The sequence below is a fragment of the Vigna angularis genome, chromosome 4 (genome assembly GCF_016808095.1).
Source record: "Vigna angularis cultivar LongXiaoDou No.4 chromosome 4, ASM1680809v1, whole genome shotgun sequence".
Classification (NCBI taxonomy): Eukaryota; Viridiplantae; Streptophyta; class Magnoliopsida; order Fabales; family Fabaceae; genus Vigna; species Vigna angularis.
In genome coordinates, this window is record NC_068973.1 from 27,185,482 (window position 1) to 27,257,570 (window position 72,089).

Consider the following 72,089-nt stretch of genomic DNA (forward strand, 5'->3'; position numbering starts at 1 on the left):
CAATTAGTAGTAACAACTGTAAAACAAATAAATGTGCTTATAAGAACCAGCACCATGGATTCTTTATGCTTCTCATGAAGAAATACCAATAAAGAAACTAAAAGAAAGAGTGTAACTAAGATATGTCCAGTTACTCATTTTTTATAAGTGATGGAGAAGATGTATAAGATATTTTGAAGTTGTTTTTTTTATTGAGACAGAAGGTCAATTGTGTGTTTAAGGTATAAAGATGAGTTTTAGCTTCTTGTTTTTGTTTTTATCAAGTTTTTCAATTGCAAAAGCACACGACAAATGAACTTAGGCCCAACAATATATTGCTAGACCCATATTCTTTTTATTGCTTTTGTTGCCTCCACAAAAATTTCTAATCTCCTTTTTTATATTAGAGAAGGAAATAATAAATGGGATTAAGTTGTCAAATATATGAGATTAAGTTGTCAACCTTGGTTGGGTTTGAAATATAATGTTATTCCTTCCATAATATATAACATAAAAGATTACTTCTATCATCATCATCAAGAAATATATGTTAGTCACTTTTTTATAATTAAGATAAAAGTTTATTTTGGTGAGGTATAAGGAAGAGTGGTATCAAAATATACAACAAAGGGAAAAAAATGTAGTTTAGGATATAGACATTCTCTTCTCATGATTTTCAAAAACAATTGTGATAAATTGTGTGGAAGATGAGAGTGTAGTGACTTTTAAAGAGGAAGTTCTACCTCGAGTTTTGATCTAAGACTAATTAAATTGTGATTTAATGGGATTATTTAGATTCTCTTAATATCCAACTTATATAAATAAATATATTTAGTTGCGAATAGAGAAAAGTTCCTAGAGTATGGTATTTCAATATAAAATAAGATCAAACTACAAAGGTATAAAGAATTTATCAAGTCATAATCGATGAGGCATTGATATTAGTTATCTAAGAGTGTGCTTCTTAGAAACAGTATGATAAATGCATAATTTTTAAGTCTACTCAGTACACATATCTTTTAAAAATAGAGTCAAAGGTATAATTTTTTTAAACTATGAGGGTTATGGTTATTTTTTTTCTGTCAATATGAGTATGCTTTTGTAAACATTTGATAATTTTTAAAAGTACTGATAATTAAATTGATGGAATTTGAATTCATCATAGTATGATAGATTATTGTTTATATGAATGGTTATAATTACACTACCTTACGTTGTTTTTTATTTGATTTGTGGTTGTCCATTTGTTATGATGGTATCCTATATGTAAGCAAGTAATTGTCAACAAAGAAACTACTAGTGGACAATCAGAGTCGTAGTCCCACTTTCTTTCTCTGTATATATAACTGTATTTTTCAGACTGTTCTCTTCATGCTTAATATCTTAACTATTAGTAGCGCTATTATACTAATATTGTGTGTTAGATACATAAAGAATAAACGAATTCAAATGGAATCACGAGCAATAAAATGAGAGAGTTTCTCTATATCTAACAACAACGATTATTCACGCATTTGGGTCATACAATCCAATCCATTATAGGCATAATAAAATCATAAATTTAAACAAAGAATATCTATTAATTAAAACATAATATTTCATTTTCAGAATTGTTATTAATGATAAAAAAATAATTCTATATTAAATAGACAATGTTAATCCACAAATAAAGAAACCCAAATGCGTGGATACGAATATGAGAACAATGTTAAGTACTCATTTGAATAGTTGACAAGGCAAGTTTAAGGAGGATTTCACCTTTGGTGGACAAACTAAAGTTAATTACAACTCATGACTTGTCCTTGTAAACCTTTGTCATATTAGTCCAAAATGGAGACTCAGTGCGCAGAATTTTCAGATTCCATCTCCTGATCTTCTCAGTGCTACCACCGAAATTTGAAAGTATCTGTGGGTCACTGCTGCTTCAAAATTCAAACTTCTGCTATGAATATGCTCAAAATTTCATGTTATTCATTCAAGTTTTAAATGAATTTGATATTTCATTCAGTTTTAGCCAACATGAAAAATATTCAGTCCTCTTATTAGCATGTACGTTTCCTTAATTCAAGACACCTCACATGTAAGTTTACTGTATTTTTCATTTCGCCAGATAAAATCATGTTGAAATCGTCGCAGAAGTAACCCATGTTGCTTAAAAAGATGAGAAGGTGTTACTCACTAAACATGCACTGCATTTATTTAAAAAAATAATGGTTTAATAAATGAACCATGAAACTGAGAATACCAACTATTAAAGGAAGCATTCGAGAAATATCTAAAATGTGTTCTTAAGTCACAGGCTGATCACAGGTCATAAACACGATGGTTATAGCAATCTAGAAAGCTATAATAAGGTAGCTAGAAATGTTGATATGTATGAAGTAACATCAGAAACCTGGCCAAAGCTATGTACATATATCTTGAGCAGCATCTTTCAGAGAGTAAATTCGGGTAAGAAGGATGTAACAATTATTTATATTGGTCAATGGAGGGAATTAGTTGGATTTGCAATAAAAATTTATACAAAGCAGCTAGGTATAGCCCATTCTTTCTTGTGTCTTGACTTAAAAATGTTGCCATATGTAGCCAAACAAATTGCTTCGATACGATCCCAAAGGTGTACATTTCTTAACATCATTTCGTTAGAAAAATGAATGATCACCTGCTTGCACATATATGGTCCCGCAGCTACGTGAATAATTACCCTTTCTGTCCTTAATGTTAGGGTCTGTCTAGTACGTAGAAACCCTAATGTAAAAAGGTCATGATTGGAGAGAAGCCCTAGGTTGAAAGCCTCCTCCTCTACCTTTTCATCATCCAATGCCTACATACATCAATTCTCCCCACATGATTTAGTTACAAGGAATGAGAATTTCCCTGGTAGATCAATGAATCGTGCTTTTACTAAACCCTAAAAATAGTACACTCCTTCTTCTAGGATCACAAAAATATATATATAGTACCGACGTTAATCCAAATGAATGACAGTACATTCTATAGATACTGCTATACCACACAACACCAAATCAATAAATAAATGCAACATCAAACAAACATTGTTTTGTTGAATTGGTAGTGGATGTTTTGTGGAGTAGATAATATATATTATGACTTGAATTTGGCAATGAGAAAGAGGTAGATTCCTGCAATGCACAGTTGATGAATTTTGATGTATAATAAAGAGATATGCATATGCTGAACACGTTAGAAGCAAGCAAGGGCAACATGAATTAATATTTATCTAGGGTACATTATTATTATTATATTATTATTATATTGGATAAAGTGAACGAGGTCTATCTCTACATGGAGGAGGACACTCGCAGTGGATGATAATATTCCTGCACGGTTACCAAGAGGAATGTTTGTAGGACCCTCCACTGGAAAAGGAGAGACCAGAGTCAAGCTCCAGCTTCTTTGGCTTTCAATATAAGAAAGGGAAAAGAAGCCCATGTGGGAGATGTATAAATAAAATAATAATGCTCACAAATTGGACCAGAGTGACTCAGCGAAGCTTCATCGACAACAGAAGGGGACTGTTACTGAAAAACATGGGACCAACTATGGTTCTTAAAAACATCTAGGTTGCATTCGGCTTAAGACTTGGAAGAAACTATGTTGCAAGGTTTTGTAAAAGGTGAAGAAGGTTAAAGTGCAGTTTCATGATGTATGCTTGTTATTATTATATATTATTAATAAAGGTGGTTAGCTGAGTAGAATTAATACATGGATCGTACCAATGTATTATTACTGTCATGTTATAGATCTTATTTGGTTGCTGGGTGAAAGCTGAAGGGATGGAAGAATCTGAAATACCAAGCGGTACTGTTAAGATCTGACACTTCTGATCGGTTGGCAAGCAAAAAGAAAGGAAAAGAGAGAGGAAAAGAGAGAGTTAGACCACTTTTGCTGTAAAGGATTTGACAGCCATCATTCCAACTCACTTTATGTTTCAGGACTATATATAAATCATCCAAAATCCCAGTTTAAGATTTACAAATACAAACGCTAAAAACTAGTTATTTTGTGCTAAGTTGTTGCTAAATGCCCTTATTAACCAAAATCAGTGATGGTTAAATACGAGCATTAAATCTGAAGGTTGTGCATGACCGACCAAACTCTCTTGGTACCTGACAATTGTATTGATGGGAATCCTTTTCCTTGCTGTGGTAGCAGAAAACCGTGCGCGAAGATCCTGGTAAAAACCCCCAAGAATAAGCGTTATTCTCACGGGAAAGCCAAAAATGAAAAATGTGTAATTTGATAATGATGTAGGTTATCAACTGAATACTCCTGATGCTTAACCTAAATAAAAATGCAAGGTAGCTTCAAAATACAGCCACATTCTTTGGGACCAAAGCCAACAATACCAAAGTGGGACTACCAGGGAAAGGAAAAGAAGACCAAAAATTGAAATGGATTAAAAAGAAGCGAAACAGCAGCCATGTACCCTATTTTGTTAGTGGTTCTGATCACTCCAAACACAACCACACTCCCTCCATTAAGAAAAGAAAAGAAAAGAAAAAAAAATAAAATAAAAGGCTAAAACAGCAACCCTTGTTCTCTTTTTTTTCTTCTTCTTCTTCTCTAAATATCTACCACGATCCTCCACCTAACATGCCATTCCAATACCCAGATGAATCCCCTTGACTTCTATTCTGCTGATCGAACTCATTTGTGGTTGGAACCTGCTGCTTTAAATCCTCCACAGGAAACAAGATCCTTGCACCAGTAGGACCCTCTTGAATTCCCTGAAGACCCCCGTAACCATTTTCAAAGCCCTCCAGACTGAAGTTAAGGCCAGGTGGTGGCTTGAAGTCAGGCAAAGGAAACCCAGTTGAATTATACATTGGCATGAAGGAGTTTAAACCCCTTGAGGAAGCAATCCCAGTCTTGAGAAGCTCCATGGCAGACAACTGAGACGGTGTTGATGAGGAAGTGGCGTTTTGAAGACTGCCCTTGTCTAATTCCGTGGTGTAAGGAACCTCGATGAACTTAGACACAGTGTTATAGTCCTCGGCTGGAGGATATGCTAAGTTAAGGTCTTGGCCTTGGTGGATCTTAGGGTCCTGAGAAGCCGATTGAGGGAAATTTGGTGGTGTGAGATCAGGAAGCTTCTTTGTTGGTGCCGATGCTGGTGATGGAGCTGATGGAGTTGATCTCTTGTTCTTTCTAGAGCCACCACCCACAGGAACGTTTCTGAGAGAACCACCCTCAGTCCAATACCTTCTACATGTCTTGCAAAAGTACCTTGGCTGGGAGAGGCTATAGTTATTGTAGTAGCAGAATTTGGTGTTGGTGGAATTGCACCTTGGGCAGTTCAAAGCTTGATCCTTCTGAGGCCTCGCCCTTCTCTCCAACATAGGAGGAGGCTTTGAACCTTCCATAGGTTTAACCACTCCAATACCCTGAAAAAATATCCAAATTTCAAAACAATAAAATCAAAAGGAGAGCAAAAGCCCATAACTGAATTCAAAACCTTTGAGGAGAAAAAAAGGAGAGTCTAGGAAGGAAACAAACAAGACAGGTATACAAAGAAGGTGTTTTTATTGCAACACTTTGAGGGATTACAACAGCAGTGGTATGATACAAACAAATATGTTAACTTTATCTTGGGTCCTTTATCCTTTATCAGATGGTGGAAAGGAAAAAAAAAATGGGAAAAAGAAAGGTGCAGTACTTTGAATAGCAGATAAAAATAAATGAGGGAAAGATCTTAAAAAGACAGCAAGAAAAATTGAATTTAGTGGAGGGTTGAGCTGAACATCAGAAAAAAGTTGGGGATAAAGTGAAACTTAACTTCCCCCCTCAGAACTAACAATATAATCAAAATAATTTCCCAAACCCAAAACTTAATAATCTAAATTATGGTTGAAAATCAAAACCCCAGCAGAGATTTTCATGATTATATGGAAAGAAAACAGAAAAAGTAGTTCTGTGTACCTGTGCCCACTGAGCTGTGTCCATGGATTTAAGAAGAGAATGGGAAAAAGGAAAAGCTAGGAGTCCTCAGAGAAAGAAAAGAACACCACTTTTCTAGAGAGTGTTAAAAGCGTGTAAAGCTTTCAGAATTGGGATGTAGTGGTGGTTCCATCCATGTGTTGGCCAACTAGCTAGCTATATTAGTATTACACATGAAAGGGTAGCATTGTCTTTCGAAACCCTTTCCCTTCACAACTTTTATTTTTTTATCACTTCTTTCTCTCCCATTTCATTTTTCTCTATTTTTTCTTATCTCTTGCTTCCTTTGTTACTACACCACTCACTGTATTTTTTTCTGTGTCCTTCTTTTCTATACCCATTTTAGACTCCACGACGAAGCTTCTGAAAAATATATTTTTTCTTAAATTTAATCACTCTATGTCATAAATGATGACACGTACCAGAAATTTGTGTACATGGCATGTAAGCTTACGGAGAAAGTATGTTACATAAGTCAACAATATTCTTCAGCGATGTCCTTTTGTAAAAGCACACAAGAATTGATAACTTCATAAATTCTTTTATGACCTGATTCTTCAACCTATTCCTTTCTCATCATGCAAAAACAAATCAAATCCACACGTTAAAAAAAATCAATTCCAATCTTTATAATCATATACAAATGTTAGGAGCCCTGCAAAATTTAAAAAATTTAGAATTTAGATATTAGTTATATTTAATATCTTAAATAATACTCCGAATTCATGCGTCTACTGATATTTAATTAAACGAATAAGTTTTATTAAGACTTATGAGTTAGAGAGGATTTTAATAGTGGTTGCTTCTGGCAATGAAGATGACTGCCACAAACAATGTGATATAATAGTTAGTGAGTATAAAAAATGAATAATATTTTTTGAATGCGTATATGACATAGATGGTGGAAAAGTAACTAGTAGTTAACGTGAGCCTGCCCAAAGTATCTCCACAAATGCTATATGAAGTGCCTTATTATATCATTATGGCCAACAAAATTGTTATGTGCCTAATACCACAAAAACAGATTTCAATCGTTAAAATTAAATTTGAGGTACGAGTTGTAAAAGTTGGGTATAAACTCCAACTCCTACTGGTAGCGTAAGTTTTTTTTTTAAAAAAAAACACATTTTAATTATTGAAATTGATATAACATTAGGAAAAAAAAGTTTTTCTATAATAAGTCATTACCATATCATAAAGTATTGTTTGATACACCAATAAATTATCTTTATTTTGGAAACACTAATAATATTTCACATACATCTATTTACAAGTCAAAGTAATGCTTTAAATAAGACTAAGTATAAATTTTTATTGAATTGTAAAAAATTATGAGTGTTTGACGTAATAGTAAGTACTCAACTCAATCATAATCACACTAGGATGATTTGTCTATTCATTACATTTTTTTTGTTATTATATAAATTAAGTTATTTTTTATGAACAAAGTGTAAATTTGACTCTTGGTTTATGAACCCATTTAACTTATCATTAAATAAGTTTTTTTTAGGGACTCATCAAATAAAGAGGTAAAAGAAAAGTTTCAGTCTTCAAACCCTTTCTCAAATGGATTAGGGTTAGGACTAAGGTGCATTTAATTTTACTGTAAGACTTTAATTAATTTTAAATACAACAAATTTAGTCTAAGTTAAAAGTTGAAACAAATCATCTCTTCCTCAAGGTCAAGATGGGCAAGGTGAGACCAAAGGTCCAAAAGGGTCATCTAGGACCATAGGTTAAAGTTTATCCAAAGTTAAAGCTCCACGATCAATACATTGAACTATTCACTAGTAAAAAAAGAGCATTTAACCTCGCACAATAGGCTTCGGGTTAGGTAAAACCGATGCATATACGCTTATTACCTCGGTCCATAGCAGAACCGAAATATATAGCTCTTATTACCTCGGTTAAAGGGCTAACCGAATCATATAGTCTGTCAAAATCACCTTTTTCCCTGTCACCACGAGTCCTATGACACCGGTTGCTCCAGAACCGGTGTGGAAATGCTTTTATGCTTCCGGTGAAAGAGAACCGAGGCCTATAAGGTGATTTCAGAGTTTATTTTTATTTTTTTATACCCGCATAGGCTTCGGGTGGAAGAGAACCGAGGCCTATATTCAAAATTTTTCATTTCTCCTCTTCAATGCGCGTTCTCTTTCTTCTGCCCTCCATTTTCTTCTACTTCATTCGTCGCTCCCTTTCATCTTCGTCTCCCTCACCATTGTCGCTGCCTCCATTGCTCTTTGGTGCTTCGCTTGATGAGTCCACGCTACTGCCTCCATTCCACTAGCCTGCCTGCTGCACCGTCCCTGAACCATCGTCGTTGCACTGCCCTCCACGCTCCACACCAACTGCATGTGTGGTCAAGACAGTGTTTCGCTGCCATCCAACCACTGCCTCACCGTCGCGCCTCCCCGCTGCTGCTCCCTCACCGCCACGGCCTCCCCGTTGCTGCCTTGCTGTCGCCTGGTCAAGACCGTGTTGCCGTCGTTCGTCGTGGTCCAGATCCGCTCCAGATCCACTCCAGATCTACCTCCGCCGCTGCTGGCTCCGTCGCTCTCGATCCACCGGTTCAGATCGCCATCGCCAAGCTGCTCTAGATCGGCGAGCCCTCCGTCGTTGCTGCCTCCGCCATTCTTCCCCTCTATATCTTCATCTTCATCCACCGCTCCAGATCCACCGCGAGCCGCCACCCTTGACCGACAATCCATCCACTGCGCCAGATCCACCGTCGTCCATCTACTCTTGTTCGTCTGCCTCTTCATATTTTGTAGATTTTGGCATTGTTCTTGACGCTAGCCCAGTGAAGAAATTTTGTAGATTTTGGCATATGTTAGGTCTGTTTTGATCTTGGATTGGGATTGAGATTTTTCGGTTGTTTGAAAAATAATGACTTCACCACTAAAACAATTTCTGGTTGCTGAGGTTGCTGAGAACTGAATAATTTCTGGTTGCTGAGAACTGAACAATTTCTGGTTGCTGTGAACTGAACAATTTCTGGATGTTGAGGACTGAAACAATTTCTGGATGCTGGTTGCGTAACGGGTTGCATCTGAAAAAAAAAACAAAAAAAAAACGATACTGCCTCGGTTATTTAAGAACTAAGGCATATTCATATCTGATTTTATCTCAGTCAATGACTGAGGCATAAAATCTGGCTTTTTTACCTCGTCCACATATACCTCAGTTGCAGAACCGATGCCAATAATAAAAAGTAACCAGTGCCTTTTGTTCTTATTGTACTAGTGATTCCCAATTAGAGACATCTTGCAAAATACTAAAACATAACTAAAAAACAATATAAGGTATATCAAGGTGAGAGGATCACTTCTCTCAATTGTCCCTACTTCGTTTGGTTACTAAAATACTATCAAACTGAATTAAAGGATTTTAAGAAAAATATAGAAACTTACACCATTTTAAAATATGATCGGTTCAAAATGCTCCTTAACTTTTCAATTCCAACTATTTTTGAAAAACTTGGCAAAGAAGGACAATTATAGAATAAATGTAACGTAGGGCAACGGGGGTTTACAAATTTCTTTGAGTCTTCTCTAATTTCATTAGTTTAGAGATCAATATTGTTTATGATATAATAATTGTCACTTACCTAAGTAATTGTTAAGTATGCAAGTACTTAGATATATCAATCTTAGTTATTAAGAGGAAGTAAAAGAAGTTAGTTATATATGTATTGCTATTTTCCTATAATATTTATGCACACGTGGCGACTTATAGGTAACTCAAAATTAGTTTTTCATGTCGCAAAAATATTTGTATGTAAATTTTGTGTGTTTTTTTATAGAATATTAAAAACAATAGTTTTTAAATAAATAAGAGTTCAAAGAACATTCTTCAATAATATAAATCAAATAATAAAAAATAAAGAAACAAGCCTTTCACATAAAAATATTTAAAAGAGACGTAAGTTAACATAACTAGTTTGGTTTTTAAAATAAGAGTAACCTAAATTGAAATAGTCAACCTAAGAATTTATATTTAAAATGGATTTCTAAATATGTATTTGAAATAGATAAATGTGACTCTTTTTAGTTGGAAAAGAAAGTAATGCCTGATGTAGAAATCAAATTTGAGTTTAGAAGAGTATGCTTGCTCAATGTTAAAGGACCTTTAAGGGTTATAACCACTTATTAAGTTTACATCTAATAAGGTACTTATGATCCTATTCACCCTTACTCACTTACTTTTGTCATATTTTCATAAAGTACATCATATCACATTTACAAGAAAACTCTTGGATTCAACTAGAAAAAAAAAACCCTTAATGATAACTAAGAAACATCTTGATAGAGAATTATCTCTTGATCCTATGGAAGAAGAACTTGAGGAAGAACCATTGTAATTCAAAGGACCTATGATAAGATCAAGGAGCAAACACTTAGAAAAACAAATATCCTTAAGGCTCGTGATGGTCCATGAAAATTGGAATTCAAAGGACATGAAGATTATGACTTGAAGCACAATTATAGAATAGTTTAAGCAATTAAAAGTATTTGTAATTTTTAAACAATTAGTTTCTGCTTTTAAATATTCAAATTATTTTTGGACTCAATGTCTTTAGGCTTTCTTTTAGGATTTCTTAAGTGGCTTAAAAATTTATATAGGGGCACCAAATACATATGTAAGCACATTGGATGATCATTATACAAAAAATAGTTTTTCATTGAGAACGAATTATCTTTGTTCTTGGATTATAACTTTGATTTTTATCAAAGATGGATTTCTTTGTGATGAATTTTCCTTAACTTATCAGTCTCTTAGATTGTGACATCTCCAACACTAGTTCTTACCTAAGATGAAAATCTTTGTTGTGAATATTCATTGACTTATCAATATGTTAGATTGTGACGTCTCTATCTCTGTCTTATTTTGTGTTCTTTTTTTATTTATTTTTTGTTTATGCCTCCTGAAGATTCAAATTCAGAACAATCGTACTCTTTCCTAGATAGGATTAAGCTTTCTTTGAGGGTTTCTTAGGTTGATTAAAAATTTGTGGGTACATATAGGGAAACCAAATACATATGTAGATACATTGGATAACCATTATATGAAAATTGGTTTTTCATTGAGAGAGGGTTCTCTTGGTTATTAGATTAGAACTCTGATTGTTATCAAAGATGAATTTCTTTAAGGTGAATCTTCCTTGACTTGTCAATCTGTTAGATTATGACACCTCCAACTCTAGTTCTTATCAAAGATGGCAATCTTTGTGGTGAATCTTCATTAACTTATCAAACTGCTAGATGGTGGCTTTGTCATCTCTGCCTTAGTTTGCGTTCTTCTCTAATTTATCTTTTGTTTGTGCCTTTTGAGGATTCAGATTTAGATTAATTCGTACTCTTTCTTGGATAGGATCATATCATTTGGCACCATAGCGTATCATATGGTATCTGGATTGTATCACATCTTCTACGCATTCACCAAAGTTCCATAATATCACTAATGTAAAAAAAAACGCTTACAAAATCACCTAATAGGCTTCGGTTTCAATAAAAACGAAGTCTTTCAAAATGCGGTGGCCTTTTTGAAACTTTTGCACAACTACAAGCTTTGGTTCTTTAAATAGTTGAAGCCTATAGTTTAACAAATAATTTCAAAAATGTCATTGGTGACATTTTTTAAAATATTGACACAACAATAGGCTTCCGTTCTTTAAATAACTCATACCTATTCATTTGTTAGGGTTAAACTTTCAGAAATTTTACATCCCCACCAAAGTTTTTCCATTGATCATTGTACAGTTACCTATTACGAAACATTCTTTGTAAATTTTATTTACATCGCTCCTCCACTATAAGAGTCACATTCATACACTATCCTCCTTTCCTTTCCCTTCTTGTTCAACAAACATGAATCGTCACTACTCACTTTCCTTCCCTTCCTCGTCGCCAACTGTGTCATTGTGTTGCCACTACGAGTCTCTTTTTCCTTCCATTACAAAAGTGACGAGAGGTTTATTCTTTTTTATTGCGATTTCTTTTCTGTTTCGTAATTCTTCCTTCCTGATACAAGTATTTTTTTTGTTCAAGTTCTTTACAATAGACACATTTCCTCACTTGGTGCTTTAGACGTTTATAAGACTTACGGTTAGCTATGAACTATTATTAGGTAAGTCATGGTGAATTTGTATAACAGTTTAATAGAATAGTTTATTTGATTGGGTTTTATTTTACTTTATATATGTACGTTGCACAACTTTCATTCAAAGTAAATTGACAAAGAATTGTATTCAATTTGTGTTATGTATTTGGTATTACTTATGATTCTTCTTAAGATGGTTAAATTATGGGAAGAAATTGAAACAATAATTAAAAAAAGGAATAGGTTTTGGTTCAAGAAAGAACTGAAGCATAAAGTAAAGAATACCAAAGTCGAAGCCCTACCATTTTTACGTTGCATGAATTTGTTGCTTCATGTTTTATTTGACATCGCACAATAGTGTTGAGATGGCACCGAGTGACGACGACACTAAGTGTTCAAAAATGGGTATTTAATCATGTTCTCTGTGAGGGTTTTAGGTCATTCCTCCCTTTACACGAATACAATCAACTAGGGTGTTTGGAAAATACTTTTGGAGGTTGTTTGGAGTGTTGGGAATCTTTCCCTTTCATCCTTGGGTTTCCTTTTCCATCCATGGTTGTTTTCCCCTATTGGGGTTGAACAGGAAGATGTGTGGAAAATTGGATATGAAGACGTGAATGGGTAGCGCAATTAAAGTGTAGAACAACTAGCAAGAACCTCGAAAGAGGGCATCTTCTCTTTGGCTTCCATTTCTTCCTTATCTCTTCATTTTGTATTCCCTAGATTCTCCACCATGGAGAGCTAAACCTATTGTAGAGATTAGATGTGATAAATTGAATCTTATGTATTTTGTGAGATTAATACATATGTTTTTCCATTTCAATGTTAGTATTTGATTTTTATGCTTAATGGTTATTGTGGTTTGATCACCTATGGTTTGATTGGTGGTTCTTGAGATGTTGAAAAATGTCTTCTAAATCTAGAATTGAAATTAAATACCTAATGGAGTTTGTATCTAGGGAAAGAATATGATTCATTACTAATCTTAAGACTCTTGAATTGAATGCATGATTTCACTTGATGATCCAATGGATTGGAGTTTGATGAGTCATCGTAGGTTTAAAGTCGCAAGGAATATGATTTGAGTACACTTGTGAGTTGATTTTGACTTGAAATTGAAATTAGGATAATGAAATGATGAAATCTAATCTTGACAATTGTAAATATTTTATATTAATTTCTTGTTGCATATCAAATGTTTGATAAAAGTACAAAAAGAATTTCTATTGTGTTTTTGTGTTTAATTGAGTTGTGAATTGTAAAAGTTATCAAGTGTTGCAGAAATCCCTTAAAAGATAACGATATTTATCACTTACTACGTCGTCACTGATGCATTTATCGTTTTGTGCCAATAATACTCAGGTTGCAACTTTTTCTAGTTAAGAAAGTAACAATCCAAGTACCACTATTTGATTGTGACTTGATCATCATGACTTCTGTCATGAGATAATTGATGAATCTTGCACCAACTTAATTATTATTTGGTCACATTACGGTGATATGAAATATTTAAAGTTAATTTATCCATAATTTTAAATATATGGTCTAAACTATCCATACTTTTAAATATATAATCTAAACTATCCATAAATTTTAAAATATGGTTTAAAATATTCACATTTTATAAATTATTAACTATCTATATTTTTTAATATGTTGCTTAAAACAAATAGGTAACTTGTTTTTATATACATTATGAGTTAAAAGACAAGCAAAATTCAGTATATAACTAATAATAAAAATCATATGGATATATAAAATGATGTAATGACATTTAGTATTATTACATTCAAACTATTATTCATTTTACTTTATATAACTCACAATTATGCATTGCTCTTTTAGCAAAATATTGTATAAACTATTTTGTGATACTAAAGTATTCTAATCTCAAACCATCTTATAGAATAAACCTAAAGATTTATTAGTATTACATTCAAAAATGTATTATGACTTCTCATATTCTTTATTAAATGCTATTAATAATAAATATCCACATAGTTGAGAGGATCTAACAACAATAATATTATTGTTGATTAACACTTTAAACTTCAATAAATAACATAATATATATATATATATATAAAAGGTACTTAATGTTAAACTAAATTAATTACTCAAAATAGGTCAATCATTAAATACATTTGACAAAAAAGAAATATAAAAACAAGTTCGACATAGACTTATTATTTCCGTGAAAGTAGTCACAAAAGGTTCATTAAAAAACTCAATAAAAAAAATTATAAAAAGTACACAACTTTTGTATGTTATTAAGAGAACAAATAATATCATATATTATTGCTATTATTAGTAGTAGTAATAAGGATAAGAAAAAAAATATAAAAAAACCACACATTATTATTTTTTTTAATAAAAAGAAATGAAAGAAAAAAATACAAATACAAATACAACTTCTTTTAATTAGCATTTCGAATGTTTGCCTCCGCTTACTTTTTTTTCATTAAACTAAATAGTGTGTTAGTATATGGAAATTTAATAAGTGTTTTATTTAAAGATATACACGTGCAAGTTTCTTTTTAACAAAAATGATTAACTTGTCTTCACAATCAAAATTAAGTTTAAAAAAACTTTTTATTTGAGATTCAGTTTTATTTGTTTTTGAATGAATTTATTCAAATTATTTTAATTTGACCAAAGTCAAATGAAATTAATTTTTTATAAAGTATAAATATTATATGCAAGAGAAAAAAAGTATTTATTAGTAATTAAGCACTAAGTTTGTGTTTGGACTGTGATGGCATAATGTTGAAAGATAACTCAAGATGAATTTGCAATTCACACATATTTGTTTCAATAGTTTTAAATGAATTTAAGACTATCACTAGTAAAAAAAACCTTATAACATGTCTATTATGATTCTCACGAAACAAAATCATAAAAAACATTGTGATATTTTTATAATTTTCATGATATAAAGATCTCGGTTAAAAAAAATCGAAGACATAACATACCTTTGACATTGATTGTTCTCATACTTGTTATAATAGGGTTTTCGTAAACTGATAATTGAAGACTTCTCAACTGATAAACTTTTGTACAGGTCTTATGACCTTGGTTCTTTGCAGAACTGCTGCCATAGGATCATGCGAAACTGACAATTTAATACTTTTTAACTAAAAGGCTTTCTGGACAGGACTTTTGGTCTCGGTTCTCTACATAACCGATGTCATAGGGTCATGATATTCTCATTGCAGACTAACTTTTGAAATGACAAGTTTTCTAGAAATGACCTATAACCTCGGTTCTATAGAACCGTTGCCATATTTAACGTTGCAGGTTGACTTTTCAATTCGCAACCTTATGGACAGCTCTATGGCCTCAGTTGGTTTGAAAATCGGTGTCATAAAATATTTATGATTCGATTATATCGTGAGCCAAGACATAAAGTTTGAAACAAATTTCAAAATTTTCATTGAAAAAATTATTTTTTATTTTTTCGGAAGGCTTTAGGTAGTGGTTCTTAGTAGAACCGAGGCCATAGAGTCCTTATTACTTCAGTTAATAAAATAACCAAGGTAATATGTGTTCTTATGGTTATATTTCGCGAAATAACAAAGCCTCCTCTTTCACATTTCTTCCTCACTTTGTCTCCGCGTTTTCTTCTTCTTTACTCAAACCCCTTATACGACGAAGCTTTCAACGACCAACATATGTAATTTTTCTTTCATTTTACACAAATGTTTGTTGATTAACTACCTAAGGGATGCTTTTATTTCGTTTTGACCAATGGATTTCGTGTACAGGATACTCTTTTCTTTTGATCAATTACTTTTTTCCCTTACCGACGCAACGATTTATTTTGGCACTGAACTTTGATGGTTAGTTTCGTTTTAATGAACTTTCGTTTTCGTTTTTTGAGCTTTTATACACCATAGGGTAAAACTAAAAATATATTTAAAATAACTCCAAATGACCTAAAAATTTGTTCAAAGCACCAAAATACCATGACAAACTCCCACGAAAAAAATTGCATCAAAATTCAAAGTGTAAGTATATGAAATATTTTTGCAAAGTTTGAAAAATATAAATAAATTAACGAAAATTAGAAAACAACTTTTTTTTTAAATCTAGAAGGAATAATCGGCTAAGCTAGCTGGTACGGTGTTGAAAATTTTTTTCTACCCTAAATCGATATATAATATAATCAAATAAGCCAACCGGAGCAAATGTTACAATCGTTTAAAGATCTACAACCCAATTTTTTTTTATTTTTTTAGGTTTACTTCTTCGATTCTTTTGAACCAAGGCAAAATCATGACCCTTTATGCTTCGGTTGCTAACTGATACCTGAAATCACTCTTTTTTTACCTCGTTTGAATATAACTCGGTTCGAAAATCGTTGCCAAATGTCAAAAATAACCATTGTCGTAATCCTTCGTTGCACTAGTGTGCAAATTTGCGTGAGAGAGATGGAAGAATCCATACATATAGGGGAGATATGAGATTTCTTATTGTTCATTATTACAAAGATGAAAATAATCTCGCCATCAATGTGAAGGTTGGATGCATTTAATATTGGCGTAAAAAGGTCCTGAGTTAGCTGCGTTGATAGGCGAAAAGAGGAGAAGTGTTGGACTATAACATTTGTCGGGTGCAAAACTTGGTGTGACTATGTTGTTTTAATGTTGAAGGTGGTCCTCATTCACAACAACAATGTCGCTACTAGGGTGATGGTTCTTCGTTTTGGTCAGTGTTGGTTTGTTTTCGTGGAGAAGAAAAGGGTTTGCATTCAAAACTTATTTCAAATTACTATGTATATGACAATTTTTATTTCTTATGTTTAACTTAATTATAACCCATACATTTCAATTACAACTTTGAATACCCCAATATTACTAATATTAATAATAATAATAATAATAATAATAATAAAATTAAACCCTTCAAGATTCATTGATGAAAGTCGTTGCAGAGCGTCATCGGTTTACAGTAGAGTTGCCAACCTTCGTCAAGTTGTTATCCCTCGTTAAGCCCCTCGTCAAGAGGTCTTTGAATGCAAAATGATGAGTGAGTCACATAGATGTGTTGAGATGGTGAGTGATTGTGTTTGTCCTTGATAATTTTTTGTAGGTCAGTAGTGTTAAGGCATATGCATGCATAGACTTTGGATTTAATTGAAGGAAAAGGAAATTAAGGCATGGTAATGAAGTTGTGCGGAAGTTGTAGACAAAATCGATTCTCTCTCCCTCTTACGTAGCCAAGAGTCAATTTTATAGGGTATTTTGGTCCTTGACATATTCATGAAGAGGATATCCTCTCACATATCCTTATTCATGCATGGATGCCTCTCCTAAATCCTCACCTCCAAATCTTTACATATTCATTGAAACAAACATATCACACACCCATAAATTCATCCTCACATGTTTGCTCTAACTATACTATTCTTCAAAACAAATGTTCAATAAAAAAAATCACACGTAATCGTTAAAATTGATATGTGAACATGTTGGTAATTGGTTAATATAAAGACATCAAAATTAATTTGTTTATGAAATTATTACTATATTATTATGTCAATTAAATTTTTCACAAAAATATTTATTTTTTAGTTTCAGTTCTCACTCTTTTTACATTAATTTAAAAAAAATTATTTATTACTCTCTTTTAATAAAATAAAATCTTAAAGTGAAATTGGAGTATTGTTGGGCCATATGAAGAAAGTCATTTGAGGCTTTCTACCTTTGTCTAAAATGTTTTTGTGCTAGTCATTAATTTGAAATACCTATGATATCTAGTTGGATGCATAAAGGACCACATGATCTATTATATATTTAGCTTGATTAACAATGTAGCTTCCCAAATTACATATAATTAGTACAAGAGTTTACATAATTGATTATGTATGATCCATACGTAAATTAATAATTTTTGTTAAGAAGCCTACTAAATAGATTATACATTAGTCATAATTAATTATATAACCTTTTCATAAAGCATAGGATTCAATGCATTATACAACCTTTTCTATTTTGTGTTTTCTTACATTTTTCTTTTCGCATTATCTAAATAGACAAAAAAAAATTAGAAATTTATAAAACTTTAATATGGATATTTTTCTGACGCAAACAAAGGGTGACGTCAGATTGAATATGATTTTTTTTGTGATAAGAAAATAAAAGAGAGCGCGTAGAAGAATGCATTAACAGGAGAGAGACCTGCATAAATGGGACAGCACAAGAGAAGCATCGATGAGGGAGATGATATGCATACGGATCGGCGGCGGCGGCGGCGTGAAGTTCGAGGGAAAAGCTTGAGTTGAGCTTCGGGCAGGAGGAAAAAAGAGGACACGTGTGAGTGATTGTGAAACGTGTGGCTGATGTTACAATCTGAATCGCAATATCTCTCTGTCTGGGGTCTCAGTCTCGGTCACTTCATTCACATGTGGTGTTTGCACCACCGTTCATTCCATCGCTTCTACACACACAATCCTCCCTCACCGTCAGATCAATCCACTGGTTGTTCTTACATCTTTCTCAAACGCCATACCCAACGCCCAACAACAAACAATAACTATGCATGTTCACGCTTCCACTATTCTTCTTATTCTCTCTTCAAAATATATTCATATAAATTAAATTTGATATTCTAAAATATATTAATTTTTTTAATATATTAAAATCATTATTTTGAAAATAAAACAATATGAAAATATAAAAAATTAGTGTCAGAACCATTAAAAACACACTAAAAATTCCATTTGAGTGGAAGACAAATGTCGAGTAAGCGGAGCTGGAAATCAGAAAGTGAAAGACAGGTGTGAGCAGTCGAGTGGTCGTTCGGGTTTGGAGGATAGAAGTAAAACTTAGTTTTTCAAAATTCACGCCACTCTCTGCATGCAACCATCTTCTTCAATCTTCTGAAACTCCATTTTTCTCCTCCTTCTCTCTAAAAAGCTCTTACTTCTCTCTACAAAATCTCACTCTTTTCTTCTTCCGATCATCAAACAGACCACACTTGAGCATTTCCGACGTCGAGGACGTTCGTTTGAACCGATCAGTTTCGGGTTCTGAGTTTGTAAGTTCTCTCTTCATTCAGCCGGTTGGTTTCCTAGTACATGCAAACCTAGTTTATGGGTTGCATGAGTCAATCATCTTGTTCTGAGAGTTTCTGGATTTCTGTTTGGTTTAGTTTCTTAAGGCGTGACTGTAGAACGCTAAGGTCTCTAAGAAAGGTGAACCCGTATTCTGAACTGTGAACGTTCGGTCACGCTTAGAGGTAAGAGAAGCTTATATAATTTGATTAAGATTCTTGTTTTGAATAGATGTACGTTCATTGATTTCTGAATGAATATGAAGTATGATTGTTGATATGTTTTGACTGTATAAAGTGTGAATATTTACTATGATATGGATGTATGAATGTATGAAGATAGATGTTGAGAAATGTATTGATAAGATTATGAATTCTAAGTCTAGAGTTTTATGTGAAAATTGATGTTCGTCACTGAAGATCTTTGACCGTTGGGTTTTCCTGTGGACTCGGTTGGAACTGGATTCTTTCATTTGGAAAGAATTCCAGTTGAGGATCGAGCGTCTTTGTTCTGTAATATCTGTATATAAGCATTCAACCAAGGATATTCGTTCCTTGGTTTTTGATGGTAAACTTAAGTATATTTATATGTATTTGTATATTTCGTTCGTTCGTGAACACTATTTAAATGGTATCTTATTATATTTATCAAGCCTTTCTTCTAAAAGTTTAGTAGTGCTCGGTCTTACACCAAGCGCTCGATCTTACACCAAGCGCTCGTACTAAGTAGTGCTCCGTCTTTCACCAAGCGTTCTTACTAAGTAAGTGCTCGGTCTTACACCAGGCGCTCGTTCTCGTTTCCGTAATCTATCTTTATAATAAGAGCATTCGTCCAAACTCCATAGAGTTCGCTCTCTATAGTGCTCAGTCTTCAACTGACATTCGGTTTCCTTGAGGTTTAGCTCATTAAGAAGCTAAGTATTTATTGGCGATCGGTTTCTTCATATGATTCCATCAAGTACTATTATTTGGTGTCCTACAGTACCTGTCTCAATTGGTTTTGGCCTAGAGTCCTAATACTCGGCCTAGGCTTTACGGTGTTCGGTTTGAACTCTCAAGAGTCAGTTCATTAAATTGGCTCACTTGCTAAACAACATTCGATTATATTAGTCTCTGAGAAGTATTATTATATTTGGTCCTTTTCACAACTAGTGAGTAACTCTCTCAATTTGATTATGTTTGAGTTGGAGACATCTCGGTCTCACTCCAAGTGTTCAGTCTTGTTCTGGATTAAAAACTAACGTGCGGTATTTGGTATCCTAAGGGATCATTATTCAAATTGGTTCAGTTGAGGTTTTAATAATGAAAGATGATAGAATACGATATGGATGAAATGACTTTGGTTATGGAAGAGTGTTCCGGGGAGGAATATCTCATGATTTGATATTGGAATGGTAAAGTATGAATGTAGGCACGCTAAGCTGGCGGTTCATCCTGATATTCCGTGATTACTCGTTTCTCACGTAGAGAAGGGTAAGTCATGTGTGGGAATGGCAAGAGGTCCTCGTCCTTATGGTTAATTTGGACGGAACGGACTAACCTCGGGTGACAGCTGTTGAGGGTATCCCAGTTACTACATCACCCGGGTGCACGAACGTCGTAGCTACACAGAATTCATACAGTCTGGACTGTCAGAGTCTAGTATTAGGCTTTGCATGAAAGAGTTAATGAGTTATCTTGTTTAAACTGATTGAGTGAAATATATGTTGATAATTGAATTAAATTACATAAGCTTACCCTATTTCCTGTCTTGTCCGTTTTGTACGTTCGGTGGTTGTCCTTCTGTTGTAATGATCATCCGTGTGGATGTGAGCAGGAGGAGAAGTTTTGCTGGAAGAGGCACTGGAAGAAGAAAGTTTGGTCGAGGTAGAAGTTAAGACCGAACAGTAGAGCCCTTCGGTCAGTAGTTAGTTTCTTTGTGTGATAATCATTCGGTCATCTGTTGTTTTCTTCTTTTGTATGACCGTTCGGTACGTCTTCTGTAAACCGTTCGGCCATAAGCGTTCGTCTCATCTTTTGTAAGACTGATCTGGAATATTATTAATATGTGATTATTCCCGTATATAATTTTTATACTGTATTTTTGGGATGTTACATTAATGGTATCAGAGCAGTTTTGTTCCTTAAAAACACTGTAGGTTATGAGTACTATGTTTTTGCTGTGTACTCAGTGTTCGGTCATGTAGTTTCTGACTCTTTGAATTAATCTGATGATTTTCTTTTTCTCTACTTCTCAGAGAAGAGATAGCTCCTAGACCTCCTCCTCAACCTACCGATCGGGATACATCTGATAACACTAGATTGCTAGAGTCAATGATAGAGGCTCTACAACAACAGAACGCTACTCTAGTACAACAAAATATGGTGGCTCTACAGAGCTTAGAGGCTGCTAGAGTGAACGGTGAAGTAACTCAAAGGTAGTTAATGGAGATATTGACAGCCACTAGGAATACAGCTGGGGCGTCCACTTCCTCTAGGAATCACCAAACCGAATGGAGTTTGGAGAGTTTTCTCCAACATCACCCTGCCAAGTTCAATGGGAAGTGCTTTCCTAATGAGGCCGATCAGTGACTACGTGATATGGAGCGGATCTACAATGCCAAGAGGTGCCCGGATGACAATAGACTTGCATTCACAGAGTATCTCTTGACTGGGGAGGCCAATCATTGGTGGAGTAGTATGAAGATGATGTTAGAAGAGGGTCGAAATCTTATCTCTTGGGAAGTTTTCATAAGCAAATTCTATGAAGAGTACTTTTCAGACAACGTTCGTTTCGCAAGAGGTTGAATTTCTTTCAAACTAAACTACATTTTGATCATAAAGAAACCATAATTTTTGTCCTCCAAATCCAACGGCGTTAAAAAAAGGCCGAGGTGGCTAACGACGGAGTTGCACGATTTTTTTTTTGACATTGAGTCAGTCTTTCTCAGCTTTTCTTCCTCCCTCTCCCTCGTCTCCTTCCTTCCATCTCCACTCCCTCCATCATCTTCACTAAATCCTCCAAACTGATTGAGATAAATATTAAATGAAACATTTTGATAAATTTAAACCATAATATAAATGTAGCAGTAAAGTTTATTTTATTTTATTTTACTACGGAGAACTACCTCAAAAAAAGTGAAAATCAAGTACTTTTTTTTTCATATGATTTTGTGCAGGTCATGGGTGTGCTTGCTGCACGACTTTGCATGCAGAAATCATTTAATTATTGAAAAGCAAAGAAGAACACAGTACTAGAAGAGATAATGGAGAAATGTGCGTCCATGTTTGGATTGCATTCACATCATCTTAAAGTTGGGAATCACTTACCACTTTAGGCTTTATTCTTTTGAGATGATTTGGGAAGATGATTTGAGAGAGATGATTTGAATGAATTTGAATAGATTTGAGGGTAATATTTTTGTTGTTTTTTTGAGTGGATTTGTGGGTAATTGAGAGTAGATTTGAAAGTAAAGTTTGTGAGAATTAGTGTAGGATTTGATTGATAGGACAGAGTTAAAAAATTTGTTTAATTGATAGAAATTAAAGATTACCAAAATGTCCCTAGTTATTAAAGTAATATAAAATGATATTTGTTAATGTTATATTTAATTGTAAAAATGTTTATAAAAAGTAAAAAAGTAAAAATAATTAATAAAATTAATTTTAAAATGTAAAAAAATTAATAATTATTTAAACAATACCATATTTTAGCTTAGTATAATTTTAAGATTAAAAAATTAAAATATACTTTTATTTTGATGATAAAAGTTTAAATAGAAAACATATACTTTAAAATAATGTATTTTATTTAATTAAATAAAGTCATTTTTTCTTAATATAATTTTAAAATAAGTAGTTATGCCTTATATTTGACACAAAAAGCGCTTCAGTGGAATTCAACACTGCACTTAAGAATCCAATACACTTTCAAACGTTAATATTATCGTTTTTTTATATTATGCAGGACTGCACATTGTCTTGGAATTTTTAATAATGGTACAGGGCGTATAGGTCATTTACTCATAAATCAGTGCAAATCCTTTCGAAATTGAGAGATGGTCTGAAGAGTGAAATTTGTGCAAATCATCGCTTTTCTATCGTTGCAAATCAGCACAAGCAAACACGATTTTTTCGTAAATCCATCTTCCCTAATTCGCGTAAACAGGAAATTCCTTTCATCTGAACACAGCGTTAAAGTTGAAAACACCTTTCTTTCCAGTTATGGGTTTTGGCGCCCCATCTGTTCCCTTTTCCACCGTCACCTCTCTCTCTTCAACTTCTCTTTCTCTCTCATTCCTCCAAACCCATTCCAATTCTCACTCTCATGGGTTACCTCTCTTGCAATGCCCAATCCGCAATCGCCACCTGCGACCCTCACTTCAAGAAGCACAAACCCCTCGCTGCCAAACCAATTCGCCACTTCAACTACGCCAAAATCTCCGTCGTCGCTTCTGGCTTCTCCGCCGATACCTTTCTGGGTAGAGGCAACCATGGCAGAGTCTACAAATCTACCCTTGACGGCGGAAAGCTCCTTGCCGCTGTCAAAACAACCAAACCGGTCTCTGCTTCGAAGAACGACTCCACTAAATGCACCGGCTGCTACAACTGCACAAGTCCCGTGGAGAGCAAGATCGAGATCCTCTCTCAAGTTCCGAGCCCCTCATAGGTTTTTTTGTTTGGAGGATTTGGTGAAGATGATGGAGGGAGTGGAAGATGGAAGGAAGGAGACGAGGGAGAGGGAGGGAGAAAAGCTGAGAAAGACTGACTCAATATCAGAAAAAAAAATCGTGCAACTTCACCGTTAGTCACCTCGACCTTTTTTTAATGCCGTTGGGTTTGAAGGACAAAAATTATAGTTTTTTTAAGAAAAATGATCAAAATGTAACTTAATTTAAAAGAGAAACTAAAAATAAATTTGTTTGATAGTTTAGGGACTAAAAACATATTTAACCCTAAAACTTATCAGCAAACAATAAATATCCACATAAAATATCATAATATTCATACACGTCTTATCAATAATTGGATAATTAAATATCATATCTATTACATCCTAATATTCATTAAAAGTATCAATTTAATATCAGTTTGCTCCAGAATTTCCATTACTACGATTTTTTTTTTCGCAATCTGTATGTCATATAAAAAATGTTATTGGAAAATATAATGCTTTAAAAAAATCGTTAAATTTTAATCATTAATTATAAATAGCTTATTTAAGTAAACGTTGTGAATAAATATTTCATCTATACAAATTTTATTAATAAACGTGCTAGTATGAAAAAAAAAAATTATGACAAAACTAACAATGAAACTTAAAAAAAAAATTCAAAATTTAAAAACACAATTCAAAAAATGAGATTATTACCACCTGCAAGATTGAACCAACAAGTAAAACCAGTAATGAATTTGAAACAACAATGAAAATCAAGAAATCACTGTTCGAAAACTGAAACCCGAAAATTCAAACAAAGGATAATGTTACACTTAAATCGGAAAACCAAATGAAAACGAAGATATGGTAAATCTCCCTCGCATAAACCTTCCAGCTTCAAGATAAACCTCCAAACACTCGTTTGCACCATGCCTTCAAGCTTAATTACACCTTGCAAATAAACCTATCTCAACCAAATGTTATTTCAAATGAAAAAGGTACAAATGGAAAGATTTTGTCAACTAATTTTTGGGGTTAGATTGAAAAAACATATTTTTAATATCTAGTGTTTATGTAAAGTCTATAATTTTTATTATAGAAAAGCTGATAAGAGATAATAATTAAGAATAAACATTCTTTTTATGTATGTAGATTATTTTTTAAAACACAAATCTATCTAAATCTTTAATTTTTTTCTCTTTTAGTTCAAATCTCAATATTTTCATTTTATCTTATTTAATTTGCATGCTTTTACTTCGTACACTCCTCTTACTTAATTTTTACACCAATTAATAAAAGGGTAAAAGATTATTTTGCCCCTAAGATAAAATACAAATAAAACAAAAGTTTCTCTTAACTCTTTCTCTTCCTAGAATTGAATCCATAATCATTCAATCCTAGATCATCCTTTTATCAACAAGTCAACCCATCACATTGGTAAGATCAAACACACAAAATTAACAACATATCAAACATGTGTTGCACTTTATCAAAATAAATGAAAATAATTAACATAACAATTATGTTCTAAGAACTACTTAAACCTCGAACATCAATTATCAAACGATAGTACTCAAGTCTCAAAACCACTTTATTTTCTAATTATTGTATATTTCTTGGGTCTTACAAGGTTGAATCACCAAGTCGATCGGCCAAGCCGATTAGTTGAGATGATCTTTCAATATTGAAAAGTTGATAGAGAAATCGAGGTAGAGAGGTTGAGGTCGACTAGTTGAGCCAACCGACTAGGTCGACTGATTGAGGTGAGTTGTCATGACTAAAAAGTCAACAGAGAAATTAAGGTTGATAGGTGAGGCTGACTTAACCATCCAACTAGTTGAGCTGGGATTTTAAGACTGAAAAATCTATAGAGAAATTGAGACCTAAAGGATGAGGCTGACTGGTAGAGGCTGAGTAGTCGAGGCCGAGGAATAGGGGTTAATTGATCGAGCTAAGATTTCAAGACTAATAAGTTGATGGAGAAATTGAGGTCGATAGGTGATAAGTGCAAAAAAGTAGTAAATTTTCATATGGAATTTTGGCACTTCTGTTTTGAATTGGGTACATTTGTATCAATTTTCCCTAATCTAAGAAAGATGAAAAGTAATCACATGTTTCTGAGTTGTTGATTAAAAGGAAATCATTTGATCCCTATTTTGTATATATTTCAGGTAAATTAAGAGAGAAGAGTAAATCCTGCAACATTTCGCCCAAGCTAGAATGATCTCGCTTAAGCTAGATTCATCCAGGAAGCCATTGATTTTAAAGTCATTTTCGCTTAAGCGAGAATAATTTAGCTTAAGCGAGAATGACTATCTTCTCCAAGAAGTTTCTTCTCGCTTAAGCGAGAATAATTTAGCTTAAGCGAGAATTCGGGCAGTATTTATACTCATGAGTTAGAAAGAAAAAAAGGACGGAGAGCTACGGAGAAAGAAGTACCGAAAGAGTTTTTCTTCCACTTTAGTTGTAGGATCTTCTTCTTCATCTCTTAGAATGCTAATGGCTACTATGAGTGGCTGATCTCTTCTCTTGGGATTGAATGTAATCGATTCGAACTCGGATGTAATCTGGTGATATTTATGTATAGCATTTCTGTTTTTATTCAACACTGGTATTTTTGTTCCGCTCTTAATGCTTGATTCTGCCTGATCAATAGTTTCATGAATGTGGATTTTAGACTTGACTGGAAAGTATTTCTAAAACCCTGATCTGAGCAAGAATACTTGATACTCTATGATGCTAGGGATAGATTTCAGTTTATCAATTGCTTATAACACTTGAATATAATGTTGGACAGTTTGTTGGATATGTGAGGAATCAATATTCAAGGAACTGATCTTATGAATTTTATATGCGAGGAATCGATATAAATGACTTTTGTGTGTTGCATCAATGTTGGTAATTTCAGTTGCTATATGTTTGTATTCATCCAGATTGCAGACGAGTGAGATAGATGAATTCAATCCCAACTTCTCATATTAATCTTCGTTAAGTTATTTGTTGTTATTATTTTACTTTCACGCAACGTAGTTTTATTTATCAACATCAATCATGAATCAAATTGAGCATCCTTGTATATATACTGTTTGAGATAAAAATTTATCTGTTTAATCGAAACTGTTCCTCGTGGATTCGACACTCTTACTAAAAAATCATTATACTACAGTTGACTATTGGTACGCTTGCCAAAAGTTTAACAATAGGTAAGGCAATTTTGTCGAGTTGATTGATTGTGCTGAGATGTCAAGACTAAAAAGTCGATAGAGAAATTGAGGCCGAGAGGAAGGGGCTGATTGATCGAGGTTGTAAGGTTAATACCGTGAAGTTAAGGTCAAGAAAGTGCGAGATGTCAAGAGTGAAAATTCGACAAAGGAATTAAGGTCGATGATGAGTGCATATATATTTATACCAACATTTATGGTTTAAATTATAAATTTTGATGAAATTCTTGTGATTAAATGGTTTATTTGAATAGGATTTGTGTGAAGTGAACTTATTAAGTTTGGGAATTAAAAGGGCTTAAAAAGTGAATTTTAGTTACATAATTTATTTTTGGATAGGGGACTTCCACTTGGCAGTGCCCCCATTGTATAGTCCTCATTAGGTCAAAAAGCTCAAAGTTGGTCAAACAAGGAGTTAAAATGCAAAGATTAACATCTTTTGGGTCTTTCTACAATTTTTTAGGAATAGGAATGACTAAATTGGAATTTTGGGAAAAGTTTTGTTGTTAAAAATTTATTAGATGTTCTATAAGATAATTAGTCTGAAAATATCAACAGAAAATAATTTCCAAATATTTTTAAAACTGACAAAATTTGTTAAATATTTGAGAGATATTACCTTATCATATAAGAGATTTTGTCAACAGAAAAATCAGAATCCAAGCCCAATCAAGTTCTATATAAAGAGACCAAGGGGAAGCAGAAGAGAAACTCAACACTCTACATTTAGCAACTCCACCACTCCTCTCACTTTTATTTTTATCATGTCTTCCACTCCATTTATGGAGGGCTAAACTTCTAGGGCTATTTCACTGTAATTTCATTATGTATTCTGAGGTTAAGTTGAATTAATGTTTTGATTTCTTTTGATTATTGAATTGGGTTATCTTTCTTCTATGTCGTTTATCTCTCAATCACGTCAAAAGTATTTGTTTTTACATCATAAGGTGTTTGAATCTACATGCATATTGATCATATAAGTTCAAGGGTTTCTAGGTTTGATTGAGAATGTACTTTGATTGAATTTAGGAGCTTTCATATTATTGAATGAGTTTTTGCTACCAATTGAAAATGTACTTTGATTAGTGGTAAGAACTTTAACAACAATTAATTGAGAATTTACTTTGATTAATTAACTTTTAATTTGGTAAGAGATTAAAAAATAGACATGATTAAATACAATAAGATTTAATTGACAATGTATTTTCGTTGAATTTATTGTGAATAATCTAGAACGGTCTTGCTTTTGATTGAGAATCTACTTTGGTTAATTGTAAGATCGCCCTCAAATTAATTAGAATGTACTTTAATTAATTTGAAACTCAAACAATAATCAATTGAATAATAATTTGTGGATAATCGATGATGAATCTATCTTGAAAAAGTAGTGGAATTAGCCTATTTTATTATAATTGTTTTAAAGTCTATTATTTGTTCTTTAATTAAACTCACAACATTCTTCAATATTAATTTCATTATGATAGATTTTTACTTTTATTTTAAGCATTGATTGCATTTTATTAACCTTTCAGAGTCTTCATAAGAGTCAAGTATTTGAAAATAAATTTCATATTGTGTTAATGATAGTGTATTAGTCAACAAGATGAGACTGACATGTTGAGGCAGACCGATGAAGATTGAAAGGTAAGAATGAGAAGTCAAAACTGTGAAGTTGAGGTCAACTGGCTGAGCCGAAATGTCAATACAAAAAATTTGACAAACAAATCGAGGCTGAGAGGTTGTGATGACTTGGGCCCAAGCCCAATTATCTTTGTGTAGTATTTCTTTTACTTTTATTAAAGCATGTGTAAAAGGTGTTAGGCATGTGGTAGATAGGAGGGACTTTTTGTCCTATATATAGACATGCCACCACCTTTTGTAAAGAACTTTTGAGCATAATGAATTGTTATTATGTTGAGTGCACTCCAGAGCAATTCTACCTTGAAAGTCAGGGCTAGAGAATCTCAAAGGATTTCTTCTAGCCACCTTCCATCTCACAACATCCATTCTCTCATTTCCTATCTTAAGTTTCTCACTCCTCCGTATAATCACCTTTCCTCCATCCAGCGGATGCGCTTGGCACGTGTCAGTTCTCCTCGTAGACACATCCCTTATCGCTATGTCATCAGCCTTATCAGCCATGTTTCATTCTCGCATCTTAGAGCAACACGTCTTCATTTCGCGTCTTCATCTGTGTTCTCTCTCTCTCTCGAGAGTTCTTCAACCACGAACCACATCATCACAAAACCTTCATTGTAAGCCAGTTCCACTAAACCTTGCCTCGGATCCTTTTTATCCTTGCTATTTCACACTTTCGCACCGATTGAACGCCCATACACTCAACCTCAGCTCATTATCTAAGGTTTCTCCCAATTTCCACAGATTAAACATTCGCTTCCAACCTTTTCCACCGTTTAATCGAACCATTTCACTGATTAAACCACCATACCCGATATTCAACCTCCACCGAACAAACCACAATCCTAGGGTTTTCCTAAGATTGTTCGTTGTTTCAGTCTTCGTCATCCTTCAACTCTATTTCCGCTGCGTCTCCAATTTCTTCCATGATTTGCTCTAGATTCTCCGACTCTTCTCCGATCTGCCATGACCAGGGGGTCATCAGGTTGAGGCCTACTAGCCAAGCTGACTGGCTGAGTGGTAGAGACCAAAGACCAGCTAAGCCGACTGGCCGAGTGATAGAAGCCAATCATTTGAGGTTGGTCATGCCAAGAGGGAGAGGGCTTAAAGTTTTATCTCTTATTTGTGCTTCCTCTTCATTTCTCACATCATAGTTGAAACATCCCAAAATATATCATTAAACTATATAATAGTCATCTCAGATTTAATATAATAGATCAGTTATGGACAGGAATATAAAGTGATATTTACAGTCATCCAAAAAGAACCATAAATTTAAACTTTATATACAATATAGTTGTGTCAAAACTATATACAGGAGTAGTAATATCAACCACCAAAAGAAGACAAATCTAAAACATATAACTACTAATCTATCTATGCATTAGGGGCATCTTCATCAAGAACCTGCTCCACTTTCACCTCACATCACCATTTGCTCACACCCACCAGATGATCATCGCCCAGATTTAAGTACAAGCACATACAAACAATACACAAACACAAGGGTAAACTAGATACAAAACAAGTCATATAACATTTAGAATAAGGCGTAAAAGTATCATATATAACATACATCAACCCACACATCTTAATATACAAGGACCTAAATTGACTATTCGGATTTAGAATGAATGTCGAGCTATGGTGGGTTGTGCACTTGTGGTGGCCTCTACTACTTTGCAAAGCCATTGCCAACGGGTTTCACCCTACCACACTCACAAGGTTAGTTTGTTCCACGCCTTGGATCATACTCGAAGCACCCAAGACTAAGATCTCCCGCTACTCTCACGACATGTGTCAATCTTCTCTACTTGAGAATGAAAGACCATTAGAATGCCAAGGTAACCCCCAAGATCCTACATTCATACTAATGATACTTGAAATCAACACCAAGAAGTTTCTCCTTGGAACTCATTTCCACACCTTTGAAACAATTCATATCACTTCACATTCACATAGTATACCAATACATGAGACTACTGATAATAAATTAAAGAAATAAAAACACCCTTAAGAGTCATCTGAAAACACACAATAACACAATTTCTTCATGGCATCATGATACTCATATTTAGATAAAGAAGACAGCTTTGAAACCCTCACTAACAACTTCGACAGGATCCCAAACCCCCCAAAACGACCTAAAAACGTTTAAAATGGACATCCAGAACCTTGAAAACTCTTCAAACTAGTGTAGTGGTGATTTCCGGACAACAATAATCGATTATCATATTTGATAATTGATTATTACCGAGAGTTTTGAAGAAAATATGACCCTCTAACTAGAATAATCGATTATCAAGTGAGATAATCGATTATTCTTATCAGTTTTTTACATGATCAATTTAGAATCTGTAACACTAATATTGATCCAGAAACATGTTTATAGTACTATATTTCTCATTTGGATAGGAATTAGATGTATCAAACCAATTCAATAACTCAAAAGTGTCTAAACTTAATTCTATCATGCTATTATCTACTATTATCTCTTCCACAATAGATTTCACTTATTTAAAGATCTAGACAAGTCATAATAGGTCTAATAATACACTCTAAACTTCCCAAAACCGTTCACAACCCTTTCCTAAAAAATCACACTACTCAAAACCCCACTTTTACACTAAAAACACTACAAAACTTCCCCAATGAAGTACCCCTTTTGTTTCATATCAGATTTTAATCAAAGGACACCTCTAAGAAGTCTTAAATGATCATACAACAGTGTTAAACTAGTTACTTCCTCACTCCCAAACTTATCTCTCAAACTCACCCAACAAAACATCTATTTTTGACCTTAAAATCCAAGTAATTGACTCTTCTTTACTCCAAACACTTTGAATTCAGTTTTAAATCATCATAAAACTTCACCACCATGCACAATTATAACAAGAGAGGCATTAGAAACACACCATCCCAAATATGCAATAGTCAGACCATCATTGATCATCATTTAAACACCATGAATATTAGTATAAGTCTACAATTTCACTCCATCAAAATTATCATGCATGCAAGCACTGAATTTACGCAAAAAACATAATAGAAATACAAATACTAGCTTCCCTTACCTAATACTTTTCTCCTTCACGGCAACACCTAAGATCACGAGACGCTAGACATAAACCCCTTTGCGAAATCGTAACCCCGAAATCACGAGAAATTTGAAAGAGGAAAGGAACCCCAAATTCGAACCCTAAAACGATCGTGAAGAACGTTGTGTCAGAGTCACCAAAAACTCACCGTGAAGAAGTCGCAACTCCGTTGTCATGAAAAGAATGTTGTCGCTGCACCCACGAATGGAAACGTCTTTCCACGGGGAGGAATGGGTTTCCTACTGTTGCTCTATTTCTCTCACACTAGGGTTTTGCAAAGAAAAAAAAAGAAGGAAAAAGGGAGAGTGGTGAGGGAAAAAGAAGAGAAAGAAGGGAAAGTGAAAGAAGAATATAAGAGAGGAGAAAATAAGGATACGAAGAAAAGAGGTAAAGAAGAAGAAAAAGGGTTCTTACAATAGTTATGTGATCCATATGTTGGTTGCTAACTTCTTTCACTATTGTCTTGCTCGTCTTGTTCCTTGTGGTTACCATGTGAGTAAAAGAAATGCTCGCTCAACCTTAAAATGGGAGCCAAAATTTTTTTTCTAAGGTCTAGCGATCTCTCGGTTCTCAAAGGCTCACTGGACTTCTCTTGCTGCAACTGGTTCTCAAGTTTTATGTCTTGTCGATTGTCCACACCGCTCGGAGGGTTCTTGCAAAATGTTTTCTGATTAGAGCTGTCAAAACGGATAATCCGACTCGATCCGGTCCGGCCCACCACAGGTTCGTCACTTGGTGAGCCAACCCAACCTGACTCACCTATTAGCGAGCTGAAAAAATTCGAACCTGCCTCGACCCACCATGGGTTGGTAGGTTAAACGAGTTGGCTCACTAACTCACTTAATTATAAGTTTTTTTTTAAATAAAAAAAATTATAATTTTTTTAATTCAAATCTAGATAAATTTCACTATAAAATGATGTTAAACTCCAACGACAATTCAAAAATAAAATAAAAATATCATACAATCCAAGCGTAATCCAAAAACAAGCACAAAAGGCAAACAAATAAGTTTTTAATATTGATGATTTTTTTATCACTTGTCCATTTATAATATTAGAGTCTTGAATAGATAAATCTATAATATTTTTCTCTCTTGAAACATCTTTTTCAATCCCCATCTACAATATAATAAAAAAATGCTAACTAATAATATTGAAAAAAAAATTAAATTATATTATGTGGGTTGGTGAGCCAGTTCTGCTCACCATGGGTTCAACCCGGATGAGCCGGGTTCAACCCATTTTAAATACCCTAATTCTGACGTTCAAATTAGATAGGATCTGAGTAAAGGAGTATTAAGTCACTAGTAAATATACAACTTTTTAACTCAGACATTATGCTTCGGTTTCAAAAAAACCAAAGCATACAAAAATGCGGTGGCAATTTCTTAATTATGACGACATTATATGCCTCGGTTTAGTGCGAATCGATGCCTAAGGAGGTATACTGCCTCAATTCTCTGACAAACCGAGGCAAAAGACCCTACTAAATCAGACTTTTCACTTGACAGCTTTTTCGAAATAGGCCTAGTGCCTCAATTCTCTGACCTTCCGAGGCAAAAAACCCTGACAGCTTTTTCATAATAGCCTTATTGCCTTGATTATCTGACTAACCGAGGCAAAAAAACCTTAATAGCTTTTTTGAAATAGGCCTATTGCCTATGTTCTCTGACCAATGGAGGCAGTATGTCCTGCCAGAAACTGATTCTAAACATTTCAAATCTATTTTGTCAACCTCTATTGCCTCGGTTTCATTTTAACTGATGTCATAGGCCCTTTATGCCTCAGTTTAAGCGCGAATCGATGCCTATAGTTAGTAGATATTTTTAAATTTTTCATTTACAACTTTATTTTGATTTTTTTCTGGAAGGTTTATGCATCAGTTGCTTTGATAATAGAGGTAATAGTCTCTTTGATAGTTAAATTCCAAAGGCGTAAAACAGTAAACACATTTTCACACTTTCTTCTTCTTCCGCTAGAGAATGCGAACTGTTGCTTCCCATCTCGCGCGAATAGTTTGTCGCTCCGTTGTCGCTGCCTCCACCACTAGTCGTCGCTGTTGCCTCCACCATTGGCCGTTGCCGCTGCCTCCACCACTGGTCGTCATCTCCTCCGCTTCATCCTCATCGGTGTTGCCGCGTTCATCCTCCTAATCCTCTTCCTTGTCTTCCTCATATAGGTCATCCTCCGCCCCACTAAGCCCCGCTTCACCCTCCAAGACACCACCCTCTTTACCTTCAACCTCTCTTCCCCCATCCCCAACACCGTCTTTCTCACCAATGAGGTCACCCTATCCGCCACAACCCCAACTGAATCAGTGTCTACTAACACGCACTCCACCTCCATGCCTCCTACTGTAGCTATCAAATCTCCCTCCCCATCGCTGTCCTCGACACCTACCAGGGCCACCACAACTTCATCGTCTGGTCGCCCTTTTTCTGAATAGGCAAAAGTCTCAATTTCTAGAAAAGAAAAGGCATCTACCGCCTCGATTCGAATCCAACCGAGGTAAAAGCCCCGACATACTGCCTCGGTTCTGAATCGAGGCAAAAGAGCTCATTTTTGTCTCGCCTGTATATACCTCGGTTCATGAACCGCTGCATATAGATGAAAATAATCAGTGTCGTTTCCCTTTACTACACTAGTGAATACAATATTGCATGTGTATGAACAACTATAACTTATACCTTTATTTAATGTATTTGTTATTTTTTTTACTTTTCTTTTGCCTAATCAGATTTTAATCATACCGTAATAAGAATTAGTGGGTTGATTCGTAATTATTATTAGTTAAGTGTTAATCTAAGTTTTATTTTACAACCGGTTAATCTTATCATTCGATTAAGATGATTGACCTCAAATAATCAATAAAAATATCAACTAAAGTGATAATTGAAAATAATCGATTATGATGATCAATAAGTGATCGACACAAAATTTACTAATCCGTCTACTTCACTCAAAAGATATACACCTTACAATTTCGGAATGAAGAGTCAACTTAGAATCCATCTTGGATTTGTGAGGACATCTTCATCCTTGTAAATGTATACAAGTATTTTGCAATATTTGAAAATGTTGGTTTTGAATGAACTTTCGTCCTCTTTAATTACTTTTTTGTCTTCTGTGATCCAAAAGATTAATGTCACATCATTGATGTCTCGAAATCAATTATTTAAATGCATCTTATAACAAATAATCAGAGTTATATGTTGTTATTATTTTTAGCGAAGATCAAATATAACTTAATAAAAACTACCAGATTACATATGTGTTTGTAACAATAACTACACAATTCTTCTGCTGCATAGAACAAGTAGATTGGTTAGTTATTACATGTAATCCAACATTTAAAGGAATATTAGTTAGGCAAGTTACGTGAGGAATTGACCCGTGTTACCTAATTATCTTTATTTTGAAGTTAATTAGCTCAAAAGCTTATTTGTATCTAAATATGCGTGGTCTAAAGTTGCATGCTGACATATTGCTTTATCAAATTGTCACATTCAGAAAAGAAAAAAAAATTGTATCAAGTTGATATTAGAGATTCAAATTTTTCTTACTTTTACTTACACACTACCACTTTAATATATAATCTTCCGCCAAAAAAAATTAAAAATAACCCTTATTAGAGCTTAAAACTTCAAACTAAGTTTACAGATGGAAACATGTTGGTTGGCCCAGTTTATATTCCTGTCGGACTGGTATTAGAATCACTATGGCGAGTTTAAATTCAGTTCACCATTTTCTTCCTTTATTATAGTTTATTCATAAAAAAGTTTTGAATTTTTCTTTTTAAGAAATTGCATTGAATGATTCGTTATCATTCTTTCTTTGGGTTTTATTGTTATATTTATTATTATTATGATTTTATCCAATATCAAGTATATGATGATTATGATGTTTTTCTTTAATTTTTCAGCTAAAAGGAGTGATGTTTGAAACCTGTTATTTTTGGTGAAATTTTTCTTAACAAGTAATTTTCCTTTACGAAGGAGAAACAACCTTACGGTAGATGAAAAGAATTTTACAAGTGGGTAAATTGTAGGAAGAAGTAATTTGTTTTACGGGTCCTAACAGCCTTCAATTCAGGTCCATTATGTAAAAGGCACTAAGCAGATTAAGATGCTGAATCAACTCAACGAAAAAGAACACTTTTCTTGAAAATCATTGGAACAGAAAAGTTATACAAAATCTACCGTGCCTTATCTATTAAACTTTAATTAGTAGGTTCTTTGCTTAGCCACTCCTTCCTCCACATGTATACCACTTTTCCTACCAACCAATCTTCAATCTTCACTCATTTTTTACTCTCCCACCACCAATTATGTCAAACCTTTGTGCATTAGGGACACCTACACCGACACTTCTATTCCATATTCTATTCACAACACAAACTTCTCACAAAAACCCTCTCACAAAAACAACAAAAGAGGGAAAATAAACCAAAATTAGGTCTCTATCTCAATCTTTAAGCTAAATCAGAAAAATCAAAATTTAAGGTCGCCTTCTAGCTGCACGAAAACTACCCATCATTCACCAACAGATTCCAAGTCAAACTCGTGATCAACTTCAAACACTTTTTTCTTAACAACATCCTTAAACAAAGTTATTTGTGGGGGTTACAATTTCACTATTGATGTGACAACTTTCATTGAAAAAAGATACAACTATTCTTAGTAATTTTAAGAGTTGATAGACAATTTATAAAACTGATTACTTTAAAATTGTTAAATATGGCATGATGAAATAAAAAACTTGCCAGAGTTCTTAAATCTCATGTAATGTTACAGGACTCAGAAAACAGCACCCGTAGATACACCATTGAACATGCTCTAACAATAATTATATAATTCCACCATCAATGCCGTTTACCCGGTTCTCTTGTCTCCTTATTCCGTACAAAAAGAATTCCACTGTTCACAATGGGACACACCTCAACATGCAGTGATTGCAGTGTTTAACAAAATGAAAAAGAAAAAAAGAAAAAGTTAGCCAAACCATCTTTTATGCGCTTTGGCTATAGTTTATAGTTTTTCCATTTTTGTGGAGAAGTGGTGGAGCCAAACCCATTGTTGCAAGTTTTGAATCGGAAAAGAAAGCACCACAATTAAAAATAATGCATTGTATTATATATCCTTATAATTTCAGTCACATGAAGCTCACAATATGTGTAAGTGGCGTTTATTCATCTTCTCTTTCAAAGTTTCAAGGAGTCAGCATGTACACACCAATAGTTTATACGACTATTCAAGCCAAGAAAACAGCACTATTGCATTGAAACGAAGCTTAAATTTTGTAAATAACAGAAATATTCAAAAGAGAACAAAGACTTGGGAGAACGCATGCGATCGCAGCAGCATTTTTTAAGATTTCCAGCTTTGGAATACAGCTTTAGCCCACTCAGTAGAATACACAACGAATGTGGGGTCAAAAACTGTGTATGATCATCGCCAACTTAATATATATATATATATATATATATATTTATAGAAAGATAAATTTCATGATTAGATAATTGCATATTTGAAATAAAAGATGTTGAAGCGAAAAGGACGTTTTTGTTGAATGGAGAAGTATGCGATGTCAGCGTCAGTGGAGTGTACATACATTGTGTGAAGTTCAAATTAGTCACTCAACATCGCAGACGTCAATCAACTTCTGTTCTGCATTATGGTTTTGGTATCAGTGTTTGGGCTTTCTGTGTCTATCACAGCCAGAGAACGTGCATGTTACAAGTTGCCCTAGGCGACACCTTTGGTCGACCATGACTATTTCTACTTAAGAGCATAACAATTCAAACACAAAATTCGATTGTTCTACCAAACCTTCTAACGTTACAAACTTTTGCACTCATATCAAAGCATTAGTCTTCGGATTTGTTAATAGGATAGCACTGTTTTTAAATGTAAGACTGGTAGTTGACACCAATAAACTAACGAATTTAAATCTGCAAAACATTTTGTTGTAATCTTTTCCTCAAAACCTTTTTTTAACGAGGAACATGTTTGTCCATACTTTTTGTGTGGGGGAGGGGTGTGAATGATTTGACATTGTGGTTTTTGTACTGCTAATTAAGAACCACAATCTCACTGGAATTGAAGTTGATCCCCAAAAGTAAGCAAATGGACTTCTATGATGAGTATCTATGAAGGAACTGAATCAAAGAACTGTGTATATCTTCTACCTTCAATCGATCACCTCCACGTGATTTTCTGTCCCGTTTTTCTCTAATTGTTTCTACAAAACCCAATTCATAGGATCACTCTTCTATGTTTACTCTCTCCTTCTGTGTGATTGAATTCATTCCTGCATAGAAAAGAACAACTTTTTAGTTCAAAAGTGTAAGATATGTCTTATGAATGAGTACACATACATACCTTATGTTCTGGAATTTAATAAATACAAGTAACAACGGATGGGTAATTTTAAAAAATGGATTCCTGGATATGGCTTTTGGCAAGAATGATTGCTTATTATTTTTCATTATCATCCGTTTCTGAAAGAATTTAGGCATAATAGAGAATGTTGGTCCATTCTAAAATTGTTATATTATTGCGTAACCACATTAATAAAAAAAAGTGATACGCTGGAAATTAGATGATAAATTTAATTTCAAAATAAAAGTTATGATATACAGTTTTTGTTTTTGTTAGAGAATATACACAGCAATAATCTACTTCCGTTTCATGCATAAATGAAAGTAGAACAATGGATGAACCAATCCAAAAGTGGCCCAAAATTAAGTGTAAAGATGGCCCAATTCAAATTAAATATAAATATTAATATTATATGGAAAAAACTTATAGCAACGGATCCGTGGCGCAATGGTAGCGCGTCTGACTCCAGATCAGAAGGTTGCGTGTTCGATTCACGTCGGGTTCAAACTCCAATCCTTAAATTTTTAATTTCAATAGATTTTGCATTCTTGTCTTATACTGTTGATGATGAAATATATCCAAAAATTATTTTCTGAAAGAAAAAGTGCATAATTGTTAGAATAAATACTTATTTTATTAATTTTAATATGTGAGTGATTCTCTTGTACAAAATGCTCAAACTTATATGTGATATTGTAAGATTAATAACTCTTTTTAATAGTAAATATTCAGTTTGGGTCCTGTTTGAGATTTCTTATAAAAGAAATCAGACCAAACCGAAGATTAAAAAAATACTATGAAATAATTTAGTAAACTTTTAATGTTTTTTTTTTCAGAAATAAGAACCTAATTTATATTTGTTTATAATGATAGAAAAAAGTTTAAAAGAAAAACTATCATTGAAAATGTTATGATTTTAATCAGATTATAATTTCTTTCCGCCCTGATTATCTTGTATAGTTGATAAAAACATCTAAAAGTAACATATGTAAGAAAAAAGAAATAGACTGAAGTGATTGTTTCTTAAGAAAAGTACAGTAAAACTGTACAAACGGGCTTACAATGAATAGTGACGATACAATATATTAGGAACTTTTTCTACTTTTCTTAATTACATATTTCATTTAAAGAGAAAGTGTGAAATCATATGCATTTAGGAATGTCAATAAGTATTTTAAAATACTTACTAATATCCGTGAATACTACATATATTAAAAAAAAAATTTTATAAATTTTAAAAATAAAATCATAATATATATATATATATATAAATTAATTTTAATTTTAATTAAATTAAATTTAATAAAATATAAATAAATTTTTTATTTTAATTTTTTTGGGTAATGGATATCTATGGATACAGGTAGTATGATACTCGCACTCAACCCGTTTATTCACGATTGTTAAAATATTCGTTACCTATAGGACATAAATATATGCGAATATCAATTATTTGTTGTGGATTTTATTTACGGATACCCATAAGTATGAGTATTTTTATCATTCCTATATGTATAAGTTGTAACATTCCAATTTCACACATAATATTACATAATTAATACTTGAAATAAATTGTTATGAGTATAAAATTATTATAGTTATTCAAAGTATAATTGTAATAATTATGAAGGTACTACATCTTATTGAAAGTCATTGCCAATGGAATACACCATGTCATCCACAAGGTTAGCCCATTTACATGTATGGTCAAAGCAATGTCCATAAACTAGAACCTCATGCTTCTATTATCATATACATCATCCTTCTCTACTTAAGATTGGATGGTTATTAGTATATTAGGATAATCTTCAACGTCAGGACAAGCTAATGAATAACCACCACAAAATCTCTCCACGAGATCCCTGGACAAACTCATACAATAAATGCACTCATCATATATTCTCATACCACTTTCTTAGGTATATTGCACAACAACTTAACAACATACGTATGATCTTAGAACTTCAGAACTTTAGAAAAAAATTGTAGTTTCAAAAATGTATGATCTTGCATTCAAATTAAATGTAATTGAATGAGTGACACAGTGCAAAAAGAATAAACTCAATTTGATAACTGTAGAAAAAATTATGCACCAAACAAACAACAAAGGTCAAAGTGATCACCAACCTAAAGTACTGGAATATTACATGAACAATTGCTCTAACTACAAGCCTTTAATTAAATATTTGATCGATCAAAGTAAATAATAACATATTTAAAACTCGTAGTAAGATGGTTAATGAAGCAAAAATCTTAATTTTAACGAGATGACTCAAAAATATAATTAAAGTGGTGTTGAATTCCCTTAAAAATGCGAAACTCATTTCTCTAAGCACAAACATCCAACTAATAGTCCTAGTGGTCAAAGTGAATACAAATATGTTAGAAATGATATATCAAAATTTCAAGTGAATCTAATGGTTAACAAGATGGGAATTGAGGTTTTACCAAGATGACTCAGAAACAAAACTAAGGTTGTGTTGAGCTCCCTAAAAAGTACAAAACTAATTTCTCTAATCAGAGACATCCAATTAATAATCCAAGCGGTTAAGTTGAATTAATATATCTTAAGAACCATATCTTAAATTTTTAGATTAGTCAACGGTTAACAAGGTGGGAGAGGAGATTTTACCAAGATGACTCAAAAACCGAACTAAGATGGTTTTAAGCTTCCTAGAAAATATGAAGCTAATTTCTCTAATTACATACATCTACTTAATAACCTAAGCATTCAAATTGAATCAATATATCTTAGGAATCATATGTCAAAATTTGAGGTTAATCTAACGATTAATTGGTGTTAGGTTTTTTATATAGACAACTCATACTTCCGAGATGGTTAACCTTCCCAGTCTTTCTGAAGTAAAAAAATTTCAACAAGTGAGGTACAAGCTTTGTATTCCTTGGTTTAACACATTTCTCCTCAATAGGATCATGCAAGTTTTTACACAATAACAAATTTTTCATGTGAGATTTTCATAAACATTAGTCTTGGAAATGGTATCATGTTTCTTATATGGACAACTCATACCTCTTAGATGGGTTAATCTTCCCGATCTATCCAAGTAAAAGAAAAATCAACAAGTGAGTTACAAGTTTTGTATTCCTTGTTTTAACACATTGCTTCTCAATAGGATCATACAAGTCTTTTGCAAAATAACAAAGCTTTCATACGAGATTTTCATATTGAATAATTGGTAAAATCTCATTTAATCATAGTTCTAACACCATTACTATCTCCCATATATAGAGCATAAACCAAACCTTCTAATTGGAACTTTAATATTAGAAGTTGGGAGGATAATAAAAATAGCAATCAAAAGCAAAACTCATATGATTTTTCCCCTATACAAAATATGCAAAATAATGAGATGTACAAAAATAGAGAAGAGAGAAACCAACATATGCCAAAACTTTTTATCTTATTAATACCTCAAAATGGAGGAAAAACCTACTAGACCAGACTGGTAAAAACATCCACTAATAAAAATTAATGGATACACCACAAGTTCTCTTAGAGGTTTCAAGGATAAAAAAATTATTTTCTTCACCAACAAGGTAGATAACAACACAATAAAACCCCAATGAGTACTTAGCTACACAATAGAGGAAACCCAATATATGAGATGCATATCTTCTAATCATTGTGTTTTTGTGAAGAATTTTCTTAATGAAAATTTTATTATTCTCTTGTTTTATGTTGATGACATCTGAATTGTTCGTCATGCATGAATGTGCTCAAAGTCAAGGGAATTCAAAGTTTGTTAGTACTTCACTTGTAGATCACTTGAAGTCGAGTTTAAAGTAATGTCCTACAAGTGAAAACGAGAGAAGAAATGCAAAAGATTTCATAGTTTGATGTGTAGTATGATGTGTACAAGGCTAGATATTGTTCATGTTGTTAGTGTTGTTAGTTGTTTCCTTACTAATCTTGGAAAAGAACATTGAAAAGTTGTGAAGTAGATACTTAGGTGTCTAAAAGACACTTCTAGAGTTTGTTTATGCTTTGGAAGTTGTAGTCTGTGTTGAGTGGTTAGACAAATATGAACATGCCTAATGATATGAATTTTAGAAAATCTATTTCGAGTTTGTGATTACCTTCTGCAAGGAAAGCATTATTATGACAATTGAAACTACAAAAAAGTGCAGTTGCTCTATCTTTTATAAGGCAAAATAAATTATAGTTATAGAAAATGATAAGGAGGTATTGTGGATGTAGAAATTCCTACAAGAATTGGGATTATCACAAGAAAAAATATTTTGTATTATGATAGTTAAAGTGTAATCCATGTCGATAAGAACTCAATATTTCATTCAAGGTCAAAGCTTATTGAAGTTCGATATCATTGAAAACAAGATGCATTGGATATAAAGAAATTATCATTAGAGAAAAATCATACTAATGACAATGACTCGAATATGATGACACATGTAGGATAACTTGTTATGGGCAAGGAGAAAGTCAGTTTGGTTGATTATGACTTCAATGAACTAGTGAAAAAAAGTATTATTTGCTAGGTGAATCATCAATTTATTGGGTCACACTGACTTAATGAAGAAAAAAAAAGAGATGTTATTTTCTTTGCGTGCTACCAACCTATTATGCAATTTAAAATAATACATCATTTTGCATTAAATTTTGAGGATGGCAAGAAACAATACCTTTGAGTGCTTTTGATGGGAAAAGAAAAGAGGTCACCAAGAGAGAGTGAAACAAAACTTATGCATATTTATGCGCATAAGCTAGCTTAGAGAAGAGATTTTATATCATATCTTATATATTGAGTTTTCTTTGTTGTTTAGTTAAGTATGCATTGAATTTTCTTGTGTTTTTATTTACTTGTTAATGAAGAGAATATTTTCTATCAATTCTTGAATGTTTTAAAAAACTTATGATAAACCAATTAATTATTATTATTGGAAGTTCCATATTAAAAACATTTAGTGTTTCGGGTTTCTTTTTCCTTATTTTATGCATTTAATTATTTTATATATATTTGTAAAGAGAATAATTAATGAGCTTTGTTTTTGTTTATTGTTGTATTATCTTTGGAAAAAATTTTACTATATTTATCACTAAACATAAAAGTAGCATCGAAATAAACATGAGCTATATTATGTTTTGATATCTAGTCACTAGTACAAAAATATCGTATAACGTCATTGTTTTTTGGTCTATCACGTCGAATTTGAGGTCGAATTTAAAAAATTCGAAGTTATCAAATTAACGTCGAATTTTGTCAATATTCGATGTTAATCAATTTTTTTATTTTTTTTAATTAATTGTGATCCTTTTTTACAACTCTATGAGACATGAAAAGCACAAAAACAATAAATTTCAGTTTTTTGTATTTTATAAAGCATGAACTATGAACGTGTAGTATAGTATCAACAACAAACAACAATAACAAACAACAAATAAGTTCAATCAAACTACAACAACAAACAAGTTCAACCAAACAACAACAACAAACAAGTTCAACCAAACAACAACAACAAACAAATTCAACAAAAAAAACAACAAACAAGTTCAACAAATAAGTTCTTCAAAACGAAAACAAAAACAAACATTCAAAATGTGGGTTCTTCGGAATAAAGTGTCGTCACCAGTGAGAGAGAAAGCAGAATGCGCCTATAAAGGACAAGAACACGAAAATAATCGGTCAAAACAAACGAAAATCGTACATAAAGTAGTTAATTAACATGCATTTGTATCAAATGAAAGAAATATTACCTGTGATGGTCGTCAAACTTCGTTCGAGAAAAGTTTGAGAAGAGAAGAGAGTCTCACGCGCTAAGAGAAAGTGAATGAATTTTCAATCTCCCACTCAAATTTTTATTGGATTCGCTACAAAATACGTCAAAACCCCTACAGAATTCGACGCATTATATGTGGTTTAAAAGAAAAAAGAAAAAAGAATTAAAAATGGGGTTACTTTTTAGCTTTTGGCTGATAAATAATACGTCGAATTTTGTAGGGGTTTCGACGTATTATTTGTTGTTTAAAAGAAAAAAAAGAATTAAAAATGGGTAACTCTTTGGCTTCTGACTGAAAAATAATATATTGAAGCCCCTTCAGAATTTGATGTGTGGTTTAAAAGAAGAAAGAATTAAAAAGGGTGACTCTTTGGCTTCTGGCTGACAAATATTACGTTGAAGCCCCTATAGAATTTGACATACTATTGATGGTTTAAAAGAAAAAAAAATGGCGCGCTAGTTTAAATAACTACCATCATAAAACATCGAATTGTATATAGCTTCGACGTTTTACAATTCTTAACAACATCTAATAATTGCATTTATTTACAAACATGTCATTGGTCATTTTTAATGTTGGTTATTCAGTGGTTGGACGTTAAACGTGTGACGTTATACAATGTTTTTGTACTAGTAAGTGTAAGTAAAGAGAAAAAAAAAGTAGTAAAAGTATTTTGACATCCTGTTTTAAAATTAAATTCATACTACAACTCTTTCAGTGATAAATCATTAAAATAGAACATTTAAATAAAACATAAATCATATTATTTAATAAAAAGAATTGTGAAATGAGTGTAAAAAATTTGATGGTTGATAATCATTTTTCATCCAAATTGAATTTTACATTCAAAACTAGCATTGTTGTATTATTATGACAATAAGATGGTATATATTACATATTACAATTAACCTAATATTTCACGAAAAACCTGAACACATATAGATTTTTGTGAATTTATGTGGGATAAAATTTAAGACGATTTAATCACAAGTTGCAAACATGTTCTTTCAGGTGAATAAATTGGTTACACCAAACCATTTAAAGAAAAAGTTTTTTGTGTTTTATTTTTGGGATGAAACATAAGTTAAAATAAGTTTTGATATTGATTGTCCAACTTAAAGAAAAGTATTACGAAATCAATTTTCAAAATAAAAGTTATATGTATCCATATTAGATTAACTTATTTGTAGAGATTGTAATATAAAGTATAAGAAAAGTGGAAAGAAAAAGCATGGATTGATGATGCATGGTGTGTGGAAAGAGGTGTACCCCATTGGAAGTAACTTCATTGGTAGGAATGTAACTGTCAAAGTCCCACACGGATGCCCTATGTCACTCCATGCCCCCTTGTTTCCTGGACCTTTGTCTATAATACTCACTCTCACTTTTCACCAACATTTATCCCAAACGGTGCTATTCTTATTTAATTTACCATCAACTTGCCTCAAAACTTCACATGCATTTTTTATTATTTTCTGCTTCCTTCAAACTTCAAAAGATAACCCTCTTCTCATGCATGCACAATATACACTTTCTTCCCTCGTCCACACCCCATGTGTTTGAGGAAATCCCCCAATGCCTAACCCTTCTATCGAAAGAGATATCAATGGATTCGTTGGAGTCAACTCTTTATGACTCACTCTCACATTTTGTTCATTGCACCCATTTATTGTGAAATGAATTCAAGCAATTATAAAGTTAACCAGTTCATGTTTTCGACAAAAGCCATGGTTTTGGTTAATGGAATATATCCATTAATCCTTCTTTCAAACTTTTCTGTCTTCTCACTCTTCCTCCACGGCCTTCCTCAACTGCTCATGCCACATTCATACTTATAAAATATAATAAAAAAAACACCACATGAATTAAAGTAATAATGTAGTGTTCACACTTAGCAAAATGCTAACTATTGGTAAAAAAAAAGGAAATTGGAGCTGGAGTGAGAGATATTTTTCTTAAATGAGGATGTTTAAAATTTAGTTAAATGTTACGTCTTAATTAATTTTGAGAGATTGAACTTAACTTCCGTGATTGAATGAACTTGAATCCTTATTAATACTATTTAAGATGTACGCCAAATGTTATCCATTCATATCACGGGTCTATTCTTCCCCAGTCTCCAACCTATGTAGATTTGGTGTATGTTTAATTGGATCAACTTCTTTCATTTAAAAATATAAGTATAAAATTCATAATTATACAAACTAAATCAAATTAGATTGTTTAACTATTTTTCTGCTTTAAAGCAGTTTATCTCTTTACAATATCGAGGGAAAAAAAATACAACGGTAACCAACGGATCGGGGTTTGAACCCGACGTGAATCGAACACGCAACCTTCTGATCTGGAGTCAGACGCGCTACCATTGCGCCACGGATCCATTGATGATATGAATATATTATAAGGTCAAAAATACATACTACAAAATTTTCAAAATATATCTCTTGATGATTCTAGCCAGAAGTTCATAGTAGTTGATTTTGTATTAATTTTAACGAAATAAATAATATATTAATGTGATCAACTTTATAACTACACTCCAGTTTTACCTTTTGAGATTTGAATTTAATAAACGTAGGTTTACGCCTATATTATTAATTAGATTCCTTAATTTCAAAAGGGAATTTTTTTACTACATTTACTCCTTTTAATTAAAAAATTACAATGCTCTGTATTTTCTTTAATATTTTAGTTGGAGTGAATAGGTATGTTTGAGTTTTTATAAAAAAAAATATCTTTTTTACAGAAATAAGCATATTTTAATTTTACAATATATGTTTGTCTAATCTATTTATTTTTAAAATTTAAAACAAATCACGTAGACTTCTTATATAAGTTTTTTTTTTATTTCAAAAACACTTTTTCAAGTTTAAATAATTTCTTATTTTAAATATAATAGAACATTAAATATGAACATCTCTCTCAAGAGATATTGCAACTTACCTTAAATATTGTGAGCAATTAGCCTATTTTACTTAAAGACATTAAAATCATTCCGATTTTTTCCTCTTCGTAAAGGATCATTTCACTCAAGGACAAAATGTAGTTGAGATTAAGAGATGCCATGTGGCTCTCCATTTTAATTATCTACAGCTAATTATATGCGCATTTATAATTATTAAATTGATTATAGTTTTAGTGGATAATATTCTTTCACCATATTCTCCCATGGTTTTAATTTGTACAGATACAACAATTTTAATTTGTGAAATACTACTAGATATAATTTTTTTATGTAAATAAAATTTACAGCAAATCATCCACTTTTATTTTCCGTATTTTTTTTATTTGATTATTTTCTCTTGATTTCTCAATTAGCCTTGACCTTGCATCTTGTTTCACGATAATGCATTGCCAGAAACCGTATCGGTAGAAATATACTACCTAAACATATTATTTCACACACTAGTTAGCATTTAGTAAATCTAGAAAAGTAAAATTATTTAATTGGAAATTGTGAAAGGTAAAAAGGTAATGAAAAAAAAAATAGTTTTACAGATAATAAATTTGATTTAGGGGATACTATTCAGCCTGTTGTTAGAAGAATATATAAGGTTTGTTTGTTGTGGTTCCAAACTTGTATTTGGAGCAATGAGTCCTACCAAACATTAACTAAAATAAAATTGGACGGTCGTGTCTATATTCAGGGATCAATTAGTTGTCGGCCAGAAGACACGAACAAAAATACTAAAATATTTAAAACCATCCCTTTACACTTCATTACCGACACACTATTCGCATTAATTATTTCCTTAAATTATGTCAGTTTTCAAATTTATTGAGCAGATTATGTAGCTAAACTCATCTCCTTCAATGACAATCTTAGATATATGAAAATGACAGAGTATATAAGGATGGTTAACTACTTAACTTGTTATTCAAATACAAAACACAAAATACAAAAATATGCTTAACGTGATTCTTAAAGTTTATGTGACACTCCCACGTATACAATCAAATAACTACTTTCTTCCATTTTATCCACCTAATTAAACTGCTAATATATATCTCTTCACGTCCAAACACGTAACATACAACTATACAAACAAGCTAAATTTGCAAACAAAAATAAATATATATTTTCTTTTAATTAAATATATTAATACCATACTAAATTATTTTTAATAATGCTAATCTTTTTTTACTACAGATAGTTTAGTAACTATATTCAACTTTCAAAACCTAACCACTCAAAAACATCTCCTACTTCAATACAAAACTTCCTCTTGCTTTCTTCTCAAAATGGAAACTATAAAATTGAAAAAATGAGTGAAAAAGAAGAAGAATTAACCCAAAATATTGGATAACAAGATTTCCACCCTAAGAAATTACAATGAAAATGGAAAAAGTAAGATTCATATTTTGTGGAGACAAATTACTTATTTTTCAATTTTGATTTAAACTTTAGAAATCTCGTTTATTAATTTTTTACTTTCTATCTATTTCACTAGTTACATCATATAATAATTAGACTAAGGTTTAAACACAAACTAGATTTAATTCAAAATTTCAAAAATTAATCCATACCTTATATATCATACAAAGACTCAAATCTTTACATACACCAATGTAACAAAAGTATAAAAAAAAAGTTTAAAACAAAACGCAAGTTGTTTCCTACACCAGAAAAAAAAAGTACTGTCTCTAACCCAATTAATCGATAATAATAAATTGAAAATTAGAAAGTTATCTAAAAGTAAGGAGCTATTAATCTAACTAATTGAATAAAATGTATTTATTAAAACATGTAGGTGAATAGTTGAATAATAAATACAAAACAAACCAAAAAATTATATATTTAACCAGTTAGTAGTAATCTCATGCAAAGAAATAACAGAATATATATTATTACTAATATATTTAACCTAAATTAGTAAGACGATAAACCAATAAAATTAACATGCATATAAATAAACGTGGATAACCCAGTATTTGAATTATTTCTTTATATGTTATATTAAACTTCACGATATTTTAGAGATGAAAAACAGTACTACGACTTACTTTTACATTTATTTAACATAAGATAAAGTTTTGTATTTTAAGAAAAAGGAAAGTAAAAAGTAAATAAAAGTAATATCAAATAAATGTAAAAAGTTTAGGTGTATGAAATAGTTATTTTTCCTTGGAAATAGACCCCACGTTACCGGAATTTATGATCATGGATTGTAATATGGAAAACAAAAGATATCAAGTTGACAACTTATGATAACTCTTTCAATTTTGTATCATACAATAATTTAATCTAGATACATAAATATTCAGTTTAATAAAAATATATAGAAACTGTTTAATTATGATTTACAGGTTATTTTTTACTATATTTATACAACAACACTGAAACTTTTATACTCTTAAAAAATATGTTATATTGTTGTAATAATTGTGATAATTTTAATATTACTGTTCTACTCCACTTGGCATGCATGAGTATCTCCTATTGCACCCATGCAGACTCGTGTGTGGTGATGCATCACACAATCAAACTAATAAAATGAGTGAGATGGTGGGTGATGTATATTTGTCAAAAAAAATATAGTTTGACTTTTGTTTATAATATTAAATTAGTTAAGTGGTTCTCTTAAAGAATTTTCCTCCTTTGGTAGTTGGGAAGGTATGGTTTGAAGAACACCATGCAGTCTACAATGACGGTGCTGTCGACGGAATTATCATCAAATTATCTTTGTATACTTCTTATTTTGTCTATTTTAAACAAGTTTTATTAATTAGTGTTTTAAAAATCCCTATCAATAAATCAGTAAGTATGGATTTAATAAATTACAGTCTTGTTTTATTTTTTCAGAAATTACCATAAAATAGCAGTAGGAAGAGAGTATATAGTTTTATTTTAGTTTACGCTTCCTATCAAACATTAAATAGAATAAATTAGAGAATAATAGTAAAAAAAAGTATTTATTTAATGCTTAAACGAGTTTTAAGTTCTTAGTTTATACGAAATCAATAAAAATGAAATGACATTATTATAATCACTGCATTTTACATCAGCTACATATTCTATATATCTCTTTTTACACTGATAAAAGTTTTATCCAATGTAAAAGTTTCCTTTCAATGTAATTTAAGTTATTTAGTAACAATATATGTATTTGTTAAACTGAACATGTGTAGAATTACTTGGTAAACATTTTTTCTGTTTAACAGTCATTGATCTCGTATTATATATTGACTAAAGTATTAATCATTTTTCATATAAAATGTCTGATTTAAAAATATTTTTGTTGAAAATACTTGTGGTAAGAAATTGAAACGTGGATATACCCAATACACAGAAGAAAAGAACTTTACATAGAGATACTCACATGTTTGCCTCCTTAATGGACCAGCATTATAGTTGCAACTGTTCAACACAAACAGATCTTAGACCAAGAATGTTCAACTTGATCACGTTCAGAGCCAAGAAAAGAAAAAAACAACAAGCATGTACACAACACTTGTACATTAGAGAATTTTGGATTATATTATTCGTTTTTTATACTACTGCTTTATGTTAGTTTTCAATAAGAATATTTGAAAACACATTTTCTATAACGTTTTTAATACATTTCATTATGAATTAAAATTTATTAAATATTATGAAACCATCAATAAAATTGAATAAAGAAGTAAAGTCATACAATTTTAGAGAAGACATTGAGGGCACCAATAAAGAAATTATATAGCTAGACATTTAGACTTATTTAAGCAGCATAAATTTGTCTCGTATAATCTGGTAGTTTGCTCAAGTCAAAATGTTGACCAGTTTATCTTGTTTAGTATCCCGCATTATTATTTATTATTATTATTATTATTATTATTATTATTATTATTATTATTATTATTATTATTATTATGTAATAAATAATAAATGGTCTTTATTATTGAAATTAAGTAATTACTTTCATTTGTTATTTCGTCTATATCAATATTTACAATCTACATTTTATTTTATAGTCTACTTTAGTGTATGGTTTTTCATATTAATTTTTTATATATATTTATAATAAATAGTAAATAATTATTGTTTAATTATTTTAATTATTATATTTGTTCTCGAGGAGGCCTCACATGAATAATGTATTTGTTTTTATGATCTCTCATTTAATTCAATTTGGGACGTGTTCAGCATTCTCATAAATTTAACTAAGATGTTTCAAAACAAAATATATATGTAATGACACTCTAACGTTTAAATTAGATAAACAAACAATAAATAACTTTGACCATCAAATTAGGTAAACAAACAATAAATAAATAATAAATATATGAATATTATCTTGTGAACCTTACTATGGTATCACCATAAATGAAAGGACTTAGATTATCTAGAGGTTAAAAAAATTTCTAGATAGTCTTAAAATAACCTTACTTGTTTATTTAATTCTTGATTAATTATGTTAACTTTACTTTAGGAAATCAACATGACCCAGGTATACGCAGTTATTACTACCGAGTGTTGTAATGGAGATGATAACAACATTGTTTTGGCTTCAAAAAATTTGTAATAGAGATGATAAGAATATTATTTTGGCTTCGTAAAGTGCGACACTTATAATGAATTATTATTTTTATATAATTGTTATATTAGTATTTTATGTATTATACCTCGTGATCGACCGACTGTCAGATACACCAATCAGGAAAGGTAAATATCATTAATGACCAATTAATACGTTTAATGACCATATTAAATGCAAATATACGCTTGACAGGTCATATCGCACAAAAATATAATATTAATGGATAATTAGCAGGTATATTAGCAAGTATTATTGGATTTATTGTCATATCAAATATGAATTAATGAGCTTAATTGCTATAAACCCTATAAATATAGAGTTAATGTCCAGGTAAAGGGACTTTTGATCTATGATAATAAAATATAGTTCAATTCATTAAATCGCTCTTAACTTGAGCGTCAGAGTGCCTTTTGCAGGTTCCTCCTCCTCTTGCACAAAGTGACAACCAATCGATCTAAACTGGAACGTAAAAGCAGAGCACACAGGTCGAAGGTCAGTGTCTCGGTCTCACAAACCCCACCGAAACATTTTGGCGCCCACCGTCGGACCGAGAGCAAGCTGAAGACACCCAATGGTGACCACGTGAAATATGGAAGAGCAGAGCACCAGAGATTTAATCAAAGAGTTACAAGCCCAGATTGAGGCACAAGCGCAGACCATACAAGCGCAAGCACATGCACAGCAAGAGATGCAGCGGAGGCATGCAGAGGAGATGGCGGCGCTAAGGGCCGAACGGGTTCCTCCCGAGCGGTCCGCCTCAAATCGAGAGAATGACAACGAAGCAAGCCATAATCACGCCAACCCGAACGGTCGGGGTAGAAGGGAACCAACACCCCTGTAGACCGTTCGGCCTACCAGTTTATCATTACTTCCCTTTACGGCGACCATCATGCAAACTCCAATGCCAGAAAAAACTACGCCCGCATTGGGTAAGTATGATGGTTCAGCTGATCCGGAAGATCACCTAAGGACGTTTGGTAATGCAATGACATTTTATACAAACAACGATCCGGTCATGTGCAGAGCCTTCTCATTATCACTTAAGGAAGAATGGTACAACACTCTTCGTCCGAACATAGTGGATTGTTTCGCCACTGTGGAAAGCCTCTTCAGAAGGCAATACGCCTCCAATCGGAAATAGGAGATAACACCTGCAGAATTGGTAAATACTAAACAGGAGAAAGGGGAAACTTTGAAGGCCTTTATGAAAAGGTATACCGAAACTGCACAACGAGTTAAATAGGTCAATCACTCTTTTATCATTAACAATTTGCCTACATGTTTAAGGCTAGGATACTTTACTGAAAAATTGTATGCACGACCACCAAAAATGATGGAAGAGCTCCAAGAGAGAGCAGCTGAGTTCATCCGTATGGAGGAGATGCGATTGTCACAAAGGAAGCGGCAACAAGAGGCTGATGTACGCGGGAGTAGAAGGGACGACAAGAGATCGTTTGACAGTAATGATAAAAGCGGGGAGCTTCCTCGAACGTTCAAGTTTCACCATTATACCGCCCTCAATGCACCTAAGGAAAAAGTTCTTGAAGAAGCCTTAAACGCGGAACTTCTCACACCTCGAAGGAAACCATCTCCAAAAAATGCAGATGAAAGGAAGAGTTGCCGGTACCATCAAAATCATGGACACACTACAGAAGACTACATCACACTAAAAAATGAAATAGAGAGTCTCATTCGAGCGGGACACCTCTGTAGGTTTATAAAGGAAACAAGAAGTCTCCCTAGGGAAGGATATTTACGAAGAAGTCCTGAGCGGACATATAGGAAGGATGAGCGGAGGCGGAGCTATAGCCGCAGTCCAAGTCGTCATCGTGAATGATCGGTCCGTGGATTTATCAACTGAGGAGAAGCATCCAAAACTTTATTAATTAATGTCATGATTAAATTCAATTTCATTTGATTTAGACTCTTGTTCTTGTCTTATGTTTTCATTATGGAATAAATTAAGCCTAGTCATTCATGCTCAGTCACTGTTTGCTAACTTTGTTAAAGCTCGTATTCGATGACGAAGTCTCTCAGGAAGAGTTTGAAGTTAAAGACCAAGAGGTAAATCCCTCTCGTCCAGATTGAAGACAAAGACCGAGCGGTAAATCTCACTCGGCCGAGAGGTAAACTTCTCTCGTTGAAGTTAAAGACCAAGAGGTAAATCCCTCTTGGCCGAAAGGTAAATCCCTCTCGTCAAGATTGAAGACAAAGACCGAGTGGTAAATCCCACTCGGCCGAGAGGTAAACTCTTCTCATTGAAGTTAAAGACCAAGAGGTAAATCCCTTTTGGCCGAGAGGTAAATCCCTCTCGTCAAGATTGAAGACAAAGACCGAGCGGTAAATCCCACTCGGCCAAGAGGTAAACTCCTCTCGTTGAAGTTAAAGACCAAGAGGTAAATCCCTCTTGACCGAGAGGTAAATCCCTCTCGTCAAGATTGAAGACTAAGACCGAGCGGTTTACATTCTCATCAACCAGGAAGCTCTGATAACAAGGACTAAGTGTCAAGTATGCAGCCAATCAGCTGTATAGTACAAATGACAAAGATTCAGTATGTGAAATCGTTCGACCCAAAAAGATACAACAACCTCCCTCAAACTCATAAGTTCTATAGTTAACCTCGGCTAAAGCCACACGGTTAACTCGAACTTGGGGGGCTTAGTGTACTATACCTCATGACCGACCGGCTATCAGATACACCAATACGGAAAGATAAATATCATTAATGGTCAATTAATACGTTTAATGGCCATATTAAATGCGAATATACGCTATTTATGACTGATTGACAAGTCATATTGCACAAGAATATGATATTAATGGACAGTTAGTAGGTATATTAGCAAGTATTATTGGATTTATTGTCTATCAAATATGAATAAATGAGCTTAATTGCTGTAAACCCTATAAATATAGAGTTAATACTCAGGTAAAGAGACTTTTGATCTATGATAATAAAATATAGTCCAATTCATTAAACCGCTCCTAACTTGAATGTCGGAATACCTTTTGCAGGTACATCTCTCTCTTGCACAAAGTGACAACCCATCGATCTAAACTGAAATGTACAAACGGAGTACACAGATCGAAAGTCGGTGTCTCGGTCTCACAAACCCCACCGAAACATTTTGTAATTATGTGATTTGTTAATCGATAAATTTTATATGATTTCATTGCTCTCAACGTATCCTTGATAAGATAAAACAGGAAGGGATTGAATTGCATTTTGACGTTAGAAAAATTGATTATTTGTAATAGAGTTTACATAATGATGAATAACATTAAAAGAGTGCGTGAAAAGATAGAAAAAAATGATAATTGAATTTATTGAGGATGGGTTGGGCGGTGAGCATGATGAAAAAAAGAATGTAACTTTTTTGAGCCAAACTTATCTGAGCATTAAAGCTGTTATAGTTATTGAACACTAGTTGTGTTCATACTTATTAGTTGAGGCCGGAGAAGTGGTCACCGGCCACCTCGCTTTCAAGTTTTATCCCTAACATAATACAACAAAGCACTCATTTCAATTCTCTCGTACAACAACTATTCCCACTTTGTTTCTTCTCACCAAAACTCATATATACCCTCTTCTCTCCGATAACACACACCTAAAATTAATTATCATTAACTTAATATTATTTCTAAACCAATTCTTATTTTTCTAAAATTTAAAAACATATATCACTTTCGTATAAAGAGTTTCTGTATTAATAAAATTACCATTTTAATATGGATTCATAAACATAGATCACATGCAAGACATTCTGTTTACTTTTAACAAATTCATATAATAAAACTCCCATTAAAATAATATCTTTAAATTAAGGTAAAATTTATCTTAATCCGAACATTTAAAAAAAAAAAAAAAACTATGTACCGACTGCTGCACGAATTGGTTGCGGGTATTGAATGCAAATCAAAGAAACATGGTAGACTTAAAAGCGCATGTATGATGTATGATGTATGATGTGATCCGACTGATGCTACGCCTTGAACCATAAACAAATTTTGAAACATATAATCCAACAACACAGTGGTTGGAGAGTTAGCAATGATGGTGTGTGGTGACTTCTGTTTCATGTGTAGATTTAGTTTAGGTTCTGTATGATCAAAGGTTTTGAACCTGACAATGTTGTCCCAAAGTTACAGTGAAAACTGCCCAAGGAGAGAGGTTTGGTTCAGGGTAAAAGAGTAAATACGTCAAAAGATTTTAAGAAAACTTATGCTGAAAACTGAATCAATCAGTTATCAGTTACAAGTGACAATCACAACCTTTGAATATTTAGTTGATATATCGAATGGTTATAAGATACTTCTTCTCTCTAAACCATATGTCTAACTTCCTCCCTCTCGTCAGCACCTTCACAATAATGCCAACAAAGAAAACCAAGTTAATATTGTTTATTAGGGAAATTGAAAAAACTGTAGTAAAGGTTGAAAAATATACACGAAATGATCATATACAGAAATTACGAAAGTAATTAAGAAAAATAAAATAAAAAAAAATAAATTATTATTTTCTTTTATCGATTTCTAAATAAGTATTCATGTACAAAAATTAAATGATAATCGAATAGAAACATAAATATAAATTAGACTATTTATTCTTAGTGGAACACTTTTAAGGGATTGTAAAGGTATAACGTGAGGAAATTTACTTTGAACGCTTGCGGATCAACAGGTTTATTGGATAAATCTGTAAATTGAAAGCAAGAGAAAATAGATAATAACTTAACGAGATCATCTTCAAGTTTATTTTTAATTAAATTACAATAAGCTTTTTATATGTTTTGTAGATTCATGAAATGTAATATTGTCGACATATTATCGCAAAAAGTTACAAAAGGAATAGGAATGAAGATATATCCAAGCAAGTATTAGTTATATAAAATATATGTTCGACAAGCCTTCAAACTCGGAGAGATTATCAAACAATTCTTCTCCATCATTGCACAGTGTGCAAGATTGATCCATAGGAGATGATGCAAGTTTCGAATCTAAGATGTTATTGTAGAATAGTAGGTTAAGACTATATTTTCTTTGAACAAGGCAATATATCAGTAGATAGACAAACCTCTAATCCTAAGAAATGAAGGAAGAGGACCATTGTCCTTCATTCCAAAACTGTCTTTCTACAACATCATTTTTTTTTCAAGTATCAATTCGTCATTGGTGTAAGCAAGAATGGCAAACAAAGAAGAACTTGCAATTTTTATAGATAAAAATTAACCCCTTTGAATAAAACAGAAATATATAAGTGGAAATTACACAACAAGAAATGGTTTAAGTACCAGATGGAATTTTACTAACAACATTTGTTCTGTCAATATCGACGAATATTTTTGTTAATAATTTTACATAATTTAGTACTAATGGATATATTCATCAATAACATATCGATGAATAAATTTGTTGATAATAGAGGTTATGTAGGTTCATTAGTAGATTCGTAGTACATAAATTTTTATCATTGAATTAGAGTCCGCAACTGAGTGATGAGCCACTGGAGACCAACGTGACTAGTCAGTAAAGAATACATCGTGATTAGCCACTACAAATTACCCTAAAAGCTATCGTGGCGAGCACAATTGTAATGGCCCTCAAAGAGCATTGCATGTGGAGAGACTTATGATCAGAGATGATTATGATTGGCGAGCACTACCACTATCCACTAAATATACACTAGTACAAAAACATTGTATAAACTTAGCGTTTTTCGGTCTTTCACGTCGAATTCGAGATCGACATCATATCGGGAGACGTTAAATTGACATCGAACATAATACAATTTGACATAAAGCAAATTAGCATCGAATTTTGTCAATATTCGACGTTAATCAATTTTTTTGTTTTTTTAATTAATTGTGATACTTTTTTATAACTCTACGAGACGTGAAAAGCAGAAAAATAATAAATTTCAGTTTTCTGTATTTTATAAAGCATGAACTATGAATGTGTAGTGTAATATCAACAAGAAACAACAATAACAAACAACAAACAAGTTCAACCAAACAACAACAACAAATAGGTTCAACCAAACAACAACAACAAACAATTTCAACAAAAAAAAAAACAAGTAATAAGTTCTTCAAAACGAAAACTAACCTTCAAAATATGGGTTCATCTGAATAAAGTGTTGCCACCAGTAAGAGAGAAAGCAGAATGTGCCAATGAAGGACAAGAACACGAAAATAATCGATCAAAACAAACGAAAATCATACCTAAAGTAGTTAATTAACATGCATTTGTAACAAATGAAAGAAAAATTACATGTGATGGTTGTCAAACTTCGTTCCAGTAAAGCTTGAGCAGAGAAGAGGGTATCGCGCGCTAAGATAAAGTGAATGAATTTTCAATCTCCCGCTCAATTTTTTTATTGAATTCGCTAACCTTTTAGCGTCTAACGTTGGGGCATTCGACGTTTTATATCCTTTTGACGTCTTTTAGGGAATTCGACATTTTGCGCCAAACATTTTGGCAAAATTTACCCAATATAACAAATTTGACGTCGAATTACAATTCTAAACGACGTCTAATAATTGCATTTATTTACAAAAATGTCATCGGTCATTTTTAACGTTGGTTTCAATGGTTGGAAGTTGAACGTGAAACGTTATACGTTGTTTTTGCACTAGTGATAGCCACTATTAGCCACCTTGTCGCAACAATGAGTAGATAAATTTGGCAAGCTTATGAGTTCCCTTTGTTATTGCTTCATTTCTTCCTAAACTCCATTAATCATTGAAATTAACATACTCCATATGTTAATTTGGCAACCTTAAGTGTCATTTGTGATCATCGTTGGTGCAATTCGTTAGAGGGCTTCTTCAATGTCCTTCATTGGTGGCCCTCCTTTTTTTAGTTTTCTAGGTAAGTTTCTTTGTCTTTAATTATGAAGTTTGAGTTTGCGTTTAATTCTTATTTGCAACCATATTTTTAGTGTTTAAGCAATCATATTTTTAGTGTTTAAGCAATCATATTTTTAGTGTTTAAGTAATCATATTTCCATTGTTCATTACTTTGTTTAGTTGACCCACAATGAAAAAACCACATATTAGACTAGTGTAAGTGACAACATGAAAAGAAATTCCCTTTAGAATAGAAATTACAAACCTTAGTGACAATGTTACATTTGCATAGACCATCAATGAGTGTATTGTACATTTTGAAATTAGGCTTAATAAACCTTCCTTCAGTCATTATTAACAATTGAATGACAACAGTAAGGACCACGTTATTTCTCAAGTATTGTCAGACCTGCTAAAAGTTTGGAAATGAAGTTTGCATTACTCCTACTGATAACGACAAATCAATTTGCTAGTTTAAATTAAAAAAGACCCTTTTAACCATTTAGTCATGTTCTACGAGCTATATGGAACTCTTGCAACATATTTTGATGATGAGGATGTTGTTTATCTCAAATTCTTTCCTTTTTCACCCACATGCAGGGCTAAAATTTGGTTGCAATCTCATCAAATTAAAGCTTAACAAGTTGGAATGAGGAGGAGAAAAAGTGTTTATCAAGATTCTTCCTACCTTCCAAATACATCAATGCAAAAGATTCTTCCTACCTTCCAAATACATCAATGGAAAACTTGTCATTGCAACTTTCTTTGTTGCATAATTGGGGATTTTCGCATTAATATGATTGTTCCCTTGCTTTCATGCTTTATTTATTTTTTCTGCTTGAATGTTTAAATGTATTCCTACGTTAGTGATTGGATAAAAACCTTACTTCAAATGTATTTATCATACAAATGTGAAGGGAATCATATTTACATGTTATTTGAATACTTGGAAAGAATAAGATTTTCTTAAATAGCTTGCAAGTCAAATTTACAAGTTAGTTGAAAAACTTATAAAAATAATTTGAAAACACGATGACACATTATTCTTCTCATAGAAAACACAATTCTTTTTTTGAAAAAAATAAGATGAATCGGACAGGCTGACTCGTCAGCTTGTTAGCATATCATTAAAGAAAATGAGTTACATTTCTAGGTCTGTATTGTGTTAACAGTTGGTTCGTCTTAATCTATTTTCAACTGGTAAAAAATAAAAAGACCAAAACGGGCTAAATTAATCCATTTTGTCACCCCTATTCTTGATTGTAATTATTAAGATTAGGTAAGATGAACTTTGATTAAGAAAATATGAAAGAAAAAAACATGATAAATACTTTAAAAATATTATTGAATAAATAGAAATTTTAATAAAAACTTTATCGACAAATAATGTTGCAAATAATTTATTTTAATATTAACTTTAGTTAAATTTCAATTTTGATTAACTATTATTTAATGCTAATCAACCACTTGGTAAATTAGTACACAAAATCTAAGTATTTACTTATACATTATTTAAAAATTTAGTTTTTAGCATATTATAAATTTATTATGTATGGTATATGTATTTTTACTTCTTTTTTTCTCTTTTACTGATTTAATGGTATGAACTAATGTGACAAAAACAAGTCATGTCATAGTTTGGCTTGTCTGTTTCTATTCGGTCAAAACTAAGTTAATATAAAACTATTATAAACTGTTGAAACAATGAAATTCAATAAAAAATATATTTATTTAGTTTAGTCTACGTACATTTTATAATCAGAATCTATCTTAAATTCCTTTAGTGTAGAAAATACCTTTAACGTCACTCTTTATACGTCTGATTCTTGAATATTCAACGTAAAAAATTATCGGTGGCATTTTACGTAAATAAAACAACTATTTAGATGTCGGCTATGGAGGGCCTGACGTCTAAATACTTATATACGTCGGCTCCTCCAACTAGATGCCAAAACTAAACGAAAAAGTTAATAAAAAATAATTTTTTATTCTATTTAGACGTCTGTTAATTGGGGGGCCCGACGTCTAAATATTCATATACCTCGGCTTCTCCAATTAGACGCCAAAACTAAACGAAAAAGTTAATAAAAAATAATTTTTTATTCAATTTATACGTCTGTTAATTAGGGGAACTGACGTCTAAACCCTAAACCCAGAAATTTAAAACGTCACTTTTTGACTCCATTTAGGTGTCCGATCCCGCCACTCTGACTTCTAAAGCACTTTAGACGTCTGTTAATTGGGAGAACCGACGTCTAAACCCTAAACCCAGAAATTTAAAAAGTCACTTTTTGACTCCATTTAAACGTTCGATCCCGCCACTCCGACTTTCTAAAGCACTTTGGACGTCTGTTAATTAGGGGAACCGACGTCTAAATCCTAAACCCAGAAATTTAAAAAGTCACTTTTTGACTCCATTTAGACGTCCGATCCCGCCACTCCGACTTCTAAAGCCATTTAGACGTCTGTTAATTGGGGGAACCGACGTCTAAACCCTAAATCCAGAAATTTAAAAAGTCACTTTTTGACTCCATTTAGACCTCGCCACTCCGACTTCTAAAGCCCTTTAGACGTCTATTATTGGGGAAACCGATGTCTAAATTTCGGCATTAAAACACCGTGAACGCGGGACAACTGTTACGCGTACTCATTGTTCATCATCTTTGTCGTGTTTTCTCTCTACGAGTTACGCTTTTCAGGTTCGTTTTCTCACTTTTGCACCGTTTTAAATTAATTTTACTCCGATTACATCACTCTTTGATGCATTATCTTCCATTTGAACCAATTAAAATACGTTTTCGTTGGGTTTTGGTGCAGTTATTCTCGTTTCCTTGGACGACATTATTTGGCGGCGATTTCTTGCGTTTTGTACTCCTCAAATTCCCTCCACTACACTTTTAAAACCATCCAATAAAAAAAATGTACAATACATTCTCTTCAACTAAAATATAAAGTTGTAAACTCGAATCACCATGAGTCAGGAGCACCTCAGAGACGTCTGACTTGTATGAATCGGACGTCTATATAGACGTCTGACCTATATAGGTCTGACGTCTATATAGACGTCTGACCTCCGACATCTATAGAGACGTCTGACCTAAAGCGTCTGACGTCTCATTAACGTTACCTATATAGACGTCGGACAAAGATCAGACGTTAAAAGCCTAAAATAACAGACGTCTAAAGTCCTTTCTGCATTAGTGTTCGGTTACACTATGACTTGGTAATATATTACTTTAACTAAAATAATAAGTGAGTATATGTTAATTAAATAAATATTCGTGGACTTTGTTAACGTATATATATACCTATTAACTTTTTAGTTGTAATAAGTCAGAAAATATAATTTGGGATTATCTTAATAGATCTACAATCTAGCTCGTTAACTTTATGAGTTTGTTTTAGCTCAGTTGAGAATTTTTTTTTAAATTAAAAAAAAACTAACTTTTAAGACAATAGGCTTTTGTTGGGTTTTAAAGTATAAGAGACAAAAGAATGAAAGGGAAACTGATATATTTTATTGAGTATAAGCAATAAATATTTATACTACAAAATTTGTAACTGATTTGAGAAATATCTACTAAACCTAATTAATTAAAGAACGCATAAAATCCTCCTAAAAATTAGGATAGGAATATATTTTTATTTAACTTATTTGACTCCTTCAACCAAATGTTGTTTGAGTCACAAAATTCTAACAATCTCCTCCTTGACTCAAAGTCAGCATACACTAAGTTCTTTTGTCCTTGACTGTATCATCTAAAGTTCCTTCACTTTTGGAAGTCCCGATCACAATTTCTTGCTTAGTCTTCATGTCCTTACAATCTTTCGCAATTGACTTTTCCGCATTTTCAGCTTTTGCTTCGGGAAGAGTTGTCCTAGGCGGCTCTTCTTCCTCTAATTTTTCTGGTTCAATTTGACTTTCACCAACTTTAACACACACTAGCTCTACTTTCTTACCATTCAGAGATAGGGTTTTTTTAGGTCCTCCGACATCTGTATGTACTAACTGTAGTTTGTTTGTTGCTCTCCAAGATTTGTCTTTTGGAAAAGGCAACCTCGTTTGTTTTCCATATTGCAAAGTTGCACATATGGGTGATTTTTCTCTTCCAGTTTGGGAAGCCCTTGTACCTGCATATTGTCTTCAACCTTGTGTACAACAAACTGCTCTTTATCAATCAAATTCAAACATTTGAACTCTGAATAATTTTTTACTATGTGAATCTTTAATCATGCAGGTTTTATCTTCAAATAGAACTTTATAGCCTTTCTTTAGAAGTTGGCCAACACTCAACAAGTTTTGGTCAATTTCAGGAACGTATAGAACATCAGTAATTAATTTCAAACCTGTGCAACCTTTGATCGCAATGGTTCCTTTGCCCTTCACTGCTATTTTTGCTCCATTTCCAATTCTGACATTTGTGTTGTAGGTTACATCAAGATCTTTGAATAATTCTCGATCATAAGTCATGTGGTTCGTGCAACCACTATCAATTAGTCAACTTTCTGTTGATCTTGTAGTAGCAAAGCTAGAAACAACAAAAAATTCTTCTTCTTCACCCTCTTCAACAACAGCTTGTACATTCTCTTGTGTTTTTGATGACTTGCAGATTTTTTCCACATGCCCTAATTGTCCACAATTATGGCATTTCACATCTGGCATCCACCCACACTTTGTATGTGGATGATTGTTTTTCTTACAAAAAGGACATTGTGGGAAAACATGAGAGGATTTACTATCATTTTTGTGGTTAAAACTTACTGACTTACCCTTTTTTTTTCAGAAATTTAGCTGGCCCCTTCAATATGACCTTTTTCTCTCATGAGTCTTCTTTGTTCTGGAGCCTGAAGTGCAGTCAAAAGTTTTGTCAAGGTAATAATAGAAAGATCTTTTGAGTTCTTCAAGGATGTCAATGTGGCTTCATATCTTTCTAGAATTGTTACAAGTATTTTTTGAACAATTCGAGAATTAGAAATCTCAGTACCAAGAAGACGTATTTTGTTTGCAATGCCGAGAAGCTTGTCCGCATAATTTTTAATAGTCTCTGAATCTTTCATCTTCTGCATCTCAAGTTCTCGAACCAGATTCAAAGCTTGCATTCTTTTGATTCTCTCATTGCCTTCATATTCTTCCTTCAAAAACTTTCAGATTTCATATGTCGTTTATAACGTCATTATTCTATTAAAAATGACTGGAGATACGGCTGTGAACAAAATTGATTTGGCTTTGGATTTTCAAAGCCTCTTTTCTTTGTGATTTTTCATTTGAGTGACCGTAGGATTATTTGGCAAGGGAGACACTCCGTAGTTCTCTTCTACCGCTTCCCACACATCGTTAGCATCTAGATATGCTTCCATTTTGACAGCCCACATTTAATAGTTTAGTCCATCAAATACAGGCACAGAAACAGTGGTAAATGATGTTTGAGATTCCATCTTATGTGTGGTGGCTATTTTGTGGTTGTAGGTGTTTGTGAGTTATATCATAGATCCCGTAAGATTCTTTATGTTCTTGATACCAATTGTTGGGTTTTAAAGTATAAGAGACAAAAAAATGAAAGGGAAATTGATATATTTTATTGAGCATAAGCAATAAATATTTATACTACAGAATTTGTAACTGATTTGATAAATATCTACTAAACCTAATTAATTAAATAATACATAAAAATTCTTCTAAAAATTAGAATAGGAATACATTTTTATTTAACTTTTTCAACCAAGTTTGAGTCACAAAATTTCTAACAATTTTTTACAGTAGAAACAATATGTAACAAAATAGCATTACTTGTTATTTTTAGAAAGTTCAGGAATCAATAATATTAGGTAATTTTTGGAAGGCTCGGGATCAAAAGATTGGTGATTAAATGTCGAATGGGTAGTACCATTTCCTAAAATTTATGTTTGACAAAAACACAATAACACTTTTCTAAATTTCAACCAATGATTTAAACAAGAGTAAAAAAAATGAGTTTTTTATTGAGCAACACTGTAGTCGGTAAGCTACAATCGAAACATGATATGAGTGGGTCACGAATTACGATTAATTATAAGAAAATTAGGTTTGAAATAAGGGGTGATTAATTATTACACTGCATGAAAGGTTTGTCGGCATGTCGATTAAGCCTGTGCAACCTAAAACTAGGTAGGAACAAAGGTGGAAACATTGAATCATTAATGTTTTGTGTGAACTACAGTGACCATTAAATAAACATTTTTTCTGAGTTATCTCTCTTTTTCTGCACTCTTTGCGAAGCTTTATCATAATTACAGTTGTTCTTAGACTTAATCAGGCATATCCAATAGGACAGATACCAAACACTTTTAATTAAATTCGCGGGTGGGTACTAGATTAAGGATAGTGTAGGGCTAGTAGACAACAACAATAAAAGAGTTAATAAGTAATTGAAAGTAAGTTGTTGGATTAAATGGAAGCAGTGGATGTCATCTTTTTGACTTTCTAGGGTTTGTATTCTTCTCAAGGAGACAACCACACCCCTTAATTTCTACCCTAATCTCACTTCAATTGCCCCCAAGATGTAATCATTTTTTTATCAGACTATTTTTACAGTTTAAGTATCCTTTAATCTTAATCGTCGGTTTATGTATGACCACGTAATCCCTGTTTATTTGTTTTACTTCCTAAAACAATTATCATCTTTTCTTAATCCCAAAGCAAGGTTGATATCAAAAGTTTTAATTGTTATTAATTGAGAACCAGTTCGTTTCCAAGAGTAAAACTTGTGAAGATGCTTCCAATTTCATCAAGAGTGCTAATTATGATGGTAAACAAAAAAAAACAAATTAATTATTATCTTGAATGGGAGTTTTTTCATAAATTTTTAAATAATTTAAATTTGACTATTTTTTGGTAAGAGAAAAATTATTATCTTTAAATTATGAGTATTAAGGCAAGTTAATGTTGATATGGGATTGACTTCATATATTAAATTAATTTGATTAAGTTTTTAATAAGTAAAATATTTTATAATTTAATTTAATCTACTCGAATGAATGAACTAAATGCATTGACCTATTTAAATTACTTTATATTTTAACTTATATTTGTGTATTTATTGTCTCATAATTAATTTGATTCATTTATTTGCTTTATCTATTTCATTAAATATTAATTAAACCTAAAAATTAATCTTATAAAAATAGTAATTAAAAATCATAATTTTAACTTATATAATTAAAAATAAAGTAAATTAAAAATCTAACTTATATATAATTATAAATTTAAAAATATTACTTAAACTTATAAAATTTATTATTTTTATTAATTCAATTAAATAAAAATAAGTTATTAAAATTCTACATTCTAGTATTTTATAATAATTTATAAAATAAATAATTTTTTAAATTGACTATAAACTAACCTATAAATTCATAAATAAAATGTTATGTAAGATAAGTTACAAAGTTAGACTAGTGAAAAAAAAATTTAATCTAGTTGTTTTTTAACCTTGAACATCGACATCAACATCGACATCAATCGAAAGACGTTAAATTGATGTTAGAAATAAAAAAAGCGATGTTGATTGACCTTGGAATCTTTTTTGTCATTTTCCAATGTTAATCAACTCTATTTTTTGTTTTAATAAATAGTGATTCAATTTTACAATTTTATGAGATTTAAAAATCAGAAAACCAACAAATGTAGTCCAGTTTTGACATTTTATATATCCGGAACTGAAGTATGAAATATAAATTATAAACAAAAACTATCACAAGTGAATGGTGTTATAGTGAATGTAGTGGTATTAACTTATGATTTTTGGTTTTGATAAGTTATGGTTATTATTTTTGGTTGAGGATTTTTTTTTCCACTCCTTAGAACTCATATTCAAAGGAAAAAACCAGGAGCCGTTACTTTGGATCACTGTGAAGTATAAAATTTATTTGGAAAGTCAATTGTGACAGATCTTTAAACAAACTTAATATTTGCTTCGGTTGGCCGATTTGACAATATTATATATCGATTTTTGATAGAAAAATGTCGTTTTCTCTTTTTCGTCATTTTTTTTTGTTTTTTCCAACTTTGCAAAAATATTTCACATACTTAGACTTTGAATTTTCATCTAAATTTTTTTGTGGAAGCTTCTCATGATATTTTGGTGCTTTAAACAAATTTCAAGTCATTTGGAGTTGTTTTGAATATACTATCAATTTTACCCTAAGTTTGGATGTATAATGTGTATAAACCAAGTTCAACAATATCAATGTCAACAATACAACAAACAAGTTCACCAGTATCAATAATAACAAGTTCAACCTTCTTCAAAACGAAAACAAAAACTAACCTTCTTGAAGGTGGGTTTGTCTGAATAAAGTGTTGCCACCAGTGAGGAAGAAAGGAGAACATGTCTATGCTCCAAAGAGTACCTATGCACAAAACCAATTGATCAAAACGAACAAAAATCATACATAAAATAGTTAATCAACTTGCATTTGTATAAAATGAAAGAAAGATTACATGTGTAGATCGTTGAAAACTTCGTCCGAGAAAGGTTTAAGCAAAGAAGAAGTTTTCGAGCAAAGATAAAGTGAATGAATTTTCAACTTTCCACTTAAATTTTTAATGAATTAACTAACATATAATGTTTGAAAAATGATATTTCGACGTCTTATAACCTTTTGACATCTAAAACTAGAACATTTGACATCATACATAAGTATATAACTAAAGATTTTCACAAAATTTACGAAAACTAAAAATTTCTGACATTCAATAACCAATTAAGGTTAAAAAAGTTTAAATTCCAACATTTTAATTAAACTTTTATTTATAAGAAATGCCACTGATCATTATTTTATGTCAAACACAAGATATTAAAACCTTATTTTACACTAGTATTAACACGTATTTATTATGCAAGTCGAGCCAATCAACTATTTTTTATAAATTAAAGAACGGACCAAAATGGGACGTGTTCTCATTACTAATATATATTTTAATTTATGATGATAAATAATCATATATATGATGGAGATGAAGTGAATTACATTATCCTAATCCATGTAATAATTGCTTCACATAAAGATGACGATGGCAATTACATTCAAGAAGATGGAGAGTATGATCTCCCATATCCTGTTCCCTTTTTTATTCTCATAAAAAAAGAATATTTCAAGAAAACGACCAAAATTATAATCAGGCAATAAAAAAAATTAAAAAATATAGATGGATATTGAGGACGAAGTACGATCCTTATCCCAAAATATATATGCTGGTGGATTTTTGTCGCTGTCCCCTTTTACACGAAGTAAAAATAAAAATCTTCACTTCCCATTACATCTCTTAATTGTAGTGACACGGTGAACATTATTAGTTTAACCTAATGATAACATCTCTTAATCCTTGATGTTTTTTGTTTTCTTTTGTTCGTGTAACAATCGGATCCAACACCTCTCTACCTTCTATTTTATATTCATTATCTCACTCCACAACACGTCCAAGGGAATACAAACACACTATTTCTCGGGAGTAGCCAACACAAAACAACAACCCTAATCATATTATTATATATCAAAGCATAAATTAGTTAAAAATTTAAAAAGTTAAGGTCCCATCGTGGGGTTGTACATAGCATGATTGAGATATACATCTCAACAACCGTTAAAATGACGCTCACACACTGAGACTCTACAAAGGAAACATAGATGCATGTAATAGTATTATTGTACAAATGTTGAATAATGAGTATACTATTTTCATGGAGATTCTGTGATTTTTATATTTTTTTACGTGAAGAAATAAAGTACTTTTGGGTATAAAAGGACGTTTCTAAGGGTAAATTTGGCATGACATAATTTGCCCATGCCCTGCTAAATACAAGGTTAGATGAGCTGGGAAAAAATGGTGACAAGGAAACCATGTTTGCTTCAACAGTGTTTCTCAATTATAAAGAGAATAAAAACAATTTATGGGTCGTTTCTGACCGTTGACTAATTCCTCTTCCATGCTCCTTCATTCTTTCCATAAATAATAATCAATAATACACTTTTTACCGATCAGTTCAACCCTAAAAAATTCACACACAAAAAGGACAAAAGAAAAACAACCCTAGAATATGAAGTAGGTGTTACTGAAACATTTCCGGGTCAAAGAATCGTGCTATGTTCGGTGCAAGTTTAGGTCATTTGTTTTGTTAGTTATCTTTTATATGATCAAACTCTGTTTAAGATTATGTCAAAATTTGACTGAGTATACCATTATGTGAGCACTATAGTGCACTATAATTAATCGAATATTTTGGTCAGAAAACAAATCATGCTTTCTTGAAAAAACATCAAATTTAATTTTAAACTGATTAGGACTCAGCTGACCATGACCAAAACAAGTCATTCATTGATGTAAGGGAATGTACCTATCGCAGTATAAATCAATTACATTTTTTTATTATTAAAAACAATGCACTTTATTTAGTCTGTACACATATTACGTGATTTTACACTCATTTCTTTTTATTCTGAGTAGGTTAACCAGTTTTCCACCTAAAAGCTTTATATTTTTCATTCATTACAACATGTTTTTTAGATATACTTTATCAGTGTTTAGTCTATTAGATTTAAGTAATTTTTTTTATTATTTTAAATAGTCTCAAAGTCACGTATTTAATAGCACATGATATTTGTATTGTGAGAAATAAAAAAAAAAAACCTTACTATATATGAAAGGAAAAACTTTTTGGTTGAATAAAAATAATGAAATATATTCCTATATCTATTAATTTGATATTGTATATCAAGATTTAAAATCCAAACTCAGGTTTACATTTTAGTAACTGAATTTAAGTAATAATATTTGTTAATATGAATAAAAAATATAAAACGGCAAATGCTTTAGAGAATAATTTTTCCTAGTTTGTTGAGAAAACAAGGTATAAGATCTAATAGTTTGCAGTGTCAACTTTTAGTTGTATGAATACAATATATTTATCTGTATAAACAATATATCTTAAAATTGTTGTCTTTTTAAGACAAGCATGTAAATTAAATATAAAAGTCAGAAGGAGATCTAGCTCCGTATCACTGAAAATTAAACTTATATCAAATGTATTTTTTTTTTTATTACGCATCCCTTACATCCATCTGTTAGAATAATTAAATTTAATTTATAATAACTGATTTAACAATACAAAATATACCGCACAAAAAAAATGGTCGGTGCTTGTTGTATTAATTTTCATCAATGGTGCGTGCAAAGCTTAATACTCCGTCAATAGTATAATGAACAGTAATTTGTTAAAAGTATTTTGATCTTAATAACACCGCCAACTTGGACTAGGCAAAAGTAACTCATTTGTACTGTATTATAGTTAACTATACTATATTATATTTAAAAAAACTGATCCATTTTTACTAAAAGTTTCAGTATACTATTTTATGGTTTAGTTTTTAAAAACTGAACTTATAACAGTTTCGGTTCAGTTAATTGTGAGAATTGTATCTACTCTTTTCTCCGTTCAATTGTTCCGCTAAGAAAACTTTATTTAATAATAAAATATTAATAAAAGAAATCGTTCAAATAAAAAATTAATAATAAATTTTTTAAGATAAAATTTTTTTATCACAAACTTTTATATTTTTTTATCAATAAACATATATTACTTTTTAAATAATATTATTTTAAGTAATAAAAGTAAAATATATTTTTTTAAATTTAATTTTATTAAATGATTAAGTAATATAAATCATAAAAAAAGACTATATAAAAAAAATAATACTTTAAATATATTATATTCTTTAACATATTATTAAATATGTAAAAATATGTTAAAAAAACTTTTAATGATATTAAAATATAAGCACACAATAAAATAACTATTTATTTTAAAAATCAACTTATTTTAAAATAAATATCAATATTATTATTTTTAAATGATAGTATTTTACATGCTAAAACTAAAATATATTTCTTAACGTTAAATTTTATTAAATGAATATATAATAAAATATCATAAAAAAATAGTAATGTAGCAAAAATAATTAATATTATAGAAATATCAAATGACAAAAAAATTAACAAACGTTTATTAAGAGTAATTTTTCTAGTATCATTTTTTATTATATTATAATAATTAATAAATATTAGTTTAATTTTTACATAATAAAATAAAAATAATAAATAATTGATTAATAAAACAATTTTACGAGAGAACAAAATAAATATAAATAAAAAGTTATTTTAAAATAAAATAAGTAGATAAAAAGATAAAATAAATTATATACACATATAAAACAAAAAAATATAAATAAAAAATTAAAAAAATAAATATAAAAGTAAAATAATATTCATGACAAAATAAATATAAATAAAAAAATAAAAAATAAAATAAAATAAATAAATAAATAATAAAATAATTTCCATACACATATAATAATAAAAGAAATATAAATAAAATAGAAAATAATAATATCAAATAATTAAAAAGTTATTTGTAAGACACTTATGAATAAAATAAAATAAATATTAAAATAAATTTTAATTAAAAAGAACATGTATTGTTATACTATTCAGTTTAAAAACTAGTACAATTTAGTTTCAAAACTAGTACAATTCAGTTTAAAATTAGTATAATTCAGTTTAAAATTAGTATAGTTAGTAGTTCAGTTTAGTACAATTTAGTATAGTTCAGTTCAGTCCAGTTTGATAAAACAAAAAACAGTTCAGTTCAGTTTGTCTGAACTGTTTTATAGCTCAGTTCACTCTAGACAAATTAGTTTTTAGTTCAGTACAGATTTTAGTAATACAGTGCAGTTCAGTTCTATTTGCCCACCTCTACCACCAACATACTTTTTAAGAGTCTATAAAAGAACGAAGTGTATTCATCATATTTTTAGTAAAACTTATATATGAATATATTTAATGATAAGTAAGTGAAGAGATATAGAAAAACAATATTTATTAAATATATATTTAAAAAAGATTATATTTGGTTTCAATATCAAAATAAACAAATCTTACACCGATTTGGTTATCATAAACCATTTGCTATGTTTGGTAGATACGTTGGCTAAGTTTAGATAAACGTTAAAGGTAGAAGATATAGAGATAATATTATCTTGATTTTTTGGAAAATATGCAAAAAAAAAAAGTGAGTTTTTGGACTAAAGCATTGCTATCTTCTCACGTTCAACACATCCACTAATAGCGAATGTGTTTGTTACCAAATGTGAAACCTTGATAAAGTTCTTCGTTTTTAACCTACAAACAATACGCATTTTATGCTTTTCATTATTTTCTCCTATGTTTTTTATGTTTCTCACTCATGCATTTTCAATCAAGTACCTTAGTGATATTTAGGAATGTTTAGTTTAGTTTAGTTTCTTAACTGAGTGACACTCAACACCAATAGATTTCACTAATCCAATCTTATTATCAATTGTTTTATTACAAATATAGTAAGTGTGTTAATGATGATAGGTTGACATGTTTATAATTGTACAATAATAACACGACACTTACTTTTGAATGAGGACATTACTTTTGTTAAATTCAAAACTTGGACAAAAGCAAGAATTAACTACACCTGAAATAATTTATTTATTACTACTGATTAGCAAAAGCAGAATTATTTACTATTGGGTCAGAGAGATGCAAAAGCTTCATGAATTGTCTTTTTGTGTGTTTTTTTTTTATTTTGAAGTTTTAATTTTTCGAAATTCATTAACACGAGAATGAGACAGAGCGAAGAGTAGCACAACACAGAGAGAGAAAGAAAGAAAGAGAGAGAGAGGATGTTGCGTTCCGCGCTCACAACACAAGTCTGAACAGTGTTTCTCCAATCTCGTTTCTTGAGCCATAACCATCACCAAAACCGATGAACCTCTCGTATTTTCCTGTTTTACCCTTTTCAACCCTCGTATTTTTTTACACTCAAAACGGGT

General features: G+C 31.8%; 3 protein-coding genes and 2 non-coding genes across 6 annotated transcripts in view; 2 read left to right on the forward strand and 3 right to left on the reverse strand.

Moving 5' to 3' along the window:
• Nucleotides 1–4,372: 4,372 nt before the first annotated feature.
• On the reverse strand, nt 4,373–6,086 carry LOC108330579 (dof zinc finger protein 1). Of its 2 annotated transcripts, none has more exons than XM_017565068.2 (2): nt 5,923–6,086; nt 4,373–5,387 (listed from the first exon to the last, which is right to left on the reverse strand). In XM_017565068.2, the coding sequence occupies exons 1-2, from the start codon at nt 5,944–5,946 to the stop codon at nt 4,575–4,577; spliced, it is 837 nt and encodes a 278-aa protein (XP_017420557.1). In that variant the 5' UTR covers nt 5,947–6,086; the 3' UTR covers nt 4,373–4,574. The 2 variants fall into 2 exon arrangements, with proteins under 2 accessions (XP_017420557.1, XP_017420558.1); XM_017565069.2 differs by lacking the exon at nt 5,923–6,086 and adding an exon at nt 5,459–5,915.
• A 32,416-nt stretch (nt 6,087–38,502) lies between these two features.
• TRNAW-CCA (transfer RNA tryptophan (anticodon CCA)) lies at nt 38,503–38,574 on the forward strand. The gene has a single exon. It is a non-coding gene; the product is annotated as a tRNA-Trp (tRNA).
• Nucleotides 38,575–46,135: 7,561 nt separating this feature from the next.
• Nucleotides 46,136–46,207, reverse strand: TRNAW-CCA (transfer RNA tryptophan (anticodon CCA)). The gene has a single exon. It is a non-coding gene; the product is annotated as a tRNA-Trp (tRNA).
• A 16,774-nt stretch (nt 46,208–62,981) lies between these two features.
• LOC108330414 (uncharacterized) lies at nt 62,982–63,551 on the reverse strand. The gene is made up of 2 exons (XM_017564901.1): nt 63,468–63,551; nt 62,982–63,326 (listed from the first exon to the last, which is right to left on the reverse strand). The coding sequence occupies exons 1-2, from the start codon at nt 63,549–63,551 to the stop codon at nt 62,982–62,984; spliced, it is 429 nt and encodes a 142-aa protein (XP_017420390.1).
• An 8,365-nt stretch (nt 63,552–71,916) lies between these two features.
• Nucleotides 71,917–72,089, forward strand: part of LOC108332056 (uncharacterized) — a 4,914-nt gene continuing 4,741 nt past the window's right edge. Inside the window, exon 1 of the mRNA XM_017567160.2 lies at nt 71,917–72,089. This exon is cut by the window's right edge and continues 210 nt beyond it. The gene's annotated coding sequence lies outside the window, so the exon portion shown is untranslated.

Bases quoted from the DNA above. Each gene is read 5' to 3' on its own strand.
- LOC108330579 (XM_017565068.2), bottom strand. From the start codon at position 5,946: ATGGACACAGCTCAGTGGGCACAG. The intron at 5,388-5,922 runs GTACACAGAACT...ATATTTTTTCAG, and splicing joins ACACAGCTCAGTGGGCACAG to GGTATTGGAGTGGTTAAACC.
- LOC108330414 (XM_017564901.1), bottom strand. From the start codon at position 63,551: ATGGAAGCATATCTAGATGCTAACGATGTGTGGGAAGCGGTAGAAGAG. The intron at 63,327-63,467 runs GTCACTCAAATG...AAGTTTTTGAAG, and splicing joins CCTTGCCAAATAATCCTACG to GAAGAATATGAAGGCAATGA.